General features: G+C 45.5%; 1 protein-coding gene across 1 annotated transcript; it reads right to left on the minus strand.

Moving 5' to 3' along the window:
• Nucleotides 1–10,407: 10,407 nt before the first annotated feature.
• On the minus strand, nucleotides 10,408–39,382 carry LGI2 (leucine rich repeat LGI family member 2). The gene is made up of 8 exons (XM_045550463.1): nucleotides 39,083–39,382; nucleotides 37,144–37,215; nucleotides 35,473–35,544; nucleotides 33,414–33,485; nucleotides 27,988–28,059; nucleotides 27,124–27,293; nucleotides 20,251–20,415; nucleotides 10,408–12,969 (listed from the first exon to the last, which is right to left on the minus strand). Exons 1-8 carry the CDS (start codon nucleotides 39,277–39,279, stop codon nucleotides 12,152–12,154), a joined length of 1,638 nt encoding a protein of 545 aa, XP_045406419.1. The 5' UTR covers nucleotides 39,280–39,382; the 3' UTR covers nucleotides 10,408–12,151.
• Nucleotides 39,383–72,089: the final 32,707 nt, after the last annotated feature.

Raw genomic sequence — 72,089 nt, forward strand, 5'->3', positions numbered from 1 at the left:
GTGTCCTTCAGGATCCAGGCTCCTTCTCTCTTTTCTCTTCCATGCCCAAGGGGCATTCAAGGAACAGTGAAAACAAGGTTAGAGAGAGAGAGAGAGAGAGAGTGTCAGAGAAACAGAAAGAAACAAAGACAGATAGAGTAGTTTAGGTTCTCATAGAGCATTGTAGAAATTTGGCTTTTGCTCTGTGAGTGATGGGAAGCCCTGACCTTCCCCTGAGCCACCTGCTCTGACTTACATTCTAACAAAATCCCTGCAGCCACCAAGTGGAGAGCAGACGGGGGAGGCAGGGAGGCAGCAGGGGCCCAGGGAGGCGGCCACTGCGATAAACAAGGCAAGAGAACACAGTGACTTCGATGAGGGTGGACATGGTCAGATTTTGGACATTATTTTGAAACACAAATGTGCTTTTATTTTATTTTTTTCTGCTGAGAAGTTTCAGCTTATCAAAATTGATTCCCAAAAAAAAGTATGAGTCACTGTGTAAACCAGTCACCTTTGAGATATGACCAAAGGCCTCTGGGAACCAAGTAATTTCTGAGTTTCACAGTAAATAGCTGCACATGAGCAGGGACTTGAGTCTTTTTTGTTAGACACCAAATATTCAGTGCTTGGCACAGTGTGCAACTCATAGCAGGCCCTTAACAAATATTGGGGAGGGAAGGAAGGAAGGGAGGAAGGAAGGAAGGGAGGAAGGGACAAAAGAAATTTCTCCATTAAAACACAAAAACACAAGAAAGTACATGTACAGCAATTAACACAGAATCTGCCATAAACTAAACCTTTGTGTTAGCTTCATAAAGGTGCACACAGTTCCTACTGTGTAGAGAACAAGAACGCCAAGTTGAGACAGAGGTGCTGGCACAGGCTGGCCCAGCCCCACCCAGCCCGCAGCCTCACAGGTCCCCTAGCCGTGATTCCGTAAATCACGAGGTCATGGGCTTTCACAGTCTTGATTACTTGGAACTGAGATGGTTAAAGCTGTAATTCCAAGGTGGTGCCATGTTCATCGCCTTCCACTGGAAAGGCAAAGCACAAGCAGGAAATTGCCAGATCACCACCCTTAAGCCAGACATGTCACCTCTGGACCTCGGCTTCCTACCTGGCATACAAGGGGGTTAGAAGAAAGGCTCCAAAGGATTTCAGGCCCTCATGAGCCGTGATTCCAGACTCAGCCCTGGTCCCCCATGTCCTGGACATCTCCTGGAGAGAGTAGCTGGCCAGTGGCCCAGGAGAGGGGCCCACATCAGGTGCGTAAGTGGGTGAGCAGCAGAAAAGGCAGGCCTCAGGGAGCCGTTGGTCAAGGACTACCTGTCCAGCTTCTCATATCACCCATGCAGCAAAACAGACCCCCTCCACCCCACTACCATATGCACATTCTTTCCTTGGAATGGGATTACAGAAAAAGCATGGACTTTGGAGTCTAATACATCAGGATCAGCACTTGGCACCTACGGAGCTCTGGCTTTTTGCATATTTGAATATTGAAAAGGGAGCATAACACAGTGGATAAAAGTACACCCTCTGGTGCCAGATTTGCTTGGGTTCAAATCCAAGCTCCTCTACCTGCTGGCTGTGTGCCTCCAGACGAGTTCCTTAACCTTTCTGTGCCTCTGTTGATTCATCTGTAAAATGGGGATAATGATTGGGCCTACCTCACAGAATTTGTGAGGACTAACTGAGATAACAGGTATAGAGCCTTTGGAATAGCACCTGGCACTGGACAAGGCCCATGTAGGGGTTAGAAATGATAATTATTTTCTGTGTCACCTTGGGCAAGACACATGAGCTATCTGGCTCTCAGCTTCTTCATCTGTAAAAGGAGATAATAATATTGACCCTGCCCGTTGGTTATGAGGATTGGTTGTATAAACTGTATAAATATACAAACTAAGATGACAATGGGGTCCCTCTTCCTGGCTGCCCTCTGAGCATCTTGAAGACAGTGCAGGGCAGTGGTTAAACGTGTGGGTTCTGGATGAGGGTTGCCAGATTTAGTATTTACAGGATGCTCTATTAAATTTGAATTCAGAAACACATGAGAAAACTCGTGCTAAAAAAAATCATTGTTTAGCATGCGTATGTCCCATGCAATATTTGAGACATCCTTAACTAAAACAAAATTTGTTGTTCATCTGAAATTCAAATGTAACTGGGCATCCTGCATTTTATCTGGGAACCCTATTCTGGAGGTGAACTCGTTTGTGTTCCAGGTCTTATTGGCTGTGCAAACCTGAGCTAATTAGCTAAGCAGTCTGGGCCATTCTTTCCTAGCTTTGCCACTCTTTAACAGTGTTATCCAGGGAAGCACTCAACATCTTCGGTGCCTCCGTGTTCTCATCTGTAAAATGGGGATAGGAGAGTGCCTGCACCGCAGCATAGTCATGAGAATACATGAGTTAAGTCACGTAACACTCTTTGCCTAGTGCCTGGCACCCAATAAATACTAACCATTTCTTCAATCTGCATCCTTTCAGCAAATATTAATTGAGGAACCCTTTTGGGCTAGGTGTGCTGGAGAAACAGTGGTGACCACAGAGACACAGCCTCAGAAACGAGAGCCTCCCCCTGCCGTGGTCTCCCATCCCACCCTCGACTTTAATGGTTGTAGAAAATTGAACGTCCATTTCATGTCTTTAATTTGCTAACAGCTCAGCGAGCATTTGTCTGAACTCACCTATTTTTCCTTTACAAATGCCCACTTTTCCCTTCCTGTAGCCCATCATGACTATAAATCATCGTCTATGACTCCATGCTTAGAAAGAGCCAGGGCTACAGCCTACCATTGGAGAGTTTTACTGGGTTATTTATTGCGACAGAAAATGCAAATGTGTTGGAAGTAAACATAAGGGGAAAAGCTACTTCAGCAGCATGTGCGGAACGTAAATGCAGATGGAAATGGGGGTGTGGAGTGGCATTTTTAGTAAGTAGAGCAGATACTCCACTTTGCTGAAAATATGAAATATCAGAAAATTCTCCTGACTTTCGATGTTACTGAAAGAAATGTAAAGTTGACCTGCTTCCTCTTCCAGGACCCCGGAATGATGCTATATTTTGCGATAGTTGGTGCTGTTCAATGTGAAAAGCTGATAAAATAGCAAATAAAAACCCAGGAAGGGAATGTCTGGGAGAACAGAGCTTTACCCAGCTACATCAACCCTTCTCATCACCTGCACTGCAGAAAGATCCTCTCCCAGTGCTGCCAGATTTCCTTTTACTTGCCTGTGTCATACCAAAAAGATTTCTTCCAAGTGGTTAAAAATATATTTTCCTGGTCTCTGTGAATAACTTGCAAATAGAATTAGGAAACAGGAAGCCCGAGCTCCCCAGATCCGCTCAAGGACAAAGAAACATCGCCTTGTTCTGAGTAGCTGACGTGAGAGGGAGAAGGCTTGTCTCTGCTCCTGGTGTTTCCTTCCACTTTGAGGGAGCCCTAGGAGCACAGCAGTCCTGACACCAATCTGCAAGCCTCTCTCTCCAACCCTCTGGGATGTCCTAATAGGATTAGCGAGCTAGGACGAGAAACTGGGCCCGCTGAAGCCAATCTTGCCCTTTCCCTCTGGCCGGGCACAAACGTTTCCTCTGCTCCTCTGTACTGCACATCTGTCGCCAGGTTTGTCAAAATATCTGTTTTAGGGGTCAGCATTAGGAAATAATGCTGCAGACAGTAAGTCTCAGTCTGCAAGCTTTGCCACACTTTGACTGTGTGAGCTGGGAAAGCTCTCAACCTCTTTGTGCCTCCGTCAGTAATAAAGGTGCTATTCTGGCAGTTTCCCTGTGTCTCAAGGGAAGCAATATTCAGACAGAGAACCGGGGCTTATGACAGGGCTACATCAAACCCCAGGAGGTGATGGATGACTCTGAGATATCATAGATGGGGCTTTTCCTCAGAGTCAGCCACAACCCACAAAACACAGGCTGGAAGACCTTATTGTCACAAAGAAATCTCAGCAGTGGTTAAGGAAATTAAGGTGATTCTATTCCACTTTGACAGTCAATCTCAGTCTAGACTCTGCTGAAATGCCTTCAAGAAATCTCCCCTGATTTTTTAGCTAAATTGATCACTTCCGATGTTAATGCAGCTGTTGACTCACCTGGGCACAAACTATCTGTGGAAATGGCATCTCTCCCTTAAACAATGTGGGAGCATGTATGTGGCATGGTGTGGTGTGGTATATATACGTGTTGGTTCTTAAACTTTCTCAAATTAATGGATTCATTTGGCAGCAACTTCATTCCTATAAGCCAATGAAAATGGTGATGTATTAGTTACACCTTACTACATAACAAATGACTCCAAAATTCAGCAGCTTAAACAGTAAACACTTGTTGTCTCACATAGTTTCTATGGATCAGGAGTCCAGGAGTAGCTTAGTAGCAGCGCAGGTTTCTCAGGAGGTTGTACTCACAACGTTGGCCAGATCTGGGATCATCTGAAGGCTTGACTGGGGTGGACAGAGCCACCGCCAAGACAATTCACTCTCATGGTGCTGGTTGTCGACAGGAGGCTCAGATCCTCCCATGTGGCCTCTCACAGGCTGCTCGAGTGTCTTCACAACATGGCGGCCGGCCTCCAAGTAAGCAAGCCAAGACTTATTCTGAGAAATCTCACACCAACACTTTTGCCATACTTTACTCCTTGGAAGCAAGTCACTAAGGACAGCTCACACTCCAGGGCAGGGAATCAGGCTCCACTTCCTGAAGGGAGGAGCATCAAAGAATTTGCAAGCGTATTTTAAAACCACTACAGGTAACATGGTGCAGAAAGATAGGAGTGGAGGCAGAAGAATGTTAAAATCTACTGAATTTATAATAGAAAGAATAAAATGTATTTGTGTTTGAAAATGTGGAGCTTCTTGCCCTCTGCCCAGGAAACTGATGCAGAGAAATGGGGAAGAGGGCCAGACAGTGGAGCGGTGACAAAAGGGAGAGTTTCATCCAAGAGTGTAGGACCAGGACTGGGGGTGGCTGCTGGTTGTGGGTGGTGGGAGATCAGGAGGCTTGGGGGGAACTGGATTTCAGAAGCAGCACGTGGATGGTTATGAACGGGCTTTCCTCTTCTTGCAGGACACAGTACAGACCAGAATTAGCTGTATTACTATTTGCTTTGGGGGCTGTTCCATTAAGTGCTGCACTGTGGTGAGAACGGATCACATGGATCAGATTATTTATTCAGGTTACATTCACCTGAATTTCCACCCCATGCAAAATGGCAAGAAAACACTATATTTAAAGCTTCTTAAATGCTTCTGTATCCTTCTTAAGACTTTTGTATTCCCAGTACTAGCACAGCATCTTCACATAGTGGGCACTCAAAATTAGTGGAATAGACTCAAATGAAAAAGTTAATTTGGATTTTCGTGTGATTTATAAGCCAAAATGCTGTGATCCAAAGGGACAGGAAAATGATGTAAACCTGAAATAAAAATATTTGGGGGTGGCGATGTGTCTAGAATTCTTAGAAGGGTTAAGAGAAAAAAATTCAAGAAACTAGGAGAAAATCACGGCAAGATGAGCAGGGTTAAGCCTGGCCCAGGACCAGCCTCAAGAGTGCTGCTTTCTCCTGTGGGCCCAGCCCTACTTTCCTGCAGTCTGCAGCCCACACTGCCCTGAAAGCAAAAAGGGAGATGGCAGAACTGCTGGGCTGGAGACGTGACCTGGAATCTGCCAGCGCTACAATCGGAGGTGCTGATCAGAGCTCTGTGTCACTTCTTGGGGGAGATGGATGGTATGAGGTAAGGCACAGAGAACCAGACTTGTTTCCCTTTGTCCCTAACAACTGTTTCATGGAAGAGGAAGAGAACTTAGCTCTGCTCTCTCTTGGTTTTTGCAGACTCACTGGAGTAGACACCTGGAGGTGTGTGCAGGAGCATGCTTTTTGGGGCCTCTGTACAGATTCCAGCAAGTGCTAAGAATTTTGGGGTAGCATTTCCATGACTGTCGGCCTCTCATCCTATGTTGCCTTGGTTTTCTGTCTGGCTGAATGCAGGAGCAGGAAAAGCTCACAGTCAGCAAGACACTGCCTGGAGCAGAGGCCAGGAAATAGGGTTTGTCCAAGGCCTTCAGTCTCAGCTCTGCTACCAATTTGTTGGAAAAAAATCATTTGTGCCAATTATACCCTGGTTAGTAAAGGGTTGTCCTGTCTGGGATGCAAGTGCAAAAGCGAATTGCAAGGACAGGTGATCAATGAAGGTGACACATTACTTATGCCTCCAATTCTTCTCAGTCCTCAATTTGCTTTCTGAGAAACAGAGAAAATAAATGTACTTGCCTTGCTAATGGGTATGTGGTCAAGACTGGGCAATTTACACAGAGCACGTTAGTTCCAAGATGAAATGCACTGAGATTTTAGGATTAGCCTCTGCTTTAATGAGTTTCTGACTTGCAGATCTGAAGAAATTTTGTTCTTTTCTGCACTTCTTCACAAACATGACACAATGACTTAATGGTAAAACAACAATGAAAAGAAACACAGCCTTTCTCTCTATACTGGTCAAAAGGGTACTTCCCCTGGCCTGAAATAATCTTTTCTCCCATGAAGTTATTATCTGTATTCACAGCTCATATTCCACTGAAATGCACTGGGTCCAGGTAAATGGTTGTCTATGATTAGTGTCTACTCGGATCAGCTGGGCATCCATTCTGTTTGGTTGGTGCCTGTGATGGACACACGTTAAGCTGACTCCCCCCAGCCTCCTGAATCATATTCTCATATAATCCCTTCCCCCTGAGAGCAGAACTTGTGACCTGCTACAAACCAATAGGACAGGGCAAAGGTGATGGGACACCTGGTTATCACTGCTACCTGTTTCATTCATTGCACAGTCACACAGTATTTTGTAATGCAGAATTTTACCTAGACCTTGTGTTGTTCACTATGGCTTCAGGCACCTATGACTTTCCCTCTTAACTAGATTTTAAGTCTTATGAGAGCAAGAACTCTGTTCCTGAACATTTTAAAAAGCCTCACAGCATATCAAAGTACTTGGCACGTAGTAAGTATATGTGATTTGAAGTTTTGACCCTTCATTTGTCCAACTAAACCAAATGAGTCTTAGATTAAGACACATGCAGCAAACATTGCACACCTACTATGTGCCAAGTTAGATCCCAGACATGCAGAGAACAAGTCAAAAGTCCTGCCCTCCAGGAGTTCATAGTTCAAGCAACCAATGAGGTCTTACAATCTCGCCTCCTTCTTACCATGTAGAACCAGAAGACACCCAAAGATTCCTAGTTCTTTGTCAGTCTATCAGGACTATAATTCCACAGATGAGGTAGAGGTGTAACTGTAAAGTTCTTCAGTGAGTTTTTAATGACTTTTTAGTTTCCAAGTAGAAGCACTAAAAGACCCTGGTGGTTCCTATCTTCCATTTAAGCAGGAAGTGAGCCCCAAAACACTGCTGTCCCTCAGTTGCCCGTCATGGTGTCCCTTCAAAGCTATGACTCACCTGGGCAGCTGTATATTCAAGCAGACCACAGATCAAAGCTACACGAGGCACAGAGCACTTTTTATTCATAGGCTTACAGAATGTATCGAAGTAAGAGGCATATCATTTGTTAACTCCATTTATTGAAAAGAGCTAAATATGCATACGGCCTAAAATGCATCCATTGTAGTCTGCATACGGCAAAACTTGCTTCCACATACATATAAACTATTCTTATTTTACCTAAGTTATGCATTTAAAATACATAAAAATGGTACCAAATGACATACTGGCCTATTTTGTCACAATTCTTGCACATTCCTGATAATCAAAGGGATTGATGGGGAATGCATAGTTTCCTTACTAGAGAAAAAGTAGATTTTGATACAAACAATGGAATACAGTAGGGATAAGAGGATAAGAGTGTCTTGGTTAGGTCTCAGTAGCTTTACAACATAATTCTTATTCAACTAGCATTACAATTGGTTCTTTTCATTAATAATTGGGATGCTGTTCATTTGCCTGGTCATTCTACCTTCTGCTTGCCTGGCTGAGGCAAAAGAAAGCAGTATCACTTTTCCTTGTCTTCCAGTTCATTTCTACCTTCCCCAAAGAGTTTTCTCCAGAGCCATCTGTCCTGCTTTTCTGCCCATTCCCTTTCCCTGGCCCCCCAAATCTGGACCATTTTTCTAGCTGCATCAGCAACTAGATTATTGTATTTCACTCCAGGAAGCTGTTGAATAGAATCTTTGGCCACTGCCTAATTAAAGAACTTTCTTTCGCAGCTGCAAATGAGGGGCTGATACCTCTGCAGAAGACTCAGGAAGCCGGTTAGAGATATTTTTCTTTCGGTGACATGCAAAGAGACGCCCCTCCTGCGGCTCCTTCATCTCTCTCTCATCGTACCCCAGGCTGGAGAAATTTCCATCACGAGTGCTCCTGGCAGCCAAACCTCTGGCATCCCACACTGATTTCTTTCCTAAAAATACACAGCTTCTCACTCCACGGGGAAGAAAACCGCAACACTGCCATTTCCAGTGTGCTCCCTAAAGGCTGATGACGGCCGGGAGCAATTCATCATCATGCGTGCATTCGGGTTTTTAATTTTTCCTTCATAGAACTCTTCTTGTTTATCTTCTGGACATTGTGACATGAACCAGATGCACGTCTACCTTAGCATCCCTCTCCTAGCTCTGTGGGGCTATATAGGAGGCAGAAACATTCGTACACCTAGAAATCCTCTCTAGAATAACAGAAAGCTATCTGAAATTTCTGGAAGACTTCCCAAAGTGGGGCCTTGCATATAGTGGCAGTTCCACAATGTTTGTTAATTGTCAGATGGACCGTTGATTGAATGGTGTCTATTCGGCATGATTTTCCTTCTGGCTGTGCGTATTTTGTTGCACTTTTTATTTTATCTCAAGGTGCTGTTATATTCAAAATCATGATAAAAATGAAAGTCTTCCTCTGGGAGGGTAGAGCAGAGTGTCAAAGAAAGAAAATACAATGGCCGCTGATCAGAAGGAAAGTTCTAGAATGTCCACTCCCTACTGGATAACCATGGGCAGGCAATCCACTTAGATTTTGTGTCTATGTCCTTCTTTCTGAAATTAGCATAATACCTGACTTCCAATAAACTGTAGAACTATCTATGAACAGATGAGATGGACACCAATGTTCACTGAAAAAATACAAAGCTTTGCTGAAACGCAAGGTGGGCTTACTACCCACTGCTCAAGAACACAGTGCTCTTCACATGTAAGGTTTGTTTTTCGAGTTTTGATAAGAGGCCACGTCCCAACCCTATGGAGTCTGGGGACAAGTCCTCCCTTTAAGGGAGGGCTGGATGGAGGGGGCGGCCCAGGAGCCTAGGCAAAGAGGTTATAAAGGAGAAACAAGGTGACCAGGTGCCACCCATGGGAGGTGGGAGGGAAGGAAGGAGCAAGAGCTGCCCCCTCAGGCTGATCTCCACAGGGGACGGTCCACACGTTTCTCAGCCTTGGGCGTTTGCTGTTGTTTAGTTGGTTTTGCGTTTTATGTTATTACTGGAAGAAAGCCTCTTGCAGAAATTGTTTAAAACTTCAGGGATTCTTGGGCTGAAGTGGTAAGATTAATGGAGCAAACTTCCACTAGCTCGTGCCAAGAACATCTACGCTTCCTTAGTAAGTTGGCCAGAACAAATTTCTCCTCCCACAGCACAGGCACTCTGTAGATTGCAGGCTCTGGTCTTGTACAAAATCAAAAGAAGGAAGGGATGAAGGAAGGAAGGAACGGAGGGAGGGAAACCTGACTGCAGTTGAGTAGATCACCCACCTCTCACATGCCACCCATCACCTGTTTAGATCTTATTTTCACCCGCTAAAACCCCATCTGGACTCAACAAATCCACCCCTCCCAAGCCCAGCACCCTGTGCTTCCCAGTTTTCCAGATTCCAGGCACTGGTGAGCAGAGTGGTAAGTGCAGTCGGTCAGTCCCTGACTCACCCTCAGAGGTACAGCTGGGACCTTGGTACAGCTCTGCAGCGACAGCACTGTGAAATGATGCCCCAGTTGCTTTCCCTACAGGCAGCTGGAATCGGGAACATCACTTCAACCTGGCAAGGTGCTGGGATTGTCTAAATGTCTCCTACACTATTTGCCAAGTATCTGTTTTTCTGCCCAGGCTTGTCTGAGGGTTCCATGCTAGTGAAAGGATAGCTTGCCCGTCTTTACAGCCAGAAGAACGGCAGAGTTTTCTCGTTTCAGCCTCCAGTGTGGGGATCTGGGCACTTGTAGTCCATTCAAATAAACCAAGAAGGCAAAAGGCTGCAGAAGAATGATTTATGCTTTAAAAATGAAAACAAACCACGTTTCTCCTGTTTGCTAGGTATTTAGAAGAAGTTTCAAGCAACAACACTAGTATGTGTGGGTGAGTTAGTTCATTAAAATCCCTGGTTTCCTAGGCTGGAAGCCTCAGCCTGCAGTCCCAGAATATACCCAAAACAGCAATGCACCCTTCTCTGAGTGCTATTTACTGCCTCCGTCTGCATTGTGTAAATCAGGAAATAACAAACACATTCATATTTGTGGCAAAACATCTACCTACTCATGACATGGCAAATAATCACTAAAAAATAATAATACAGTACAATGTGATTGTGCCACTTTCATGGCTAGAAGTGAAGTTGTAGGGTTGTTCTTTCAGAGCCACCCCTAAAAGCATTCACTTCTTATTCTCTGAAGAGAACCAGCTACCCGGACAGAACATCCACTAGGAACCTTCCACGCAACTGGACTCCATGAGCTCCCCTGTTGTCTGGGGCAAAGAGGCGCATTTTGAAAGAGGCCACCTGGTCCGCACCTGGTTTGTAGGGTTCAGCTTGTCTGGCTCCATAGCTGGTCCCTACTGATCAGCCTGAGGTCCCCAGCCTGTACAGGATGACCCTGCTGCCAACATGTGGCCCCCTGTGGGTGTGGGGGCCCAGGGGGGAGGAGGGTTCCTTTGCTAAAGTACTGGGAGGAGAAGGAGTGTCACTATCACGAGTATCCGGGTTGCGATCTGGTGTCTGCAGCACCTTCAGTAGGGCTACGCTAGCAGCAGAAATAGCAGCAACGCAATAAAACACCACTGTTATGTGATTAGGGAGGTAGGCAGATGGGCAGGTAGGGAAGTTGGTATTCAATGACTTGAAATATTAAGTTGTCCAGAGGGCAAAGACACGCATACATCAAAGAGCCACCTCCAGCTTTCAAAGCACATGGAGACCTACAGAAAGTCCCTTTGACTCCATAAAATCTCACTTCAAAAATTCTACCAAATGCTCATCAGATGGAAATACCTATTTCATCCGTCTACAGGATGGAACAAAAAGCACCGTTCAGTCTTTGGCCTGTCTGCTGGTTACCCACAAACTCAAAGGACGGGTTCGGAGAAGCAGATGAGTCCTGAAGAGCATCAAACAAGCCTTATTGCTCCAGCCACCATGAGGGTCAGCTTTGAACCAGAAGAAAGAGGGAAAATTCCTTTGTCTCACTGCTGAGCCCTCGTCCCGTGCTGGGCCTAGACATGTGTCACCAGGATGTTTTCTTTGTGGCAGAGGAAGCAATGTCAAACATTAAATCGTTAACATAACCATGACAAGCATCCATGCGGGCCAAGAAAATAGCCAAGGTTCTGCTATTAAGGAGGATTCGGGGGGCTGGGCATTACTTTCAGGAAACTAGGATGGCTCAAAATAGCACTGCTGAGTGGTATAAGATTTTTAAACTAATCATCAGCAAATCTTTTCAGCTGACTTTGGCTTTAAGCGTTCTTACCAAAAAGACTGCTAAAATGGAATGAGAAGGGCCCATAGTTTGTTTGGTTGGTTTTTTATTTCATTATAAGAGCCGTCCCGTCTTATCCAATTTTCTCCTTCCTCATTAAAAAGAAAAAAAAAGAGGAAAAGAAAAAGCACATTACTTTTCTAGATGGTAAGAGTAAATGCTATACTCTTTTCTCAGAAATTACAGGCTTTAAGATGTCTTTTTAAATGGTAGAAGGAGCATGTCATGCAGTTAGCCAGTAAATGCAATCCCTGATTAAAATGTGAGTTCTAAAAGTTGGAAAACTTCTAACTATTTCCCCAGTGCATTTTTAATCTCAGAGGGCTGAGCCTGGCTTTTATTGATTTGTTTATTTTTCTTCTTGGTCCTCTCTTGTGAGGGCTAATGCTACATGTCTCTTAAATTCACCCACCAAACCTTCACAAACTTAAGTCCACAATGATATGTTCAAAAATCTTTGTCTTCCCTTTGAAACTGGATGCAAAAAAGAAATCTCTCCTGTCGGTGGAGACGGCTGTGAACGAACGAGGCGCCTGCACATAGATCTCCTTAAACTTCTTGAAGAGCTGCTTCTCCTTATCCCACTGGTATATCTGAGAGAACGTGTAGTCACTCCCCAGGGCCAGGTAGTGATTATCTTTGAAAGAAAAGGGCTGCAGGGTCATGGCCCCCCGGGATGGAAGAGCCTGGATCTCCACAAACTGCTTACTGTTCCACTTCATGACTCTGGAGTCCCCGATGAAGCGGGTTAGCGAGAGGTAGAGGGCGTTCTGCATCCGGAAGCTCTTCACAGCCAATACGTCCTCCATGTTGGGGATGTCGCCGTGGGGGACAAACTTCTTAGAGCTTTTATTCCACTGGAGGATGATGGGAACCTGGGAGCGGCTGGACAGGATTAGATGCGATTTTCCATCTATGTCAACGAACTCTGCATCCGTGTCCCTGAACCACTCGTGCAGGGACTGGTAGGAGTAGAATCCCTTGCTGTTCCATTTATAAACTGTGGACAGACCTGCTTTAGAGCTGTCTGCAATGACAAAGAACGTCTCGTCGTCGATCTGGAACAGCTCGATGTCATTGGGCTTGGAAATGCGAGAGACTTCTATGTCTTGGAATTTGACAAACTTGGTCCAGTTCTCGTCGTATTTGTAAATGTGAGAGCCGCCGAAGAGCTGGGCCACCACCACAAAGACCTGGCTGTCAATGAGGATGGCCTTGCAGCCCACGATGGACTGACCTGTGCTCCAAAACAAAAATGGGGATTAGTGCAGCTACAGTTAAAAATGCACCTTGATAATGGAGTTGGACCCCTTGTGCAAAGGCTGGCGGGAATGTAAAATGGTGCAGCCACTACAGGAAACAGTATGGTGGTTCCTTGGAAAATTAAGCATGGAATTACCATATGATCCAGCAATTCCACTTCTTGGTATATACCCAAAAGAACTGAAAACAGGGACTCGAGAGATATCTATACACCCAATGCTGTAGACTGAATGTTTGTAGCCCCCCAGATTAATATGCTGAAACCTAATTTCCAGTGTGATAGTATTGGGAGGTGAGGCCCTTGGGAGGAGATTAGGTCATGGAGGCAGAACCCTCAGGAATGGGATTAGTGCCCTTATAAAGAGACCCCAGAAAGCTCCCTCTGCCCCCCACCACATGAGGACACAGCAAAAAGATGATCAGCTGTGAAGTGGGCCCTCACCACACACCAGATCTGCCGGTGTGGACTTCCCAGCCTCCAATCAAACCTTGAGAAGCAGATTTCTGTCATTTAGAAGCCACCTTGGCTTTAGTATTCGTCACAGCAGCCTGAACAGACCAAGACACCCACATGCACAGCACCGTCACTCACGACAGCCAAGAGGCGGAAGCAACCCAAGTTGCATCAGTGGATGAGTAGATAAACAAAGTGTGCCATATACATATAACGGAATATTATTCAGCTCTAGAAAGGAAGGAAACTCTGACACATGCTACAACATGGATGGACCTTAAGGACATCATGCTAAGTGAAATATGCCAGTCACAAAAAGACAAATACTATATGATTCCAGCGACATGAGGTACCTAGAGTAGTCAGAGACACAGAGGCAGAAAGTAAAAGATGGTTGTCAGGGACGGGGGGAGAGGGCAATGAGGAGCTGGTGCTTAATAAGTGCAGAGTTTCAGTTTTTCAAGATGTAAAGAGTTTTGGAGGTTGGTTGCCCAGCAGTGTGAATGTCCCTAACACTACTAACCAGAACACTTAAAAATGGATAAAATGGTAAATTTTATGTTATGTATTATATTTCCACAATTAAAAATTTTTAAAAAATCTTTGTAAAATGTGCGTCCATAGAAATTGTGAGGTCATCAGGGGCTCTGGAGTCTTCCAAGGTGGGCATACAATTCAGGAAATTCACTAACACACCGAATGAATTGTCTTCGTGCTATTCAGAAAGTATGTTAATTACTCATTTAGCCATTCCACAATGTATACATATCTCAAAACATGTTATACACGATGAGTATATACAATTTTTATTTGTCTATTAAAAAATAAATTTTAAAAAATTTATATCCTTAAAAAAAAAACCTATTTCCTGATTCCATATGTCAGAATGAGGCGATTAAATAGGTTTCTCTCCCCCAGGGGTAAGGAAAAGTAAAAAGGTAGGAGTCAGGTCTCACAGGCAAGAGAAAAAAATTCTGAGGACTCTCAAAGACCTTTGGACTCTTCTGATTCCAGAGCCACAGGAAGCCAAGTGCAGAGACAACAGAGTAAAAGCTTATGACCTAGACCAGGTGGCCTGGGGTTCACACCCAGCCCCCACCTTGTAAGCTTTCTGACCCTGGGCCGGTTAACTCGACTCTCTGTGCTCAAGCTCCTCACCCATAAAAGGAGACTGATGATGCCACCAGCACTGACCTTACAGGTCACCAAAAAGACTAAGTGAGATCATTCTAGCAAGTGTTTTTAGCACAGAGCACCTGCATGTAGGAGATGCTGATGATCAGTGGCTGCCATTATTGGACAATCAAATCCATTGTCTTGATAATCAAAAGACCTTGCCCCTTAGTACCTGTCCATAGCAGACCCTCCAGAAATATCTAGAGAAGGAGCAACCGTCTGACTGACCTGGCTCAAGTGTCACAAAACTAGAACTTTGCAGGGACAGGGGACTATTTCCCTCTCTGGGTCATCTCTTGCCGTCCTCTCCCACCGTGCACCCAGGCCCTCCCCCAACCTCCCAATTCCAGAAGACCAACCAGCAAGCAAGGGGCCACCTACAAGACCACTGACCCTCAGTCTAGACCATTCAATTACAAGTTCGTTCTTTCTTTTAATTTTCTAGATAATTTGGACCAAAGAAAATTTAGTCTGTAAATTACAAGGATAATTACCCAACTTCTGTCCTGACGTTTAACTTTGGAGCCACACAGTGGGTAGTTTTCAGAGTGGCATTTACTTTTCTCTTTTACCGTTCTGGCCTTCTTGCAAAAACATGATCCTTTTTCTTTATTTAAAACAAATTATTGCAATTTTTTTCCCTGAGAATAAAAATGTTAAATGTCCACCAAAGCAAAATTTGAAAATAATAATAGGTAAAAGTTATAAAGTGTGTGCTTACAACGAGGCGAGGCACTATTCTAAGTACATGTATTTACACCTTTAATCCTCATAACATCCAAATAAGGCAGGCACTATTCTTATCCTCATCATTCTCATTTTACAAAGGGTAAAACTGAGGCACAGAGAAGTTAAGTAATTTATGCAAAGTCACACAGCTAGTATGTGGTAGATCCTGGGATTTAAATCCAAGCAGTCTGGCTCCAGTCTACACTCCACCTCCAAAGAAAATAAAAATCACTTTATACTACAAATGTAAACTAACACTTAATGTCTTGATATATTTTTAAATCTTCAGTCTACGTATTAATACACATTCTAATGTGCTTTTTTTAAAAAATTGGGATTTATACTATACATATGCTTTTTCTAACCTCCTTTTTTTCACTTGACTCCTATGCTGTGAACATTTTCCCATGTTACTGAATCTTTAACCACTTGATCTTTTTTTTTATACTACACACTATTCCATGCACGGATGTACCATATTTTATTTAACTAGTCTCCTGCTGTTGGACATTGCAGTTATTTCTAGTTTTTCCTTATTGTTAAATAACATGCTTCCTTTAAAATATTGTTAAATAACATGTTTTGATACCATCTGGTGGTATTCTCAAATGTAAGAATTGTTGGAACAAATGTGTACATTTTTAGGGCTTTTGGGCTTTACCGGCCAAATTGCTCTTCAAAAGCTGCACGGATTTCCCCCCTGCCAGCACTGAGAGTGCACACTCCTCATCCCCTTCCTGAGCTGCCTGGCCGTGGAGGCCCCTGCCTCCTGGGTCTTCCTAGAGGTCTGCCTGCTGCAGCCAGGGGACTGCATGAAACAGAAGGAATTCCTTTCCCGGAGATGCTCCGTAACACTTCTCCCCACGTAAATACTTTTAGCCTATGGAGTTGTCGTTGCAGAGAGATCACTGTGTGTGTGTGTGTGTGTGTGTGTGTGTGTGTGTGTGTGTGTGTGTGTGTGTTAATGCAGGAGGAGGGATTACAGATTGGAACATGCCTAACATGCACAATGCAAACAAAATAAACCAAACATCGGGAGCTGAGAAGAGATGTAGAGAGAACAGGGGGAAGGAGTGAACCTTAGGATGAACATGACCAGGGGTTTCTCTCTCCCCCTTGGGGACAGCTGGACAGGTGGAGCTGCCCCTTTTGCACCATGGTTACCAGGGCTGCAAAGGAGGGTGCACGTGGATTGAGAAAATCCTGCCCCACCCTTGTCAACTCTGGGATCACCCCACACCCAAACAAGATGACAAATGAGGCATGCATGGCCCCAGGAGAGGAGAATGGTCCATGTTTACGTGGTTCTTGTCCAAGGCGAGTGGTTCCAGGGGCTGTGCCCCTGCTTATCCACATGTGCCGTAGGGCGCTCCTTCATCCCTGGCTCAATGCCAGCTATCAAGACACACCCACTCTCCTCCTTCACCGAGCGGCCCACCCTTCTTCTGTAATCCCCCTTCCCCTGCCTCCCTCAGGCCAGTCTGCTGCTCCCTGTGTTCCCTGTGTTATGCAGGTTATGGAGAGATTTTAACAGAAGTCAAGAAGTTAAGGTTGGCGGGGGAAGAAGGAGAGTTGCTCCTATTTTATCCCCAAGTGAGAAAGCTAACAGTTGGTGAGGAGTTACTGCCCGCCAGGCACGGTGCTGCTACACACACATCACCCCCCGTAAATCCCTACCATGTTCCCCTGAGTCCAATACCACGCTGATCCCATTTCACAGATGAAACAGACATTCCTAAAATCCCCATTTCATAGATGAAAGGGGCTCATGCAATGAAATAACTTGGCCAAGGTCACCAGCTAGTAAAAGCTGGAGCCAGGATGACCAAAACCCATCTGAGGCCGGGCACGGTGGCTCACGCCTGAATCCTAGCACTCTGGGAGACCCAGGCAGGCAGATTGTTTGAGCTCAGGAGTTCAAGACCAGCCTGAGCAAGAGTGAGCCCCCATCTCTACTAAAAATAGAAAGAAATTAGCTGGACAACTAAAAATATATAGAAAAAATTAGCCAGGCATGGTGGTGCATGCCTGTAGTCCCAGCTACTCAGGAGGCTGAGGCAGGAGGATTGCTTGAGCCCAGGAGTTTGAGGTTGCTGTGAGCTAAGCTGATGCCACAGCACTCTAGCCCAGGCCACAGAGTGAGACTCTGTCTCAAAAAAAAAAAAAAAAAAAAAAAAACCCGTCTGATGTCGGAGCTTGCACGTTTAACTACCACACTGCCGGAGCTCACTTCCTGGGCTTGGCTGTGAGAAGAGGAGCCAAGTGGGCTTCGTGCCCAGCCCTTGGCAGATTCAGACTTGGAGACTAACAAGGTCCAGCCGGGCTCTGGCCCTGGCCACATCCACTCTGATCTCACTGCCACTTCCTCCCCACCACCTCTGCAGTCCCCCCTGGGTCCAGGCCATCATCGCTTGCCTGCATTCTGCACTCTTGCAATGGCCTCTTTGCTGGCGGCTCTGTTTCCACCTTTCTACTCACACCCACAACCACAAAGGCACAGCCCAGCCCTCTGTGCCAGGCCCCTGCCGTCTCCTGTATAGTCCCATTGGCCTCTGCACAAAAACCTTCCATGGCTTTGCAGAGCACTCACTGTAAAAGCTCAAGTCCTTCCCAGGCCCTGCAGGGCCCCCACAATCAGCCCTCCTGGCTTCTGACTCATCAACTGCAGCTGCCCCAGTTTGTGTGGCTTGTGCCAAACTAGCCCCCTAGATGTTCCTCAGACAGGAAAGACCCCTCCCGCCTCTCCACCTGTGTACCTGCTGCCTGGTGTGTCCCTCCTCCAGCTCTCCATGGGGACCAGGCCCTCCTGTCCCACAGGTCTTGTGCAAGTAGCACCTCCCTTGTGAGGCCTTTACTGGACACTCTCCCCCAAATTTCAATCTTCTCACACCCAGTGCTCCAAACCTTCCTTCCTCGAATTATTTCCCCTCCTTAACACGCTATTGTCTGATGTGTCTTTATACATTGTGATCATTTGTCTTTCTTATTCTCTCCCTCTCCCGTTATAATATAAGCTCCCTGAGGCCAGAGGTTTTCATTTGGTTTGTTTACTGTCACGGCCCCAGCACCTAGAATGTGCCCAGCTCAGAGCAAGCGCTCAAAAAATCTTTGTGAATGAATGAATGAAAGAATGAATGAATGAATGAATGAATTTGGGGATGCCACTAGCTACAGTCTGGCAGGTGGAAGGCAGTGCTGTCCTACCAAGGTCAACCTGGGAGAGGGAACAGGTAGCTGTGAGAGAGCCCAGGCTCTGCCCCCAGTAAACAGTGGGTGACGGGACATCTGAGCCTTGACCTCGTCATTTGTAAGGTTGGGAGGAGGACGCTGGCTTCAAGAAGGGCTTGCTCTGTTCCCGGCAAAACATCCACATGAGGCACATCTACTCCCATTTTACAGATGAGGAAACCAAGCCCCCGAGGTACAGGGACTTCCTAGTCCACGGCAGGGTCGGGGGTACAATCCGTGTTCATTGGTTTTCAGAACCTGAGCTCTTTATAGCATATGAGTTACCTCTCTCGAGAAGAGCACCTTTGTCTTCTACCTCTGGGCAGGCAACCCACAGGCAGTGCCCAAGGGGCCATTGTGAGTTTCCAATGAGATAACCCAGGGCCTGGCACCTCGCAGGCCCACAGAACTCCTCACACAAGAGCGAAGTGTCACTCTGTTCCCACCTCCCAGCCTGGGCGGGGAGGAGAGGCAGGCGGCCAGCCCGTCCATCCCTCCCCTGCCTTCCAAGTCAGGAAGAGGTGGGGAGCAAAAAAACACTTGCACCTGGAGTCCCTCTCTCATCTCCCTTTTTCTCTGCTTCCCCGCAGGGTCCCCTGCTCTGCTGTGCGCTGAGTCTGCGCTTCCGAGAGGGCTGCTCTCAGGCAGGTGAGCTTGGCACCAGGAGGCCAGATGGGCCGAGGGCAGCTGGCTCACCTGAAACAGCATCTTTGGAGCATCTGGACGTGCATCTCGCACTGTGAGATTAGGCCCATTAGCAGCTCTTCTCCCGAGGGGTGGAATGACCCCTGCCCTGCCTCCCTCCGTCCCTGCACCTGCTGCATGCCACTCTGTGCCTGGGAGACTCCCAGGAGCCTCCCAACCCAGAGATCCTACCTGGATGTGCCTCTCACTGCAACAGTAAAACGCTGCTCTAAAGTCACATCGGGAACCTCTAAAGGAAACCCTCTTCTGGGGTGATAGACTTTTGTGGCACTGTTTACAAAGCTAGTATCATTATCAGATTGCACTTTGATAAAGGAGAAGTTTTTGGAAGATTATTTTGATTTTATCCAGTTATTTAAGCAGCGAGTAGACAGTCCATTTTCAGTAGCACTCAGGCACCGGGATCCCACGACACAGCATGAACTAAATCATATTCCAAATGCCTGAATTGAAGGGTCCATTTATTCCTATTTTGTATGTACTTATTAAAAGAAAGCAGTGATCACTAGGACCTGGCAAGGGGGCACTAGGAACAAGCTATAGTGTGTGTGTGTGTGTGTGTGTGTGTGTGTGTGTGTGTTAACAATCAGCTTAACGAGAGCCAAAGCACCACTTAGCTGTTACAACTCTGCTGTGGCCTGAGGACAGGGCTGAGCAGCTCAGGAGGTGACTTCTCACCACTCCTAGAAAATGCCTCCCACCACATGAAACCATCATCCTCTCCCTTTCCAGAGGCTCACCGACAGTAAACAGGATCACCCCCTGAGGTGTCTGCTCTCACTAATAAATGATCATTCCAAGAAAAACACCAGCGAAGCAATGAGGGTGGGCTCGGACATGTTCCCAGCTCTAACCAGTTAGAGAACCCGGCTCTCCCTCCACGTGGCAGAGAGTGTTCCCCCCTCACAGCCGTCCAGCAACGCTGAGGCTACATCAGTACCTCTGATCAAAGCCACAACACACCTGTGATGTTGTCGTAGCTCCGGAAATTCATTTCGATGTGGTCCCACTCCAGCACCATGCAGTTCTCCATGCCCGGCTGGGCGATGGCCACGTACACGTCGTTCTTGGAGTTGAACGTATCCACCGAAACCGACTGGTAGGGCAACGTCTGATGAACAACAAAATCTAGGAACAGGTGTTTAAAAAGAAATATGTTCATAAAATCTCTTGTGTGAATGATCAACCGCCATTGCCTTTCTATCCTTTCTATCATCACGTCAGTTCTAAAAAGGACCGGAGAGAGGGGAGGAGGACAGGAGAGACGCAACACAAACATCGCAGCATGTTTGTGAAGGATTCTGGCTTGCACAGGACCACTGGACTGAACACATAGCTTCGAACACAGCTTCCCATAGAGAAACTGCTTCACAAGTTTGGCTGAAGGAGCTCAAGTTTTGAACAAATTTGGTGAGACTGGCTTTCAAAATGACAAGATGGAAAGGACACATGCAGCAACACTCTGGAAACTGTCATGTGAGTGACTCTCGGAACAGCCCCTGTAGGAAAGAATCCTGGTGAGTTTTGTTTGATGTGGTGCTTCACAAACTTCCCTGATGCTTTTATCCCGTCATTCTAACCCCCAGCTCAGCACTACCCCTTTTGGGAGACAACACCGCTGCAGGTTCAAAACTAACATTACACTCCCCAAAGGGCATGCTGAACATTTGGAAACAAAGCCAAACCCTCTGCTATGGTCTCAGAGGTTTACAAAGCCCACAGTTCCGGGGAGGGGAGGAGGTAGTTTACCTATGTCTGCTTACTGGTCGCTGGACTTGGAGCAGTGGTAAGTGATAGCCATGCCTTGGATCGGGATGGCGTTCCGCATCCCTGCAAGCTGTTACCGGAGATCTACTGCGTTTTGAGCAACATGGAGCCCCTCCCATTTTAGCCCACTTTCTACTCTTACATTTAGTGGTAAGTCAATGCTTCTCATGCCTATTGCTCCCCTGAGCTGCTACTCAATCCCACACTAAATCTTGGCAGGGAACAGACAATTACTGAGGAACAGAGTGAGCATGTCCTTGGAAGCAAGGATAGATGGCATGTGGCGTAACTAGCGGGGAAAAAAAGAGTCTCTAAAAACCATATACACACACTAATCAAGTTTAAGGAATAAAGTTTATTTCTTTGGCCAGAAATGCTTCCATGTGCACAGCTTCTTGGTAGGCTAAATACACCCAGGGTAAAACATGGGGTCGTGGTGGACGCCTGGCTAAGGAAGTCATTCTTCTGAGGAAATCCTGGCTTTGCCCTCCTCTCCTCCACCTAATCCTTATCTGTCCCTCCTCAGGTCTCCTCTGAAAGCCTTCCCTGACCAGCCCAACCCACAAGACTCTCTCCTAACTCGGTGAGCTTCTAACTAGGCATTCTTTAAACCTTATTATCCACTGTGGCCCCAAACAATAACATCAGAGTCTGATTTGGAGATTTGGGAGGGATCTTGGAGACCTGAGCCATTTTACAGAGCCCAGACAGGGAGAGCGTCTAGCCATGGCCACAAAGCCAGCATGGTATCTCCTGGGCCAAAGGCTCCCTGAGATGGGGCCTGGTTCCTCTGCTTCTCTGAGCCTCCCACAGCTTGAGCCTGTGACAACTGCTCAGGAAGTGGAGCACAGATGGGAAGAGCAGGTCACAGTCATGGGGCTGGAAGAGCAGGGTGGAGCCGGGGAGAGGGTAGCGTGAGGCCCAGGAATGACACTGTGCCTGAAGACACACCACCTGAGGCCATTTCTTGCACTTGAGACCCTGGGCTGGTCACCTCTCCCCTCAAGGGCTCAGTTTACCTATGTGCACTATGGGGGCAACGACACCTCCCAAGCTTGACGGCAGGGACAGATCAGGTAATGCTGGTGAAAATGCCCATCTCAAGGGTTGGAATCGAGGTCTAAGAAAGGACAGTCCACCTCCTCTGTCCTACCCAGCGCTGGGCTTGTCTTTTGAGGGAGTGTCTATTTTAACAGCATCTAAGATAAGATGCCGGAGCTGAGGTGCCACCTTCTTGCTAAATGACCTTGGGAAAACTGCTTAACTCTCTCTGCCTTGGTTTCCACATAGTGTGTTGTGACTCATACTCATTTAGCCTAGTGCAAAGTGAGTGCTCAATACATCTTAACTTTTGGAGGTACCCCTCCCCGAATTCTGGGTGCACCGTAGGTGCTTAATAAATGCTTGTTGGCTTAATGAGTATGGGTAGGCTGGCCTCTGCAGCCCGACAGGTAGGAGGTGACTGAGGGAAGCGTGCAGACAGGTGGCTCCAGGGGACAGGGTAGCTCCCAAGGAGAAAGCAGAGCGCCATGGCGCGGGGCTGGGGCCGGGAGCTAAGACAGATGGGGCTTCGGAGTCCCATCACGCCACTTTTAGCTACGTGACCCTGGGCAAGAAAATTGAGCATCAGGTTCTTCATCAGTAAAACGAGGGTGACGTGTTTTTCATAAGGTTGCTGCAGAGACTAAATTCGAGAGTGCGTGTAAGTACTCAGTGCAGCGCCTGATCTACGGTGATCACTCAGTAGTTACACCTGCAGCAATGACAGTGGCAAGCCGCCTGCTGGAAGACTCAGGGGAGAGTCACAGTGGCTCCTAGACCCATCCCTTGGCCCTGCCTCCCAAAATAACAATGTTACTCGGTCGAAGATGAAAAACAGAAAAGAGTGGACCTCTGTTCATTGCTGCAGGCGCTGGCAGAGCCAGCGTAGAAGCCAGAAAGTGCGTGTTGACGGCACGAGGCTTTGCCGCTTTGCGTGTGCACATATCGATGGGCAGGGAAGGGAGAAATGGCAGCACTGCAGAACACAGCATTCTCTGCGTCCTTTTCTACCCCCAGAAAAGGCAGCACACGACGACGGCTGCCATCTTTTAGTTACAACTGAGATGGCCATCACCTCCTCTCCTACATCTCCGGTTGCATTTGACTCATCCAAGTCTGCCAAAGGTTCTAAATACTCCCGTGACGCCCGTAACTCACTCGTCTCCTCAGAAACATGAGCATTCGCTTAAAAAGGCAGGCCATTCGTTTAAAGTGCAGACCAAAAAGTTTCCATTTTTATTGAAGAATCCCAAGATGAAAAAGGGCTGCTGGAGTAGAGAGCATTTTACAAATCTAGCCTTTAGTGGTCCTATATTCATTTAGCTTCCCCAAAGAGTGGTTTTGTAATAATTTCTATATACTATCAGGGATAACACAGATTATGAAACCATTTGAATTACAAATCTAATTCTTAATAGGAGACCCCACCCCACCAGCCTCCCACCCTCCAAATAAAGGAGGAGAGGGAGGAAGAAAAGGAAGAGAAGAAAAAGAAGAAAGGAGTGAAAAGAAAATGATCAATGCACGTGTGTTTGTGGGTATCGGGGGAGAGGACTGCAGGAATTTAAATATCCTCTCCCGCCCCCAACTTAATTCACCTCTCACAAATAGCGAAAGCACATTCATCATGGAAATATCTCGAAAGTACACATATTGATATGACATCAATTTACTAGTGTTAAAATATTAATGGCACTCTGCAAAAAGAGCTGCCACTTCCATTCACACTGGATTAAGTTCATGATGTCAGTGGGATTCCTACAATTTAGGCCTTTCTCCCACTGGAATCAACAGATTTTTACAAGGCTATTTATAGCACTTGCAGAAAATAAATTATACATGATGCCAATCCTACTGGGAGAGAAACTGCACATTAATGCATTATTTCTCTTTGCATTTTCATCAGTCCTGAAGCAGGGAAGCTAACAGGACAATTAGGATGCAAAATTCACTCCCTCTAAGGAATTTAGTGAATTATCCACCTAACACAGGGAATCATTGGTAGGTAACAGGGATTTCTGAGGTGACTAAAAATAGACTCTAAAGGGAGGGTTCTGGAAGGACTGTGATTAATCTAAAGCGCTGGAACAGCCAGCCCAAGGTGGCTTTGTGGTATTAATTACACCCCTTGGCTGAGGAACGGAATGTAACAGTACCTTCCTTTCTCTCGGAAAAACAGGGTGAGACATCTACCTGAAGAAACTTACTCCTTTCCTGAATATCTGAGCTAAAAGGAAAACAATGTACTCGGAAAATGTGCTTCTTTCCAAACCCTTAGTACTAAGATATGGTAACCGCTCCATGAACTCTCCAACTTGGCTTTTCATTTTCCATCCACCCTCACTCATTTCCTTCCCAGCCTTTCATAAACCACCAGAGGCCAAAGCGTGATCCAAGCAGAAGACAGGAATCCAAACACTTACAACTTACTGACCCAGTTCTTAACACGCAGGGATTGTGTTTGGGAGCAGGTCACCAGTTTGTTGCGCTATTTTTTTTTCTGATGGAAGAAACTATGAGCAAGAGCTAATTTGAGCTAATTTGTTCATGAGTCTGAAAGGGATAAAATCATAGTAAAGAAAGAATTATCATCTCCCTCTTACCAGAAAGCTTTGTGCTGACTTTCTAAAGCTTAGTAGAAAGCTTGGCAGTGAAGACAAATACACACGAGACAGAGACAACCCTAAAATGTGTTAGGAGGCTCGTGTTGTCCCTTAGATTTGGACCTGGCTACCTTGGTTCCAAGCCACCTCCATTCTAGTACAATAACATAACAATTCTCAGAGCCCAGATCTTTTTTTTTTTTTTCCTTTTATAAGAGATGGAGGTCTCCCTCTGTCACCCAGGCTGGCATACAATGGCATAATCATAGCTCACTGCAGCCTCAAACACTTGGGCTCAAGCAACTGAATCATTTTTATAACCGTCCACATGGCCCCCTGAGTTCAGAAAACATGTTTTCCCGGGCCAGGGGCAGTGGCTCATGCCTGTAATCCTAGCACTCTGGGAGGCTGAGGCAGAAGGATTGCTTGAGCTCAGGAGTTCAAGACCAGCCTGAGCAAGAGAGACCCTGTCTCTACTAAAAATAGAAAAAATTAGCCGGGCATCCTGGCATGTATCTGAAGTACCGCAACTTGGGAGGCTGAAGCAGGAGGAACACTTGAGCCCAGGAGTCTGGGGTTACAGTGAGCTATGGTGACACCCACTGCACTCTACCCAGTGTGACAGAGCAAGACTCTGTCGAAAGAAAGGAAGGAAGGAAGGAAGGAAGGAAGGAAGGAAGGAAGGAAGGAAGGAAGGAAGGAAGGAAGGAAGGAAGGAAAGAAAGAAAGAAAGAAAGAAAAGAAAGAAAGAAAGAAAGAAAGAAAGAAAGAAAGAAAAGAAAGAAAGAAAGAAAGAAAGAAAGAAGAGGAAGGAAGGAAGGAAGGAAGGAAGGAAGGAAGGAAGGAAGGAAGGAAGGAAGGAAGGAAGGAAGGAAGGAAGGAAGGAAGGAGGGAAGAAAAAGGAAGGAAGGGAGGAAGGAGGGAGGGAGGGAAGAAAGGAAGAAAGGAAGAAAGAAAGAAAAGAAAGAAAGAATGAAAGAAAACATGTTTTCTCATATAAACTATTCCCTCTTTCTAAGACACTTCATAGCCCATGTCACTTTCCTCAAAGGTTGGCAAAGTTTTCACACACCATGGCCAGGTGTGAATAGAACAATGGAAAAGCTGCTAACGTCACCTTGGGCTTTAAGGAACTTTCCAGAAAAACTGGGAAAAGGGCAGAAAGGAGTCCTTTGGTTTAGCATTTAATACCAAATGGTCTTGAATGCCACCTTTTGGCGCACATGTCATTGACTATGACCTCTGATTTATTACACTGGCCCTAAAATACAATAAAGAACCTTTTAGCGGCCTCAGCTGACTCCAGGGCACCTGCCAATTACACAGCTGAATAAGCTCCTACCCAGTGATGAAAGACAAGGGCATTCCCATGAGAGTCCAGGTTTTCCGTCAGAACGTGTAGGGCCCCTTATTTGCAAACAAACATATCTACACATCATTTTTACTTTGTGAGTCTGGGAAAGGAAGGGTCGTAGCAGAGATTGGCCTGAATGTGATATTTGATTCTTAGAGTTTTGGTGTCTTTTGAGTTTCTGTAACTATTTTCAGAGTTCTCATTCCTGCTGCTTCTCCTGACATGACTTGAGGCTTTGTAGATATCAACTCTCAAGCGAAATATTTATTTTTAAAAATGTGGTAAGCAGGTTTCATACTGTGGATTGATCCTCTCTCCTTTAAAATCTGGCTTTAGAAACTGCGAAAACTCCACCTAAGCTTTTCATATGGAGATACTCTCCTGCTCTCTATAGGACGTGAGAGTGGAGGTGGTCAGGATTTTAATTTTATCTGATAACCTGAAAAAATGTATAAACTGAACCTTGAGGCAGAGCCTGGAAAATTAAATCAAACTTTCTTAACATTTTCCCCTCAGTGTGAGTTTTTGCTTTTGACAATTAGTTGTTGACTTAGATTTTCTACTTTGCCATTGGTTACAATTTACCTAGTTACCTCTTTTTACATAGAACTATGAAACTAATCTGTAGATTTAAAAGTATGGCATTTATTCATTAAATTTTCAATAAATGCCACCTCACTGAAGCAAGAGAACAGTGACAACAGAGTAACTTAGGCCTCTGTGCACTGGCTTTCCATGCAGCTCAGACTGATTTGAAAACATTCTCATGCCAAACTCACAGGTTTATATTTTGACCTTAAAAAAAGGAAAAAAAAAAAAAACCTTAGAGAAATTTGAATTTTGTAAGGAATCAAAATTAAAGCCAGTGCAGGTAATAAAATTGCTTCCAGACTATTGAGATATTTTCCTTATCACCTCAGTTCATTTCTTTTAGAATGCTTAAACTTCCTCTAAAATTATTTTGATAGAAAACTTCCATATTCACTTTTTCCCACTCCTTGTGGACAGTCTAAAAGAAAAACAAAGGAATCATTCTAAATATCCGTCTTTGATGCTATAGCTTCTGAATACCTGTAGTTGTGCATTCGTAGTCAAAGCTGGTCACATCATTTAGCTTCTTTTCCTGATATTCTGGTGGACCAATACATAGCACATCGGAAACAGTGGAATTTGTCATCTTCAACCACAGGTACAGCCACTTGGCTTTGCAGTCACATTCAAATTTATTACCCCTTAAATCTCTAAAAATCAAAACAAAACACATACACAGAGAAATAGACACATGAGACATGTTTTGGTAGTAATATGAAACCACAGAATTGTTAATATCCTGATATATTTAAAACCCCCAAAATGGAATTTTTAAAAAGTTTGTATTTAATGCATCTTATTTCTTATACTTATCATTGACTGTATTTAATTAGTTCCTCAGTGTCCATGATTTAACTGTGTAACATACAGAGAGCTCTCAGAGATGACCTATCACCATCTCTCCAAACCTTCTTGAAGCTGTCACCATGCCATGCTGGAAACCGGGGAGGGATGACAGAATACCCCACAACTCAGGTTCATATAAACAAAAATAGGACATTGTAGGAAGATAGTTTTCACACACACAATTTAAACTTTAAGATCTTGTTAAACTGTGCCCAGTAAGAAGTGACAAACACTGGAAGCTAAAGCAGGTGGATACACTGTCTCAGGAAAGGGAACCTCCCATTCAGCAAAAGTCATTTGCCATGTTTATATACTAAGTATATAAAATGGCAAAACCCAACACAATACAAACTACATGCTATTTCCCAGGATGCACTACTTTGTTATAGATTTTTAGCTACAGCATAAAAGAAACGCAGTGAAGGGGTCAGGGGATTAAAAGATATGATTAACTGGGGAACAATGACAAGCACATATAAACTTAATTTCATTACTTACAGTTCAATCAGAGAGTCTAAATCACTGAAGACATCCCTTGGTAGTGCTTTTATGTGGTTATTGGCCAAAGAACTAGAACCAGAAAGTCACATTTTAATGTGGTTATTATCTCATGCCTTGTCACTCTCAAGTTCCTTTAAATAAAGCTAATGACTTAAAACAGAGCTTTGGTCATCAATACTGAGATTTAAAAATGAGTTTGGTTATACAAAGATAACATTAAAGATGCTGGATTATAATTCTTGCTTTTGTTTTTAAAATAAGCATTTTTTAAGCTCTTTATGTACATTTGTTAAACCTCAGCTGGCCTTCCATGTTTCTTGGAATAAAAGCCGAAGTCCCTTTGATGGCATGCAAGACCCTCCATTGTCTAGTTACTTCCACTCCTGCTTACCTGTGGGACCACATCTCTGACTACTCAGATCCAGCCACGCTGGCCCCCTTGCTATGCCTCAGATAGGTGAGGCACGCTCTCAGCGCAAGGCTCCGGACCTGTCCATCTGCCTGGAATGTTCTTCTCCCACATATCCACTTGGCGCTCCATTGCCTCCTCAATCATCACCACCTTTTCTGACCTCTGCACATCTCTTTTCCCTGCTCTGTTGATCATCACAGCATGACCGTCATTTGGCACACTCCTATTTTAATTATCTATTTGCTTATTGGGTACGTATCCTTCCTATACGTAAGCCACATGAGGACAGAGATTATTGTCTGTGCACTGCTGTATCCCCAATTCTTAGAACAGTGCCTGGCACACAGTGGGTACTCAATATATCTTCGTTGAATGGATGAATTAACAAAATTATGAACAAGTGAGAGTAATAAAAGAAGATGCACAGTCTTGTCCCGAGGACTTCCCCAAAGGTGCATCTGAGTGAATTCTGTTATTTGTGACTCTAAGAAAGGATCAGTAAATACTCTTTTACATAAAAACACTCATCTCTAACCCTTATGGTTAATATAATAAAATCTCAATGAATCAGAATGTTTGGGACTGATTGTGATCAATTTCATTTTCTCATTAACAAAGGTTGACCAAAAACCATTTTGCATTGTTGGTCTTAGGTTGAAGATCTTTCTAAGATATCCTAGTCTACTCCCCACCTCCAGGAAAGAGACTAGAAGGAACAGCATCAACTCCTTCTCTGATGATTCAGGATTTTGCAGTGTCCTGTCATCATACTGCTGAAGATGAATGTCCATGGTGCAGGGCTATTGGTGTAGACAGTTGCTGGGTGTTGAAACACTGTACACTAAGTTTATGACTTCCCCAGACGCTGCACTCTAATGTGAGTCAGCTACGAAACTGATGCCTACTTTTGTTTTCTTTTACACATATGAATGCAAATCACAAAACATATAAATGATAAACATGTAAGCAATTCAGCACCAACTTCTTTAAAATATATACGAAATTAGTCTTTTGTAGCATCATAATGACCCATCCCAGAAAGATGAATTAGAGAAATGAGTGTTCCTTCTTAGAGTCAGTTAGCTGGGTGTTGTAGAAAGCTTTGAGCCCAAACATTCTTGCTTCAAGATACAACTGAACACGAGGAGACTCATAGTTTCTGAATTATGCTCCTTACTGTCTATATAACCACAAATGGATTAAAATTCAATTTCATGTACTATTTTATCTTTCGTTTCTAAATGATTTATCTGTACATTTTTAAAGGTATTGGAAAAGAGGCTGAATGTGTAATTGGACTGAAGATGCTCTGAAAGTAGCTTTTTAAAATTTAAAGAAAGGGGCGTTTGTTTTCATTTTTTTCTAGTTGGTGATCTTTTTCTGGAAAGTAAAGTACAAAAATGTTTTTGCTAATTAGATGTAAATTATTTAGCTAGAAAATTAAAAGTTGTTGTATTGAAGTAATAAGAATACATGGAACGACTGGCGCCAAGAAAAGCACAGAGTGTTTAGCAATCGTTCCAAGTGTTCGATTTAGATTTCAGAAAGCAGAATTATTTAGATGGGTTATCCACCCCACTCACACTAAGTGCTTAACGTTTCCCTTTCCACTTCATTTTGTCTACAACTTCATGACATTTACTTCATTTCTGAAACTATTTAACAGCTCCCTGTCCCTTGGGCTTTGCAGGACTGCTGGAAACAAATGTTCTAGATTTTAGTTACAGACTGGCAATGCTTTGAAACCTGATCTAGGTTTCTTCACATAAGAATGTGAGTCTGTAGGTGTTGGAAAAGTTCATAAAAGATAAAAATCGATACTTAAACAAGCACATTCTAGATAGAGACTTCCTGAAGCACACGAGTGAACTTTAGAGAGTTGATCTCTTCTCTTTGCTTAGAGGTTGTAAAAAATGTAAGGAGAAGGATGGGTTCATTCTTGAAACAATGTATCAAATGCTTTAATGACTAAATACATCTCTAGCCTAGAGGAGTCAACGTTATTTTTTTATTTTTATTTTTATTATTATTATTTTCTTTTTGAGACAGGTTGCCCAGGCTGGAGTACAATGGCACTATCACAGTTCACTGCATCCTCGAACTCCTGGGCTCAAGGGATCCTTCCGCCTCAGCCTCCCCCAAGTAGTTGGAACAACAGGCACGTGGCACTACACCTGGCTAATTTTTTAATTTTTTGTAGAGACAGGGTGTCACAATGTTGCCCAGGCTGGTCTTGAATTCTTGGCCTCAAGTGACCCTCCTGACTCAGCCTCCCACAGTGCTGGGATTATAGGCCTGAGCCAATGCCCCCAACTGAGTAGTCAACTTTAAAAGTCACCTGACTTGTCTAGAAGTAGAATCCATATGAAAAATCCAGCTCAGTAAGGAACCCATTGGTCAACCATGACTCAGAAAGTATGTCCTGCTGACTCAGCCCTGCACTAGACACTGGGGGAAGAGCAGAGCTAATGGAAGATCAGCAAGGGCTCTGTCCTCCTGGAGCCTTTAATACTGCTGGGGAGATAAAACTAACACCCATGAAATAGTATCAACCAGTAAGGCCAGTGTAGACGCTAAGGTGCTGGCTGTGTGGAGCCAACAGAAGGGGTGAAGAGGAAGCTCAGGAATGACTTCACTGGGGAGATAGAACTTAATCTGAGTTTTGACAGAAAAGGCAGATTCCAGGAGATCGAGGGCAGAAGAAAGAGCAGCCCAACTGGGAGAATAAGGCTGGACCCTGGGGACTTGACTGCATGTTGGTCACACTTGCTGGGAAAAGCCAGGCTCTCCTCTCATGCATCCCTCATGCTCTAGACCCAGGTGCAGGACTCTCTGGCTTCCTCTGTGTTTGTGCTCTCTCTGTGATGCACAGAAAAAGAGGTACTCTTTGCAAACATGCACACATGATAGCACATGAAATAACAAATGTACAAGCATGCACACACACAGTTATGTACACACATGTATGTAATTCCATGCCCCCATGGATACTTTGCACACCTGCACAAGGATATGCAAATAAATATGCACAATAGCTGCATGTTCACACCCTCCTACTAATGGAAGAACTGTAGCCAACTGGGCAAATGAAAGCTGCCATCTGGGCTAACTCAGCCAGTCACATGCGTTTTGCTGTAGGTTCATAATCTGCCCAGAGCTTTTGCTCAAAAACAAAGTCCCTAATTCCTGACTTCTGGAAACTAGACTTAGCCAGCCACAGCTGTTGTTCTCCAGACACCCACAGCTGTCTTCTTAGCAGACCCTGTCTGGCCTCCCAAACTAGCAAGTTTACTCAGCAGTCCATGGAGAAAACTGAGATTTCATAATGAGAGGAGGGAGGGAATGATGTTGTGATGATGATGGTGATGATGATGATGATGATGATGATGGTGACACTGCCAACCATACCTTGAGCATTTACTATGAGTAATGGGCTGGATGCTTTGCAAGGAAGGATTAACCCATTATGTACAGCAACCCTATAAAGTCAGTATAATCATCCCCATTACGGTTCTTCCATCAGTTAGGAGGGTATGAACATGCAGGTATTTTGCATGTATATTTGCATATCTTTGTGCATGTGTAGAAAGTGCCCGAGAGTGCATGAACTTATATACATATGCATACATAACTGTGTTTGTGTGTCCATACCTGTGCATTCATTATTTCACGTGTTAAGAAGGAAGAAACTGAGCTCAAAAAAATCTAAGTAATATGAATAAATTAATGGTCTTGAGATTTGAACCCAAGTCTATGCAATTCTAAGCCTATGACCTTAGCTGTTACAGGAATGTGGGGATTTGGCACCTAGGTTGAATCCGAAAAAAAATCAAGGCTTTTATAGCAAGAAAAGAAAACCTAGAGCAATATGCCAACCAGAGTCTGACACTATCCAGTACCGACTGTGCTGATCCAGATGTTTGGACTTCTCATGTCCGCTCCCTCATCCCCTCACCCTGCACACTTTAACGTAGGCAGAGCTTCTGCTTGAGAGCAATTCAGAGTCAAGTGCTCACCAGGCCTAATGACAGACATCTTTGCCAGTACCAGGGCTTGGTGTGAATGATTATCTTGTTAGATGACCATATCCATACCGTATCATTCAGGGTACACACGCTAAAGGGACTAACACCCCTGCCCTGCAACCCCAGTCAAAGCCCTCCAATTGTCCTCATTTTCTCTTTATTGCAGACAGGCTGACTATGGAGATGAGACATGCATGTCATCTAACTCAAATACAAAATATTCATCATGCAAATCAGGACCTGGTTCCTGGCTAAGAAATTACTCCCACCAAGACAATGACTATTCTTATGTTTTCGTAAACACAGTCCCAATTTTTTCCAGTTTTATAAATTTTCTAAATGTGTATACTTGCTTCATTCTGATATGCCAATTCAAATTAATTTGTTTAATTTTTTTTCTCTAGAAAGCCATTAAAGAAGCAGAGAGCTTAGCTGAAGCTGCAGATTAATCCAACATAAAAGAAAAAGTGATTTGCATTCAAATGAGAGGAACCACAAAAACGTCTCAATTCCACTTTGTCCTAATGCTGATCCTACATTCAACCAAGTCACGTAAGCCTTGGTTCCCAAATCTGTGAAATGGAAATTCCCAGATTATCCGAAAGATAAAGGGAAGGTGGCTCACTAAGCACCCGGCCTGTGCCTGGCACCAAGTAGGTATAAGACGCCTGTTAGTGTCCTTCCCATCCCCTCTATCAAGCAACACAGGCCCCTCACAACTCACAGTGCGTCTTGCTTCACGTGTAGCCACGTGGCCCCGTGACTGCGACTCAGGATGATGGAGAAGATACTAAAGCCAAGTGTCTGAGAAATCACAACGAGCCAGTGTCTGATCGACAACATAGAAACCTTTTGGGCAACCTAGAAGTTAGTTTCCTTCAGGGAATGTTACAGTATAGAAATAACAGTCAAGAAAGAGAGAGGAACCAGCAAATGACTCTTACCCCACACATTACAGGGCTTACAACACTTTTTACAGGACTTACAGGTGAGTCAGGTCACGGAGGCCACGAAAGGCATTTCGTGAAATGGTTTCTATTTTGTTCCCTTCGATGAACCTAAGAAGAAAAGTGGTATCATTAAAATGAATTTTCTCTGCTTAGTATCTCTAAAAAATTATATTAGTATGCTTTCAGAATAAAATCTAAATGCATTCATGAATTATAAAAGTCCACCTCTGAAGACTAGGTCAGCTACACCAAATTCCACATGAGAGCAGAGCATGTGTGCAAGAACACATGCACATAAGTGTTCTTCCAGAAACAGCATGGAAGTCTTCAAATTCAGAGTTGACAACATGGGTAAAACATTTGAGGGTTGGGGGTGGGGAGAAGAAAGCACTACCCAAAGGCAAGAAATTCTCATATCTCCGCAAGACTGGAATGCTTCCAGACATTTTCCCTACTCAACCCCTCTTACATTTCACAGTGCCTGGCTATTAATATTGTTGTTAATATCATTGTCCCTTGAAGGGAGCCCAGTGTTTTACATCTTCATGTGAAAGTTTTTGCTGAAGGAACATTCCATTAAGCTTGGCTTCCAGCAACCCTGGGTTTATCATGTCCTACACAGTCTAATCTCCAAGCAAACGGGCAACTGGGCAAGGATACTCTCAAGATCTCTAGGCCACTAGGAGGTAGGAAGTATGATGAAGTTGAGTAGGGACTAAACTTCTTTCTCTGTACTAAAATGATATAGGGCTTACACACAGGATCTTGCAATAGTAACATTGGCCACGCTTCAAGGCCTTTGTGGGAAAGATACGATATGAATGCACTTGGCTATTTCCTAGAGCCACAAAGAACTAGATTTTAGTTTACAGCATTGTGTTAAGTCAAATGTAAGAGGGTCTTTGAGGAGATGGTACAAGGGAAAGGCTTTGTACCACAACACCATCAGTGAAATAGTTCTTAATTCTTACACTAAGAACTTTCTGTTATCTGTTTGTAAAAAAAAAAAAAATCAAGCCTCTCTTCATTAATACACTTCAGAATAAACTGATAAGCTAACTTCCTCCCCAGTAACCTTGCCAGTAGGATGAACTGCCTGTGAGAGAAAACTCATAGCTTCACATTGCTCCTCCCACTGGTTGTTTATTTGCTTTGATAGACACTAGTTGGATTTAGCACTGCGGTTGTGCCACACTTTCCGTATTATGTGCACCATCAGAGTATTATGAGAGCATACATATCACGCATACTCTGGGGAAAAATTCCTCCAGAAACATCTTTCCTCAAGACACAAAGCCAGCAGAGAGCTTTCTTCTACCCAGGATGTGTCTAGAATTCCAATACCTACCTGTTGAACTCAGATAAGAAAGTGGAGACAAGGCTTTAAAAACCCCTCTGAATGCTAAATAAGGAAATCCCATCTGATAGCAGGATTAACATTATTACAAAGTTATCAAAGACAAGGATGAAAGAACTTAAAGGGGGAAAAAGACATGAAAGTGAGAAAAAGCAGAAATCAGAATGAGGGCGAAGCTCATTGCTAGGGAAAAAAAATACAGTATATTCCTCCAGAAAGGGAAAAATGACCTTTTCCTTTTAAGATGAAAAGAAGAGAAAATTAGACCCTCAGCAGCACCTCACAGGAGATACTGCAAAGGCGATACGGGACAGAGGAATGAAAAACATGACATTGGACCCCCCAATAGAGAGACTTTATTTAAAAATAAGTAACCCCCAGAACCCTTCAGCTCTATTTCTGGCTGATCAGCAAATTCATGCTTAGTTATGAGAGGTGAAAATATACAACACAATTTCCAATTGTGCTTACTACATGACAAATTAAATGTCAGCAGAGAATGAATGAATCTCTCTCCTTCTTTGTTTCCTTTCCCCCTCTTTGTCTCCAACCTCCTTGTGTCCCAGCTTGTTTATAAGCAAGTAAACAATAAAAGGTCAGTGCTGAAAAGAGAATGGGGTTTTCTCCATTTTTTCCACCCCAAAATCCTCGCAGAGATGCTGTTACAGCACAGAAAGCAATCCAGCAATTCTGCTGAGATACTGAATGCTCAGCAAGTAGACAAAGCACAAAACTTACAGGTATTCAAGATGAAAAAGTCCAGCAAAAGCATCATCCCGGATGACCGTGAATGAGTTAGAATTCAGCAATCTGCAAATAAGGGACAGGTTTCAATGCAGAGAAGTAAAACTTGAGTCACATGGTCAAGCCATTTCTATTTCTTTTGCTGTGTTCTGATTTGGGGGCAAACATGGGCTCTTTTCAGCCTAAGAACAATGCATTAGGTCCACAACCCGACTCTTGCAGAATTCTGATGGACACAATGGCAAGTGGGTCCCTTTTGGCCAGATTATTTGGTCATCTGGGATCCTTTACCCCCTTCTCCTCTGTGGGTCTCACTTAATATGACCTGATAGCTGTTATTTTAACATGTTCTAAAATTCAGCACAACTAAACAGCCAGTGAATGTTTTATGATGCACAAACAATCATAGGATTAGAGATCTAAAAGGATCTAACCTAATTTTATTTTTAGAGAAATTTGAGCCCAGAGAAGTTAAATCACTTGACCAAAGTCACACAGCTAAGACAAAAAAAAAAAAAAGAAAAATCTTTTCTACTATATTATACATTCCCATGAGAAATAATAAAAAAGTTTTTTCAAGAAACCTTCCTACAGAAGACTCTTTATCACCACATAGTTCTTTATTTGAGTCACCACTCAAGGCTATTTGGCAAAAAAAAAAAAAAAAAAAACACCTAAAATTATATTTCTATCATATGGAAAGTATATTTTTAATAACACTGCAATTTCTAAGAGAATTCAGATTTTGAAATGTTAAGTATAATGTTATAAGTAGGCACATAACATTTCAAGAACAAAAATATCAAGAGTAAGTTTAGGTTGAATAGTGATCTCCTACACACTCCACTTCTCCAGATTTTCCTGTAGGCCCTTGCTTGTTTAAATTTTGATCTCATCATAAATTTAAGAAACCAATATAGATAAAGAGAATGAGGATGTACTTATGACTTTGCCTGTCACTGACCTGCCTTTGAAAGCTGTCTTCTGGACATTTCCTTTCATCAGCAAACACTGACAGACCTGGGTTCCAGGGTACGACACAGGCACTCAGCACAGGGACGTGGGCATTGCTCACTGAGACAAGCCGGGGTGAGAGTGGTGTGAATGTGGTCCTTGGGCCCTGGGTTAGAATCCTGCTCTATGACTTGGGGCAAGTTACTTAACTTCCCTGAACTTCAGTTTCCTCATCTGTCAAACAGGAAAATAAGAATACCCTCCTCACAGGGATAACATGATGATGAAATAAAACTACTTACATAAATGCACAGTATGCTGCCTGTGTAAGTACTCAGGAAGCTAGAAATATTCCTATTTCCAGAGTCACATTAAGATTTTAAAATATGAGTTTTCTTTTAAAGTGAGGTGTTTGGGAAACAGCTCATTAAGGTGATGCTCCAGTCATGATTCAATGTAGTTATCTGGATCTGGGTGTTGGGATTGACAATAAAGTCCTTGAGGAAAACATGTACCAAACTAAGGAAAGAAAACTGAGCAAGGAGCCTTGGTACTTTGCTGGGGACACCACAGGGCAAATTAACACCAAGAACCATCTACGGTTCCCTCATGGAGCTGGGGTGTTTCAGGAAGGACTGATACCAGAGAAGCAGAGATCATCCATCTGCTCCTCAAGGACCCCCATTCGCAGAAAGAATGTCCCATACTCACAGCAGCTGCAGAGAAGGCAGATGGGAAAACATTCGATCTTTGATTTCCGAAAACGTTCCATTTACCAGGCTCCTATGGGCAAAGGAGGGACAAAAGGAGGCCTAGGTTTCTTTTAGGAAGTGCCAGCCAGGGTGGGCAATCAGCCTCATCTTCCACCTGTATTTCAAACTCTTCCTTTCAGGAGCGAGGCTTAACACAGCTGGCCAGGGGCTGGCCAGGGGCAGGGACGAGAAAAGCCAAGCCATTTGCCAGTGCACTGGATCAATATGAAAACTAGTCTGAATTCCAGAAACCTTCACCATCAGCTCCTTTCACAGACGTTATCTCAGTCAGTCCAAATCAATGCCCCCATTTCCTTTCTTAACTACGGGAGGCCCCCTCTGAAAATGGATAATCACTTCACCTCTGCCCATGATTCTGTTTGTGTAGACACAGTGTTAATGTTGGCCGACAGAACTCCGGGGTAGGATTAAGCATTCCCCTTGGGAGCATGTCTCTGAAAGACACTCAGAACACTTCTGATTAAATGCAGCATGAAAGCCTTGGGGAAAAAACTCAGAGACACCTGAACTCGGCTGTGCGGCGGAGGCGATGCCATCTGCCAGATAAAATGGTCAACCAGGGGCAAGGGCTTGGCTTGGTTTCTGACCCCAGGTCCCCTGTCCCTTCTGGCCAGAGTAGGATCTCAGTACATGATTTCAGAACTATTTTCAGTTAACATGCAGATCAATTAAGCAGCTGCTGTTCTGAAGGACTTAATAAGGGGAATTCTAATTTCTGGAATCCTCCACGACATCCAACTTGGCAATATTAGGAACTAAAAAGGTCCTCTGTTCCCACCAGCCAAACTCTCCCCACTTCTTATAAATGCAAATGGGAACCCCCTCCCTCCTGGGCTCAGGCCCCTACAATTTGTCTTGGGTGGGAGGCCAGTGAGTATGGGACGCCAGCAAGTGCCCTGAGCCCAAACGTCACCCCAGGGATTCCCCGCTTCTGTAATTGAGTGGGCAGCTGGGCACCTGGCCTGGAACAAGGGAGTGGTCTTAGCAGGAAACATGTTTCAGCAGTAACACACAGCCCAATAGCCCCTTCCACAGCCATTGCAGAGCTAGTGGCTGTTGGGGGCAAGGTGACAGCATCTGTTGGCAGGTGGATAAGTAATGTTAAGCCTTTTTCCTGTCAGTTCCTTGGGTGCTGAAAACGCAGCTGGTATAACAGTGTGGTGGTGAAAGTGGGCAAGAAGTCAGGCTGACTTCCAGCACTTGGCCACTGGGCTGGGCGTCCCACATGCCCCAAGGCTCTGCCGAGCCCTCTGTGCCACCCCTACCCCCTTCCAGGCCACATGGGACACCCCCTCTGCTTCTGGAAGCCGGATGCCTGGACCCAGGCTCTTTCCGACCTGCAGTGTGGGGGAGTCAGGAGGAGGCCACGGGGGACCTGCCCCAGACCTGAGGCCTCGGCCCCTCCCGCTGGGCGCGCACTCCAGTCTTGTTCAGCTGCTTGTACACATGCCCCTCCACACTCACCCCCTGGCCCGCAAACACACACACGCCCCCTCTCAAACTTTAATGCACCCCAGGATCGCCCGGGGACGCCAAATGCGACTCCAGGGCTCCACTCCAAAGACTCTGCTTCAGCGCCCGCCAGATTCTGCATTAGCACAAGCTCCCCCAGGTGAATCTGATGCAGGTGGCCGCGGGCCACACTCCGAGCAACACCGCCACGGGGGCCGGTCTGCGCTCCCGGACTCCGGGACTCGGGTTCTCACCCCCCCCCACCGAGGCCAGCACTCCACCCACGTCCCGTAGTGCGCCCCCACCCAAACGCAAAGCGGGCCGGGGAGTGGGTCAGGGTCGCGCTGCCCCAGCGCCACGGGCAACTCCCGGGCGGCGGCGGGCGCGGGGCGGGGCAGGGTGGGGGCCGGAGGGGTCCCACTCACAGGGAGCTGATGTCGCCAGGCACGATCCTGGGCACCCAGGACGAGCCCACGCAGATGATGGACTCCTTGGTACAGCTGCAAGTGGCGGGGCAGCGCGCCAGCCGCCTCACCTGCGCGCTCGGCGGGATCAGGCACGCGGCGCCCAGCAGCAGCAGCAGCAGCCGCCCCGGCGCCCCGCCGCCTCTCCGCAGCGCCATGCCCGGTCCCCGGTGCCCGGTCCCCGCCCCGGCCCCGACCCCGCCGCCCGCCGCGCCGCGCGCTCGGACCCCGCGCCGTTGCAGACGCAGGCGCCGCTCGCTGCTCCGCCGCCGCCGCTGCCGGCGAGGACTGGGGCGCCGCGGGTGTGGGAGGCCGAGCCGCAGCCGAGCAGCATGCTGGCCGCCACCCCCACTCGGCGCCCCCCCACCCGCGCCCGGGCCGCTCGGCCGCCGCCGCCGCCGCGCCCGCCGCACTCGCGCCCGCCTGACATCAGCGCCCGCGCCCGCGGCCCGGCTCTGGCCAATGGAGGCGGCGCCGCCCGGCCCCCGCCCCGCCCTCCGGGGAGCTGCGGGCCCCGGGAAAGTTGGGTGACCTTGGGGGAGGGGCGGCCCGGACCGAGCCCCCCGGGGGCCTGGCTGAGCCCGGGGGACCAGAGGCCCGCGGTCCCTCCCGGGGCTCCAAATAATCCGGGGGAGGCACTGGGCTCCTTCAGCGGGGCCAAAACAACAGGCAAAAATAAATCAATAAAGTAGCGGCAGGGGGACTGGCCTGATCACTGGGGAGGGAATCTGTCCTGGGTGCTAGGAAGAGCAGACTCGCGAGCAGACTTTATTCATTTTGAAGATGAATGAAGTTCATGCCGCCAGTCCCCGGGTGGGGGGGAGGTCAGCAGAGACGGCTTTGCTTGTCTTCTGAGTGGGGCAGTGGGATCCGGCCCCCTTTCCCACGGCACCCGGGGCGGGGGTACCGAAGCCAGCCACCCCACCCTGCAGAAGGAACAGGGGACTGCGAAGCCGCTGCAGCCTTGCACCTTGCGTGCCGGCCACTCTGGGCCCTGCCTACTTCCTGCTAAAGAGCTGGAAAGCCCCTCACTGGCCACCCCGCCAGCCCCAGCTAGAAGACAGGGACCACAAACTGTCAGTAGAGATTGAGGGCGTGACATAGTCTCTCCACCGTAGTTCTAAACTTCTCCAACCTTTGGAGGCAGGTCCTGCTGATATCCTTAATTTACTGATGAGGAAACTGAAGCCCAGAAAGCCTCGGTGACTGGTTGGCGGTGCAGCGGGAAGTGGCTGGGCAGGATGGGGACGGGAGCCCGGGAGGGCAGTTGGTAGCTGGGCCCTGCTGAGCCCCTCTTCTATCCTTAAGTCTGATGTGATGAGCTGGAATGTTACCACGGGGTGTGCAGCTGGGGAAATCAAAGAAAATGTCCAACGCAGACCCAGAATAATGACTAATGGCCCAAACCCCCCAGTGTGGGGGATCAAACGCTCTGTGGTCAGGCTACAAACCAAGGTAAACCGTTTCATACGTTAAGATATACCCAGCAAAGGCGGTGCCCAGTGCAAAAAGTTAACATTGCTGGAATCATCAATACAATCGCTTCTTCAGCAATCATTTTTAGCACTATCCAATATGAGGGGAGTACTGTGATATAGGAAAATACCAGGCTGGCTGCTACAGGAAGAGACAAAGGAACACGCCCTGTCCTCAGGGAGTGTGAAGTCTCCCTGGGCAGATAACCCTAAAGAAGTAACTCCCAAGGCTACATAGGGTCACAGACTGACCAAAAAAGGTTCAGAAATTGAAAGCGAGCTTGTTATAGGAAACTGCATGGAGAGTGTTAGACATTCATTGCAGGTCACCATTTATCTAGACCTAGCATCCATTCAAGCCAATCTGCAGTTATCATCATTTGATTCTCACATCTACCCTGAGGAATGGATCTTCCCATTTTGTGGATGGGAAAATTGAGCTCAGAGATGTTTTTCTCTTGCCCAAGGTCACGCAGGACACAGCAAGGAGGATCATACTCCAGGACTGGCTACTGGGTCTAACACTTGCTGCTGTGTGGACATGCATCCAGAAATGCTTTACTCAGCAAGGAACAGTCCTAGGGGCTGAGGACACAGACCACAGACTGGGGAGGGAATGGATGTGTGTGTGGCATGCCAGGAAGATGTCTGCCTTAAAAGAAATGGGCTACTCCCTTACAGAGCAGAGGGGCTGAGGCTTCTCAGACACAGTGCTCCCTGCTGACCCAGGAAAAGGAAATCTGTTTGTCATCTGTGAGTGAGAGGGTTGGGTAGGTCAACCCTGGACCCAGGACCAGACACATATGGGTTGCATCCCAGCCTGCCTCTTGCTACTGTGTAATCATGAGCAAGCTGTGCTCCTCTAAGCCTCCATTTCCCCACCTGTAAACGGGAGACCATTGCATAAAGCATTTAATGCCACACAGGAGGCACTGGGTGTTTGACCAGAGTTCTACATGACCTCGTGGGCATGGCCAGTCTTAGGTAAACCCTGGGGTTGTAGGGAAGTGAGGGGAAGGGTTGTGAAGGGACATGGGTTTTGCTGACCTCTGGGCCTCCATTTGAATCAAGGTCAGGGACATAGTATAGCACAGTATTTTCAGTTAGAGCTGATATGGGGGACACGTGGCCATATCTGAAAACGTTTGGGGTTGTCACAGTGGGATGGGTGCTACTTGCGTCTACTGGGTAGAAGCCAGAGGTACTGCTAAACATCCTGCAGTGCACAGCAAAGAATGATCCAGCTCAAAATGTCACTAGAGCCAAGGTTGAGAGAGCCTGGCGTGGCGTCCTGGAAAGGCTCTTGGCATGAGGAATTCCAGAGATGCAGATTCTAGGCCATGCCTCACCACTCACAAACACGCCTTCTTGGTCATGTCACTCTCATCTTCAGCTTCTATTTTTTCCATCCATAAAATGGAAGTAAAGAGCCCTTTCTCCCTCTTTCCTAGATAAATGTGACACATCATCATTTTTACTCCCCCTTCCTCACTGTCCTCAGGCTAGGGCTGGCTGCAGCCCATCCTCTCCAGCATGAAAGCTGAAGAGTTCCTGATAGGCACGGTGCAGAAGGAAGGCTTGAGTAGCGTAGCTGGCAGAGTTGGTATTTGTTTCGGCTCTGCTGGAGACACTAAGTAAGTGAGTGCTTGTAAATTATAAGGCGCAGTTTATAAATTAAGATATAAAAATGGAAATGCAGATTACTTTGGTTTGGTTCCAAGATCTTCAGCAGTTGAAAAAAAACTTAATAGACAATCAGAGAGACACAATCTGTTTCAGGAAATAGCAACAGTTTTTGAAAATGTAAAAATCCTTGTTCAGATGTACGCTTACTAGAGCTGTGTCTTCATGAGATGAACAGCACATATTCCTACAGCAGCTGAAATGATGCAGACTGGAATGGCTTTCTTTAAAGTCTCACAGCAGTTCTACCTTGGATGGTTATATGTGTCAGCAGCTGAAAAATAGTGTCCATTCATGCCCCTTCACGTTCAACTACTCGTCAGGTCATTTGCTCAATATGGACTGAGCACCGACTATGTGCTGGGCATTGAAAATAAAGCAATGGCTAAGACAGACATGGTCCCCACCTTCATTGTAGACAGACATTAAATTAAAAGGATAAGCAAATAAGTATGCAATTGCAAATTATGAGAGAGCCTATGAAGGAAGAGGGGAGACCTAATCCAGGTGGTGAAAGCCTGAGAACTTAGCTGAGATCCTAGGATGAGAAGCTGCAGGCAGAAGGCACAGCATGGGCAAAGAGGCCAGTATCAAGAGAGATGAGTGCGTGGATGGACCTAAATGGAGGGCAGTGTGGCCAGTGCTTGGGAATGAGGGAGAAGGAGAAAGGAAATGAGATCTGCGAGGTGGGCAGGAGCTAAATTGTGCAGGACCTTGTAGACCAAGGCAAGGAGCCTGTATGTCATCCTAAATGCCAGAGGAAGCCATTGTGGGGCTTTCATCAGAGAAGCGGCATGATGTCATTTCTACTTCAGAACACTCATTTCTGACTGCTGAGTAAGAATGGGAAGTGGTCCCATTGAACTAGTCCCAGTGAGAGATGGTGGCTGCCAGGACTTCTCGGGTGGCAGAGAAGATGGAGAAGAGTGCATGTGGATCCAAGGCATATTATATCTTAAAAGGAGGATCAACAACACTTGCTGTTGGGTTGAATTTATGAGGAAAGTTGAAAGAAATGGCAAGAATACCTCCAAGGTTTTAGCTAGAGCCCCGGGTGGATGGAGGTGCCATTGCTTAAGATGAGAAAGCCTGGAAGAGGAGAGGGTTTGGCTGGGAAACAGATATCAAGAGTTTGCAATTGGGGATGTGGCATTTGAAATGTCCATGAGGCATCCACATGCAGATGCTGGGTCAGCAGTTGGAAGACCCATCAGGATGGTAAGGGGGAGACAGGGGGTTGTTAACAGGAAATCTTCATACTGTAGGTGAAACCTTGATTCTCTCCCAGAAAGCCCTCAGAGATATATTGGTGGATTAAGTCAATGAATGAGCAACACTTCAGAAGTATAGACATTAGGGAGAAAACATCTCTCAGGTGCAATGAGAAAGGAACACAGAAATCTCACAGACGAATGTCACTCTAAGAATACTGCAGTTTGGGGATCTATTTTTAGACCAAAAACAACCTTCAAATCCTAAATCAAACTGTGAATCTTGTAAGAATCTCAGAGACCTCATCGTGCTGCTAATCCTCCTCCTCCTTCTCCTCCATTTCCAACCAAACTCCATCCCCAGCCCCTACCTGGTCTTCTTGCCAGACAGTAAGCTTTGGACCTTCACTAATGGCTGACAGAACCAGAACCCTCATTAATGTCTAACACTTTTGACTCTGATGCTTGTAATAACAACCTCAAAGGCACTTGGTTTGAGTGGATACAAACTGGATTCCATGGCGGCGGGGGTGGGGGGGTGGGGGGGAAGGGGAGGTCTTGTGCATTTGTTTTTTTATCAAAGAGTTTGCCAATCCCTCTCGGACCACATCGCCTCAATGTGCTATTCTTGTGATTGGCTGTGGATCAAATGTAGATGCCATTTCTGGCCTCCCATCACTTGTTTTCTTCATAAGCTCAGTGGGTGTCACAAGTCTGGAACCCGTTCCGAATCTGCCCCCGATTGGCCTCTGGAATTCCATTGTGTTCTTGAAGGGCTGAATGTGAATATCTTACTGAGTTTCCTAAATTAGCCAAAATTGACCCTTAGGACTCTTCCCTTGGTTTCTAGTGACCTCTGTCACCTCCTCCCCACCATCAAGGTAGTGGACACCTGTAGGACTTTTCCTACCCAGCATCTGCTGCCCCTTCTCGTGACAACAGGACACAATTTGGCTTTAGGAAGCAATCAGCCCTCCTCAACTTTCAATACATGTGGCTCACTTGATGAATACCTTCATATACCAGTGCATATGTCATCTAGACTAGAGCATTCCAGAATATTCCATGCTCCCAGACACAGTGACTGGTTTAGAGGTGAATATACCACCCAGCTGGAGCTATCAGGGCTAACAAAATCCCTTGACAGGGATTCTTCTTGAAATATTGGGAAATAGTCTCTTCTCCACTGGTTAGGAGTTGTGTTCATGGGAGCCTGAGAACCTGCATTTTCAAAGAAACCATCTAAAGGAAGGATCCTGATGGAATTATTTGGGTCTTGAATCAAACCACCTCATTCAACTCTTAAGTTATATGAGACAATAAATGCCCTTTTTTGCTTAACTAGTCTGAACCTGGGTTTTCATCTATCGCAACCAAACAAATCCTAACCAATCCATTCGGCCATCACGACCCCCAGAGGCCACGAGAGCAACTAGGAGATGAGACTGAGAAACAAGTAAAAGTCACAGTCAAGTGTCCCCGGATCTGCCTCTCCCTGTGCTCCTCCCTCCCTCCCCAATGTTGGGATGTCTTTTCCCTCCTCTTTATTAAGGAAATTTTGAAATTCTGTCCCCCACCTCATTTTGTTGTCATCTCTTCCTTTTTTGATCAATACTGGCAGAGTTTTGTCTATTTTATTAGTTTTCTTCAGGAGCAAAGTTATGCCTTGTTGATTGTTCTCTACTCTGTCTTGGTTTTCTGTTTCATTATGATGTGCCCTAGTCTTTATCATTGCTTTCTTGTACTTATTCTGAAGCTCTGCACTCCGTTAAAAAAGTTAATCAGTTAGAAGCACTTTATTATACAAGTCAACTTATCATGCAAGTCACTTTATTTTATGAGTCACTTTATTTTACACTTTATTTATGTTGAGATAGACTGCCTTTGGCTATGTTCCTATTTCTAGGAGAACGTGCCCAATCTTTTAGTTGGGTTGAGTGGGTTAGAAGTACATCTGTGAGGCCACAGACAGCGGGGCTGTGAGTAAAGTCAACCCCCCTAAGACAAGCTCAATTTTCCATATAACAAACTTTCAAGCTTGTAGGTCAACAATAATACTTTTATAGGAAATCTCTTCGTTCTTCTTAGCAAACAGACTTAGCAGAAATTCTACTTTAAAAGAACAAGTTACAAAATAAGTAGAGATTTAAATTTATAATAATGGGTCTGTAAATATTCTCTGAGCTCTTCTCTTATCCATAAACCATGGTTAATCCAATGCTTTGCATTCCGAAAGGTCTTATATCCTCTCAAGATTCTTGCTATTGAAGACTGGCCTCCGGTCTCAACTTAATTTTAATCAAGGCTAAATTAAATATATTTTGGGCTTATAATTTTTCTGTTCTACAGCATCTGAGTTATTCTGTGATCTTATGCCCTCTGTTCAACCTACCCCAGGCCACATCAAAATGTGTTCTGGGGAAAGTATCTGAAAAGCATCCACATTTAATCCCAAAGAGTGTTTATTGGACTAGGCTTCCCAGGGACATTTGTGTTTGAACACAGCTCTCAGACTGAAATTGAACACCACGGAGGGAAATTCAGACAGAGTTCCTGCAATCAGAAAATGGATGAAGGTTTCCGCAGCCACCTATAGGCCTGGATGTCGGTCTCTCCTCTTCACCCCACCTATGTCTTGTAGAAAGAATTGATTGGAAAAAACAGCAAGCAGAGCTTGTCTTCAGAGCCCAGCCCTGCCTGTGCCTCCCTCTCCTGAGCTCTTCAGAATCTAGCACTAGGAGAAGCTGGTGTTGTGGGGGGGACATGGCCCGTGTTGATAGAGGGCTTGATTTGAACCCCAGCATCACCAGTTATCTCCTAGGCCTGATCTCCTCTTCTGCAGATGGCATAGGACAATGCATATCACTGTGGATCTCTTGAAGGATGAACTCAGTTGAAGAATGTGAAGATTCTTTATAAGCAGGACAAGTTGTTAATTAAGTGGTTAGCTAGTTGGTCTCTATCTATTTATGGAGGGCCCAAAATCACTATAGATATTGATATGGGTATGTGTGTATAGATAGATAGATAGATAGATAGATAGATAGATAGATAGATAGATAGATAGATACAGATATCGGTAAAGGCAGAGATAGCTAATTTCCCTCAAGAAGCTTAAAATGCACCAAGGAAATAAGACTCTACTGTCAAAAGAGCTTGCTAGTACTTCAGAAGTGCCCTCATTCTTCCCCAACACTTTCTGTCCATACCCCAAGAGACTGTGCATTTCTCTGAAAGCTGGAAAGCGTAGTTTAATTGCTCAACAAATACTTCTTGGGTAGCACCTATGGGCCAGGCACTGTGCTGGACTCTGGGAATCCAACGGCGACAGGGCCGCTGCTGCTGCTGCCTTCAGCCTGCCCTGCACATGCGGCAAGTCCAGGGGGACCACTTGCACTCTCGGGCGAGCAGCCCCTAAGCGCCTGGCAGGGACTCAGGAGCCCAGTCCAAGGGTACAGTGTGGAGACCCCAGCACACTCCCCCACTGCCTCCCTCACACTGGGGCAAGATCAGACTCGCCACTGCACTGAAATAAATTTCCATTCCTTAAACAAACCTCATGACTCCTTGTTCTCGATCGTTATGATGACACGGGAGCTTAGAATTTATGTGGCTCCTGAAGACTGCTAATTCGGTAGGAGAGTGGGTGATCCATCATTTAAGGAAGGCCAAGGGGGTGTGTCCATGGGCCTGTATGCTGACACGCAGGAGCAGTCATTTCAAGGAGAGGGCAGTTGTAAATCCCAAATTTGTCCTGAGCAGGCTGCCTTAGCTCATGTCTGTGGAAGGCTTGCCCTCTGCTACGTACAAAGTTCTGGAAGAGTTTCTATCTCAAGCATCCCTGTATTGGGATATTTACCTTCCCTGCAAGGAGAATTAAAGTGGCCTTTAAGGGTACAATGACTGTATCTGACGTTCATACAGAGGTTTTATAGTTTACAAGATCTTTTCATCCTTACCATCTCAATTGCAGCTCACATAACCCTGGAACAGGAGTTTTCAGAGGAAGAAACAGAGGCTTGGAGAGGGTAGGTGGCCTGCCCAAGATCTGGCAGCCAGTGTCAAAGTGTCAAAGACTGTAGTGGATGGAGCCTTCAACAAGGCTGTCGGAGGTGCAGCAAACTTCTTTGGCATATGGGGGGTGGGGAGAAGGCTGTTGGAGGGCACTAGAACGAGGGGGAAGAGGTGTCAGTGCCTTCCACAAGGTTCTAGAAGGCAGAAGCCCTGCCATTCCCTCCTCCATCTGACCCCAAATTATTTGAAGACATCTCTTTGATGTTGAAATGTTGTCCAAAAGTAATATTAAATATGACCATTCTTTAAGCCCTCAGAGGGTGGCTCTCGATGACTAGCAGGCACACACGAATTCCAAGATGGATCTGTCCAACTATCCCAGGAGGCACCAGCTGGATGCCAAAGGCAGAGTGGAGAATGGAAGCCCTGTGCAAGTTCTCCTGTGATCCAAGTGAGACCTGGGTTGAGGCAAGAACCCCCAAGAGCCAGAGAGAGAGTTGCTAAAGATTGACAAGGGCCGAGAGAGGGAAAGACATAATCAACCTTGGAGATCAGGGATAATCCTGGAGCCTCCAGATGAGAAAGGGCCCCAGACGCCTAGCACACCTCTCCCCTTCCAATACAGTTCCCTGGGTTGTGATTCAAGATAGCACTATATATTTTTATCTTTTATCCTCCAAGAGAAATAATAGGATTCATCAATAACATCTTGGTTTTAGACTCATTTGGGAAATCAGAAAGTTTGCCATGAGAATAGCATTCTCTCTGACCAATTTTACTATAGTATCATATGTTGGACAATATAATTACAGCTAGATTCCCCAGAAAAACCAAATGATTCTTAGTGTCCTTCTGGTACTTGGGTAGGCCACTGGAAAAGGCTTCTGATGACCACAGCATGACCAAAATTGGTCCTGTTGGGTCAGCTCACTATTCTGGTTTTTTCACCTGCAGTGCATGTGTGTTGCCCCTGCAAAATGAGGGCAGTCTTCCTTCTGGCTCTCTGTAGGCTCTTGGGACCCGGGTCTGCAGTGGGGTGCTGTTTGGGTCTTTGGGAAGCAGAGACTGAGCTGGAGTTGAGAGTGCCAAAGGCTTATTAGGAAGTGACACCTATAAAAGAAAAAGGGGGAAAGCAGGCCTGTTGTGGGCGGGATGGGACAGCACCGGGTAAAGTCCGGGTAAGGTCTGTGCCAGCCCACCAGGGAGCTCCGCAGGTCACCTCGGGTCCCGGGGTTCCCTGAGAGAAGTGGCCTGGGCTTGCAAGGGGGGCAGGATGTGGAGCAACTGACAACTAGAGACTGACCCTGAATGAAGCACATTCTCAGCCGCTGGGCGGCCAGTCCTTCCACCAAGAGAGATCTGAGCTATGATTCTCCGGGTCGGCTACAAATGGCAAAAAGGACCTGGGGCTTGGGCAGTAGACACGAATGGAGGGGATCGCCGTGAAAGCTGTCACAGATCTCCAGGCCTTTCTGGACCCAAGAGAATATCAGCAGTGATTTCTTCCTAGAAGTTCACTGCTTCACAGGAGTTAATCACTGCCGCTTATTGAATTCTGTTCTTCCATAGTTCACTGGCTAATTCAATAAACATCTATAGAGCACTTCCCGTCTGTATCTATCTACTGAGCTCCTTGAACCTGGCCAACCCTGAGTGAAGAGTTGAGGATACAAAGTTTCCTGAGGCTTATCCCCTGCCCTGGGAGGGCTTGCACTTCAACAACAGATACCTACAGCGTACAAATAACTGAAGAAATAAAAGAAATCATGGCACAGTTGCTACTGAAAATAAAGACGTTTGGGCTTGATCAGTTGACAAAAGCTGAAAGGACCTCAACAGAAGTTGTTACAGAAAAACTTCAGGTCTTTCCGGACCCAAGAGACTATTAGCAACAATTTTTTTTCCTTATAAAGTCACTATTTCACAGGAGTTGATAACACAGAGGACCACAGACGCACAGAAGAAGGAGTGATTTCTTTTAAATCTGCAAGGTCAGGCTGGCTTCCCGGGCTGCTGTCGCTGGAGCTGAGCCGTGAAGGACGGGTGGGATCCAAACAAGGAGAGAGGCAATGAGGAAACAATGAGCAAAGCCACTGATTAATAACAGCAAGAATAATAGCTAACATTTTTCTAATGCCTGTCATGTGCCGCACATTTTTTGTAAGTTTATCTTACCTGAAACTTGAAACAGCTCTGCCTGGGAGGTGTTATCCTGCAGAGCTGTTTTACTATCCCCAATATACAGATGAAGAGTCTGAGGCTCAGAGGGGTTAAGTAATTTGCCTAAGGTTGCACAGCCAGGGGCAGATTCAGTTTTCAGTCAGATGATCTGACTTGAAAGCCCAACCCCAGCCCTACACTTCTGCTAACATGGGTGACTCTGAGGCCGATGACACCGCTGGCCAGGGAAGGCGCACAGCAGAATAAGGATGAAGAGGAGGAGGGATTCTGAGAGAGAGGAATGGTAGGTCACCACTGGGTGGTCTGTGGGACATCGGGGTGGACACACGCAGAAGTCAGTTGGAAGTTTGAACTTGAAATGCAGACAAGAGGTTGGAGCGAGAAGGGGTTCAGGAGAGAGGAGAGATCATTGCTATGTTGGGAGGAGGAGACCTATTAATTCACTGGAGGAGAAAAATGGGTTTATTTGGAAAAATACCGTGAGCATGAGACTCCAAGGTTGTCATGTAGGAAAAGAGCAGGGGTGAGAACGGGCTAGAGAAATAGAAGAAGGCAGGGCAGAGGCAGAAAGAGGGATGAGGAGGGCTCTGCTAGCTGTGAATCCACCCCCATAACTCCCTGATCCTTCTCTGGAAAAACTGCCAAAAGCACACATGCCCTGAACAAGTGATTTTGCGTGTGTGTGTATGCGTGTGTGTATGTGTGTGTGTGTATGCGTGTGTGTATGCGTGTGTGTGTGCGTGTGTGTATGCGTGTGTGTGTATGCATGTGTGTATGCGTGTGTGTGTGTATGCGTGTGTGCGCGTGCAAGTCAACAAAGCAGCCTTCATGCCAGGCTGACACCCAGTGAGACAGAGACTGTCTCAGGGACAGGGGCCCAGACAGAGGGACCCTGAGAATCCAAGCCTGGGGACTTGGCAGAAATCACAGGCAGGGCTCTGGCTTCCACAGGCTGGAGAATTGAGTCGGATCTTTTCTGTTCTCCTTGGAGCTAGGAAGCCACCGCTAAGAGAGAACTGGCTGAGGATGGAACTTGCTTAAGAAGCTGCGGAGGAGACCCAGTCTGGTGAAGGAGAAAGCAAGGGGTAGAAAACAGAGAGGATGGAGGTGACATTGAGCAGAGGGAAGAGCCTGTGGTCTGGCTCTGTCCTGAACCAACTCTTAGGCTTTGGATAAATCAACCGAACACCTCTCGGTCTCCTGTCCCTGTATGGTAGCGCCAGACTCCCTGACCGCAGAGCTTTGCAAGTGATGATGCCGTGGCTTTGGGGAGGATGGGCAGGAAAGTGGATGCAGAGAGGGCGCTGCAGGAGGTGGCCTGCGGTGCTGCACCGGGACGGAGAAGGCTGGGGATCGGGTGAGGGCGGACCCCTTTTGGGAGAGTGAATAGCAGGACCCGATCCGTTCCCTATGCAAGAGATGAAACGTCCACGATTCCTTTACAATCAGGTGCTGAGCGTAGGTGTGTTTAGTTGTCCACGGTACAAGTCTCTGTACCAAAGGCGAGTGAACCAGCCCTGAGGCCTGTACCTGGCAAGGCTGCCCACTCTGTGAGGGCGGCACATTCTGTCCTGGCAGCTGACCCATTTCTCAGTGCCAGGTGACAGGAATCCCACTGCTCAAACTCATGGCTCCAGGGATAATTAGGTTCTGATCAAGCAGTTCTGGGAAATGACACCCCCCTCTCCTCAACGGATGAAGGACTCCCAGGAGGCAGGAGGGAGGCAATCTCCTTTCCGTCACTCTGACTTTGACTGTTCCAGCTGGCTCTCCACAGTCCCCCGCTGCCTTCAGCCAAAGAGGACATTGAGCAACGTCAGACGCAACGTGGTTGGCCGCAGGGGACAGACTGAGGGCTGCTGGGAGACTCCAGCCCGCCCGATAAACCCTGGCCCCACAGGGGTCCTCCACTGCCAGCCCTCCCTTCACTCGTCTGCACTCAGCAACGCTCACCCTCGCTTTATTCAGACCTGTCCTCAAAGGTCCCGTTTTTAACAAAACCATCCCTGCCTGCCCCATCTAAAATGGTACCTCCATGACCCTCCACCTGTGCACCCGATATTTGTTGGGTGAATAAATGAAAGAAGGAGGGAAGGACCCAAGTTCTGTGAATGTTTGCTTCTTAAATTCTGTTTCCATCATAGGGAATAAGACTTCAGCCAGGAAGGATAGACTGTCACTCTCACTGTAACCTCTCTGGGCTCCATAAATGGTTGCATGAATGAATGAATGAATGAATGATGAATGGAAACACCACACCATAGGGATTTTCTTTTTTTTTTTTTTTTTTTTTTTTTTTTTTTGAGACAGAGTCTCACTTTGTTGCCCGGGCTAGAGTGAGTGCCATGGCATCAGCCTAGCTCACAGCAACCTCAGACTCCTGGGCTTAAGCAATCCTACTGCCTCAGCCTCCCGAGTAGCTGGGACTACAGGCATGAGCCACCATGCCCGGCTAATTTTTTTGTATATATATTTTTAGTTGGCCAGATAATTTCTTTCTATTTTAGTAGAGACGGGGTCTCACTCTTGCTCAGGCTGGTCTCGAACTCCTGACCTCGAGCGATCCACCCGCCTCGGCCTCCCAGAGCTAGGATTACAGGCGTGAGCCACCACACCCGGCCCATAGGGATTTTCAATGGCTCAAACTTTCAATGGAGCATGGAGGTAGAGGGGATTATATTGCATTCAAAATTAGATTGCCTCAAAGATGTTCTCCTAGTCTAACTGGCTACATTTCCAGTTTTCCAAGCGTAGAGGAAGTTTCTTCACAACAAACGAGATACAGTTAAAGGCAGCAGGGCTTAGCTTGGAAGTAAATCCATGAATCCACTTCTCTCCCCACCTTCCTTTCATTCTGCCATCTTCCTGAGCACCGTGGCATCCACACTCTCAGCTCAGAGCCTGTGTTGGGAAGGAGGAAAGAACCATCTTCTGGGTACGGAGGTTGGAACCTAGCAGGTCTTATAAAATTCTTGTGGGGTTGTCAGGTTGTTATATCCGTTAACCCAGTGAAAACCGGTCCTCTTTCCTATGAAAAGGACACCCTGAAAGTCACAGCCGCCGCCAGCTCGTGGGGGTTAACTGGAGCTGTTTCGTTTGAATGACGTCTAGGGAACGTTTAAGTAACTTGAAATGGTTCAATTTAGTAACAGGTTCATCTTATCTTCCAAGTGTGCCTGAATTATTTACATCTGTAAATAATTAGATTAATTATTTACTCGACGCTTCCAATTAAACACAGTGTTCCCCATAAGCTGTTGACTGTCTTTCCAGTCTCCTTTACAAGTCCATGCCATGGCTTTGTACTGTGGCGCCCCTCGGCGGCCAGGAGGTGGTATTGCAGGAGTCGAATGCCTTTGTGCGGCAGGAGTGGTTCATTTGGACAACTTTTGATGTGTTATTGGGGGTGGGTGGCAGGGCTTCAGGTGAGAGTTGTACTTTTTTCTGCCTGAGTGTTTGTAGAAACCCGCCCCTCTGCCTGGAGCTCTCTGCCCTTCCACATCCCACTCACCCTGCTTGATCACTTACGCCCTAATGACTCTCTAGATCCCTGTCTAAACATCACTTCTTCAGGGAAGCTTTTCTTGAGCTCCCTAAGTAGATCAGGTCTCCTATTGTATCTGTACCCTAGAAAAGTGCTGTCGAACAGAAATAAAATGCAAGCTATAGATGTCATTTTAAACCTTCTATTAACCACATTTTTAGAAAGTAAGAAAAAAGGGTGATATTAACTTTGACAGTATATTTTATTTAACCTACGTTTATTAGTTTGCTTAGGGCTGCCATAACAAAGTACCACAAACTGAGTGGCTTAAACAATAGAAATACATTGTCCTGAAGTTTTGGATGCTGGAAGTCCAAGATCGAGATGTCAGCAGGGTTGTTTCCTTCTGAGCTTTGTTGTGAGGGAGAATCTGTTCCCTGAGTCTCCTTTAGCATCTCGTGGTTTGCTGTCAATCTTTAGGGTTCCTTATCGTGTAAAGGTGTTCTGCCTGTGTCTTTCCATGCTCTTTCCCTGTAGTGTCTCTTTCTCTTCACTGGGCATTCTTTGATAAGGATGCCAGTGCTGCTGGATTGGGAACCCATCCTACTCCAGTATGACTTCATCTCAGTGAACTACATCTGCAATGACTCTATGTCCAAACACAGTCCCATTCTGACGTACCTGGGGGTTAGGTTCAATGTATAAATTTTAGGGGGAACAAAATTCAACCCATAACACCAAGATATTCAAAATATTATAACCTTATCATGTTAGCAATATAAAAATTATTGAGATATTTTACTTTTCTTCACACTAAGCCCTTGAAATACTATGGAAAATTTTATATTTATAGTATATTCTACAGTGATGTATTTTATAGTTATACTAGTTGATACTTATGGCACAACATTTTCATCAGAAATATTTTATCTGTATATTTATTTATTTTACCTACGGTTCATAAAATTTCCAGTTGAAAAAGTAAATCACATATCCAAAATTTTCAAAACATACTTTAAATTTTCCAATAACTGAATTGAGTATCAAAAGAACCATTTCCCCTTGATATTCGCAGAGTGCCGGCACACAATGGATCTTCAGCATGGAAGAAATAAAGAAAAGTGGGGAAGCCTCACATAACCTAGGCCAGTCACACCCCTCCTTTCTGTCCCATTTTGTGTGTGAGGGGCATCCTTTGCTGACATTATCAGTGGGGTCTCTGGCACTATAGACACCTGGATTATTTGTGCTGCATGAACCAAGAAATTCTATTTTTTGGTTTTTGCCAGTTGGAGCTGAGTTTTCTGCCACTTGCTACTTAAAATGCTAACTATTACAGCGAACAAGATCTCATTTCATTCTCACATCAACAGTCACCGTTTCTGTTCCACAGATAACGAAAGCAAGGCTCAGAGAACTTGAGCGAAGTTTCCAAGTTCACCCAGCCAGGAAGTGGCAACAGTAGGATTCACTTCCGTTTCTTTCTGACTTTACCAGGGGTGGCATTTCCAGCTCCTAAACACAGGGCACATGAGAACCAGGCAAAGGAAGAGGTGAGAAAACAATAAATCAGGTTGAAGAATGATAACACCGAAAACACTAAATGTGAGTAACGTGGAGGTTTTTATTTCCTGTGTGTTGAAACAAGATGGAATTTAATTACATTCAAGGATATGGGGTGAGAAGAACTAGGCTGAAAAGGGTAGCTGAGCTAAGGCTCTTAGGAGAAGTGCTTTAATGAGTGGGGAAGAATAATGAGAAATTACTGTGTCAGTTGTGCATCAACAGGGGCTCTTAAAATATTTTAGAGTCTTGGAAACAATGTGATGTGTTGCATGTTTTCGTCAGCCTCCCTGGATTTGTTCTCTCCCCAACTAGTAGTGGTTTTGTGGTTGCAACTGGCTCTTTGTGAGGCAGAAGACAGTTCGATTTGAAAATGTACATTGGGGCTCAGTAGGGTTCATCCTCCCACCCTGGGGAGTCATTTGGGAGATACAAAACATTGACATGAGGTGGAAGAACTCTTGGGAGAAGGAAACTATCTATCTCAGGGAATGGCACAAGAGGCATGGAGATTCTAGCATCTTCTCTAGCAGAGGCTGGGAGGCCCATTCTCAAGGAATATCTCACTAGTCCTCAGCCTCTTCTCCCCGATGAAGAAACTGAGGCTCAGAGAGGCCAAGTAGATTGTCTAGGTCATGCAGCACATAGGGGCAGAGCTGAGATTCACTGTCCTTCTTGGGCCCAGAGACCTGTATTAAGAAGCCCGATGGTTTTTATTCTCTTTGCGTTTCTTTCTTGTTTTCCTTTATATATCCCTCTTTGTGCTTTGTTATGTCAGTTTAATTCCTCCAGGCCTCATGACCTTGCATTCTTATATGAAAATGCACAAACACTAATGCACTAATGACATAGGTAGGAGGTCTCGGATGTGTTCACCAACGAGTCCCCAGTGGCGGACTCTGGAATGCTTGGGAAGTCAGAGAGCCTCCTGATGGGAAGTTGAGAGGACACTGAGCTCCCAGTTTTGCTTAGTGCCCTGATAACAAGGTATTCTAGTAGCACTGAGTGAGCCTAAGCGCCTTCTAGAGTTTTTGTGAAAAAGACTTTTTGGAACAACACGGTACTTTATAGCTAACAGTCCTTGTTCCCCAACTTACATTTAGGTGAATTTGAGTGCACCATTTACTCTATCCAAGAACCAACTTTCTCATCTATAGAGGAGTCAAAATTGTCCTAACCTCATGGGGGTTGTTAGGTAAATTATAGATATCATTTAGACATTTTTTCCTAATTGACCCCTACCCATGAAATTTGTATGTATGTCTGTGCCTTGTACATAAAACAATAAGATTTTTCACCACCCCGAAACCAGTTTTCATGTTAAAAATGTGTGATCTATATCATTTTATATCATCTTTCTACATCGGCCACTGAATCAAAGTTCCAGATGCGTCTGTTTCCAAAACCAACCGTCAGTGCTGAGAACCTGCCGCAAAGGTTCCTTTTCTCCCAGGTTACCTTCTTCGAGTGTCCAGGAAACATAGGGCAGATTTGAGGAGAGCAGACTGAGGAGTCACATCCTGTTGCCTGTGGAATGTGACACACACTGTATCTCTTTATAAAGTGATAGGACCCTTCATTTCTGGCTTGAGATTCAATTTCCTTGGCACTGGCATTCCTCCTGGCTTTATCTAGCTGCGTGGGCTTTCCACAGGCAATCCCAGGGCTCAAGAATGCTGTTTTCCTCACTCTGGTGTTGGGAGTATGGGGCATAACCAAGAGGTCTTCCTGCTGCTCCATCCAGTGCAGCTCATGGGTCTACCAGAAGGCGGAACAGTGATTGTCTTTTAGGGTTTTGTTGTTGATGATGATGATAAATGATCATAGCTCAAGCACATATAATGACAAAATTAGATATTGATAATGTTATTGAATCATAGAAGTATGGTTCCTCAAAGCTCAAATTGGAAAAACCACTGTTGTGTGGAATTCATTCATTCATTCAACGGACATTTATTGAGCACCTAATATGTGCCAGGGTCTGTTCTAGGCCCTGGGGATGCAGCGGTGAATGAGGCCAGCAGTGTTCTTGGAGCTTCCCTTCCAGCGTGGGAGACGAGAATAAACCAATGAATACATGGTGGCGAGTGGTGTCGTGGCGGAGATGCACCCTGGCAAGGGGCTGGCGAGGAGAGAGTGCTGCCTTTGAGGAGAGGAGGTGGCATTCAGTAAGGCAAGGCACAGCAGGGGAAGGTCAGGAGGGTCATTCTGCACAGAGGGGACAGAAGGCAAAAGGCCTTGGGGCAGGAAAGGGCTTGGTGTGTTCAAGGAGCAGAAAGGAGGCTGGGGTGGCCAGATCAGAGAGATCTAAGTGGAAATCGGCAGGCTGGATGTCAGAGGAGTCAGCAGGGGCCTCGCAGGGCATGGGAAGAAGTTTGGGTTTCATTTTTAGTTGCAACGGGAAGCCACTGGAAGGCAGGGAGAGACAAGATCAGCCAGGCCCTGTCCAGAGGACATGCTGTGCAGAGGACAGACTCTAGCAAACAAGAGGGGAGCAGGAAGGTGAGGCTACAGGAGGGGCTGGTAAGACATACTGAGGGCTTGGACTGGCCACGGTACTGGGAAGTTTGTGGGCTGGGATCTGTACTTTCACAACTTTAGATAGCTATGAAAAGTATTCTGTCTCTTCATCACACTGTAGTCACCAATCTTGAAGGTACTACACTATAGATAAGTAGCTATGATGCACAAACATTAAACATACAATACTGTAATGGCAGAAGGGAATGCATTCGGACCAAAGGCATGATTGAGTGACATAGAGTCGAAATATTTATTGAGCGCTAACCATGGACATATCCTGAGCTAATCACTTTATGTCATCTCAAGTAAGCTTCCCTTCCACCCCCTAGGGAATGTGCTAATGTGATCCCCGGCGAGCAAGTGCAGCCAATGAGGTCTTGCTAGTAAGTAACAGACTCAGGATTTGAACCCAGACCTATCTGACTCTTAGTTGTAGTCCAGCTGGACATCTATATCCCCCCACCCCACTCCTTTCACATAGAAATGCCTTCCAAGGTCCTTTTCAGGTCTAGGCTTTGTGAGTCAAGGGTATTCTCCAAGTTATCAGAGTGGGCCGAGGTTCCTGGCTCTATGGAGAGGCCACTAAACACCCCTGTGAGAAGAACCTGTGTTTTTTCTACCTGAGATTGACTGACCACCATGTTACCTGGCTCATGGTAAGTCCTCAGTGACATCTGTTCATTGAAGGACTGAATAAATGAATGAGATTAAGCCATTCACTCTTTCCAAACCAGAAGCCTTTTTGCCTCTTGGCAACATATTTACTCAGGCAAAGAATTAGTAGGTAACTTGTCTGGAGGTGTGCAGGGGATGGGTAGACAAATTTCATTCATTTATACCCACATGAATGGGATAAATATTTAATGATTGCATACCATGTATAAATTATCATTGAGTGGAGGTGTTCTCCAGTATCCAAATGACAGAAAACTAAGCTGGGGGGGGGGGGGCGGCGGGGGGAAAACAACAACAACTGAATAGAGTATTAAAATCTTAGATTTAAAAGTTCCAGTTAAAAAGCTTACTACTGGGATAAACTTGACCTGTCAAGACTCAACCGCAAAATACTGTTAATCATACCTCTTTCATTAGGTTGTAAGAACTAAATGAAAAGGGTATGCAAAATGACTCTCTTAACATAGATTCTTCGTAGTTAAATTACATTATTGTTATCACTACAGTTACTATTATCTGTTACCCCTTGGTATGAAAGGAAGCTGACTCCTCGTTTTTTTCCTTTCTTTGTCCCTTTCCCTTCCTCGGAATGAGGAAAGAAGAAAGTAATGTCAGTGCCATGAGGCTCTGTCATTAATTAGATTGTAAAAACCCTTGAAAAAGCAAGAGCTATTATTTTAGAAAATATTCTTTCTCACTGAATTTATCTGAATCAAGCCCGCTTCATTTAACGAAGACACTCAAGTAACAGCATAAGACATTTTATGGCTTTAATAAATATCACCAAAGTAATGCTAACCAATTACCAAAGTAAAGCAATTATGCCTAAACGTTGAAAAGGGGCGTTTGTCCAAACTCAGTATGATGACCCATTGCACACAAGGATTAGATTAAACACCATCCTATGTGTATCAATCAAACTTTTTCACAAAATAATTGTAACATCATTTACTGCAAAATAGCATGGCTTCTAATTCTTTGGATTGCATGAAATCACAGTCATTATTTTCTTGGCCACTTGACTTTTTGTGGAACTTGAAACTCTCAGGGTAAAGAGAGGCACTAAGGAAAGAGTGAGACAAGCAAGTGAGTCCGTCTGCACCGTGTGTCAGCTGGAGAGACGATAAGGTTGGCTGTTTCCACCTACTAGTTGAGGTAGGAGGTACATTAGCGTTTTCATTGCTGCTGTGAGAAATCACCACACACTTACTGGCTTAAACCAGCGCAAATGTGTTATTCTACAGTTCTGCAGGTCAGACGCCCACAGTCTGCCTCACCGGTCTGAAGCCGAAGCGCCTCCAGTGCTGTGTTCCTTTCCGGAGGATCCAGAGGAGAAGCCATTTCCTCACCTTTGCTGGCTGCTAGAGGGCCCTACCTTCCTTGGCTTCTGCCCTGTTCCCCATCTTCAAAGAACATGTCCCCAGCCTCTGCTCTGTGTCACCCCTCCCGCTCAGTCTCTGACCCGGCTGTCTCTCTCTTATAAGGCCCCTTGTGATGGCGCTGGACCCACTAGATAACCCAGGATAAGCTCCCATATCAAAATCCTTAACTTAATCACACCTGGAAAGTCCCTTTAGGCAAATAAGGTAATACATTCACAGGTTCCAGGGATAAGGACATGGCCGTCTTCAGGGAGCCATTATTCTGTTGGCCGCAGAGAGGGAAATAAAAAACAGAGAGGAATGGCACCAAGTCTTCTGGGAGATAAGTGGAATCCCATCCTACCATCCGGAGAAGCTTCTGGAATGTGTTCTCAGGAGTGGCTCCGGCTTCCCACAGGTGGCCCTGACTCCTGGGCTCCCCCCTCGCGGTGCTCACGGCTTCCTGCTGCTGCTCCTCTGTGGGTGGCCTGTCTCTTTTTGACCTCTCAGCTCCCTTCTCACCTGTATGACAAATCCGTGCATTAAACTCATTGTCTATAAATACTGGAAGTGGTTTCTATTTTTCTAGTTGGACCGTGATGGACTAAGTTGGCAAGAAATTGCTTTAAGTAGATGTTAGAGGAAAATAGACACTTATTTCAATAATGCCGACAGTACTCAAATTAGTTCTGAAATTCCTTTCTTTTTGGGAATTGTCTTAAAACCAAGTTTTCAAGCCAAAAAAAAAAAAAAAAAAAGAAAGAAAGAAAGCCAGTGCGTTAACTTTATAGAGCTGCCACAAAAATTACCACAATTGTGGTGGCTTAAAATAATAGAAATTTATTCTCTCAATTCTGTAGGCCAGAAATCCAAAATCAAGGTGGTGACAAGGCTGTGCTCCCTTCAAAGGTTCTGAAAGAGAATCTCGTGTTGCCACTTCAAGCTCCTGGTGGCTCCAGACATCCCTTGGCTCGTGGCTGGACCACTCCAATCTCTGCTTCCACCTCCACATGGCCTTTCCTCTTTGCTGGCACAAATCTCCCTCGGCCTTTTTCTTGTATAGACACTTGTCATTGAGTTTAAAGCCCACTGGGCTAATTCAGGATGATCTCAAGATCCTTAATATGATTATATCTGCACAGACCTTTTATCCAAATAAAGTTACATTCATAGATTCCACAGATTAAGACATACATATATTTTGGCAGTAGGGCAAGGGGCATCATTCAACTCACTGCAATCATTTTCGTTGCTTTACAGTCAATTAGGAAAATCTTTCTCTCTCTCTCTCTCTCTCCACTACTCCACTTCATCACCAACTTCATTCACTCAACTTAGCTCTTGATGCTTTTTGCTCTTTCCAAACATTAAATCAACTGCTAAAAGACAAGGAATATGTCCCACAGCAAATAGTGGAAAACCATATCGTAGCGGCATAGGTAGAATGGAAAGATTAGTTGCCGACACCCACAAAAGTTGGTCAACGGAAAAGCTATGCTTTGAGCTCTTTCACCACGGCTGATTCCCAATCAGCAGAAAAGGCACTTGGACCTCTCCACTTGAAAGATGTCATCAATCCATTTCATACTTTTTCTCTGCCCTAAGTCAGCATTTGCTTTTTCTGTTTTTAGTCTGAATATATGTTTTCTAGTTTATTCTTAGTACACATTAATCTGCCAAGTTAAATGTGATTAAGACATCTCTTGGGCCTGTGATATTTTTAAGGGTAAAGGGAGGTCCTTCATAAAAGCACAATTTGTCACTGAATCATCTGAAGGCTTGATTTATATCATTGCTCATGTCCCGGCTCAAGTCACTGAAAGAGCAAACAGTGACGTAAATGAAGACTTTAGATGACTTTTTTGAGATTGTACTCCAATGCTCCAGTTACCGGTTTGGAGCAAATAAATCTTTAACTGAAATATAGCTGCACTGACTAATGCTCACCAAGAATAAACTGGAAAGAACATTAGAGGTAGAAATAGAACAAGTAATTGCCCTGAGTTAAAAAATAAAATAAAATAAAAAGTGACGTGTTTCGTAGATGAGTCAAATTTCCATATCATTTTTTTTTTTTTTTTTGAGACAGAGTCTCACTCTGTTGCCCAGACTAGAGTGCCGTGGCGTCAGCCTAGCTCACAGCAACCTCAAACTCCTGGGCTCAAGCAATCCTCCTGCCTCAGCCTCCCAAGTAGCTGGGACTACAGGCATGTGCCACCATGTCTGGCTAATTTTTTCTATTTTTTTAGTTGTCCAGCTAATTTCTTTCTATTTTTAGTAGAGGCAGGCGTCTTGCATTTGCTGAGGCTGGTTTTGAATTCCTGACCTCAAGTGATCCTCCTGCCTCGGCCTCCCAGAGTGCTAGGATTACAGGCATGAGCCACCACGCCCAGCCTCCATATAATTTTTGATGGAGAGGAGAAGCAAGGTCCTATGTGGAATGTTTGTAGAGTCTTTATAAAATGGAGGAGAGAGAAAACCTGAGCCTTCAGAGTACACTCTAGTGATGGCACCTCCCTCCCTGTGGCTGTGCTGGTGAGGGCTCGCCTCACTACGTAGAGATATGAGAAAGAGGTTTTGTACAGAATTAACTAAAATGTAAAGAAGACAGAGCCCAAAAATCTTCTCTCTCATTTTTTCTCTAAAATTGTGTGTAGCCAAATATACGACTGACCATGCAAGCATATGGATTATTCTAGCAAAACACTAATCTGCCACATATTTTATGAAACTCATAATAGACTTTCTGTTGATGAATTAAAGCTCAAGTCACTGTCGTAAGGCTATTACATACATCTCCAATATTTACAACAACCCTGCCCTTTTATAGATAAGGGAATTAGGACTCAGAAAAGCAAAGAATTTACCCAAGGCCACAAATAGAATTTCCTCAGTTCCAAAATGCCATTGATTGTGGTACTCACCATTGATTTCATAACTGCTTTACAGGGACCAACAAAAAAATACACTTCATTAAGTGTACAGCTCTGTGGTAAGATGACTTTTGCCTTCGAAAACATTAAAATTTGAAGGGGAGAAAAAGAGCATCTGAAATCCACAGAACTGTGGCAGACGTCAGCGCTGAGGACAGGCTGTGCACATCCAGGTCTTTCCGGTCCCCAGATCAGGCTGCCTCTACTGCAGAGCCCGCCCGTTCCCTGCTCTGTGCATGAGGTCCTGACGATGGCAGGTCACACCGAGGACTGTAACCAGAACTATGCCTGCACAACAAAAATTTTTAGTTCTATTTCCCCCTTGTGAGCTTTTCCGTAATCTACGTCAGTAAGGACTGTTTTTTGGTTTTTGGTTTTTTTGAGAGAAAGGGTCTTGCTCTGTCATCCAGGCTGGAGTACAGTGGCACAATCATAGCTCACTGTAATCTCTAACTCTTAGGCTCAAGCGATCCTCCCGCCTCAGCCTCCTGAGTAGCTGGGACTACAGGTATGAGCTGCCACACCTGGCTAATTTTTTATATTTTTAGTAAAGATGGGGTCTCGCACTTGTTCAGGCTGATCTTGAACTCCTGGCCTCGAGCAATCCTCCCACCTTGGCTTCCCAGAGTGCTAGGAGTACAGCCATGAACGACCATGCCCAGCCCAGAACTGTTTTTAAAATCTGACATCATGTGTCATTGACTCATCAACATCCTCCTCATTTATTTCCTTATTCTGCAAATACTGTGAGCCAGACCCCATGTCAGGCCCTGGAGGGACAGCGGAGAGCAAAGTGCCCTGTCTTTGTAGAGTTTACACTTGGGTTGAGGAAGTGGGGAGAGGGGAGGCAGGAGCATTATCAAATACTTCCCGAAACCAGTGGAAGGTAGAACTGAAGCATGTGTTGTGCAGGGAAACTCAGTGCTCTGAAAGCCTCTCTCATGGGTTTGATTTACTTGGGGAGATTATGGATGGCATCCCTGAACTGAGGTCTGGAAAGTGAGAAGCTGACTTTGGCTTAGAGAGGAAGGAAGAACATGCCCAGCACAGGGCAATGTGTGTGCAAAGGCCCTGTGGTGGGTAGGAATGGAAAGGGTACAGGGACATGCCAGCAGACCAGTGTCCTGGAGAGCAGGAAGTGAGGAGGCTGGCAAGGTGGCAGGGGCATTATAGACGGCCTCAGAGGCCACCAGGCCATTGTCCAGAGTATCAGTTAAGAACATGGACTCTGGAGCTGATCCCTCTGGGTTCAAGTCCTAGCTCTGTCACTTATTATCTGTGTTACTTAATTTTGCTCATGTGAAATATGAGAATTTAATGGTAGGATTAAATTAATTAATACAGGTGTGTTTAAAATTTCTCAAACAGTGCCTGGCACACAGTGCCATATACGTATTTACTATTATTCCTAAGATCAAGGAGATAGTCCAGGTGACATCATCGGGTTTGAGTTTCAAAAAGATGACTCTAGCCTCCATGTAGAGAGCGCCTTGTGGGCAAGTGAGAAGCTGCAGCTCGGCCAGTTGGAACTGTGGCAGTAGCCCAGGTGAGGTCTGGACAAGGATGGTGGAGTGGAGGTGGAGAGAGCGGGCAACACGAAGAGACAGCTAGGAGAGAGGATCAGCAGGACTTGGAGAGGGACAGGAAGGCCTTCCTGGTCAGCATCACCTTTCAGCTGACCCTCGACAGCTAAGGCAACTGTGAAAAGAAGACTCAGGCCAAAACAAAAAGTCCATTTGCAAAGAATTGCAAGAAAGCCAGAAAATTTAAACACAACTGTTATTTAAAAGGAAAAAAAAAAACAAAAAACACCTGCAAAACTACTAAGGTTGCCAACTTTCCTTTAGTCTGTTCATGGGGGAAATAATGGCCATTTTCAGACAAGATTATCATCTCCACATCCGCAGAAATCAGCATTGCATGAGTCAGGGATAAAGGCGTTTTGCTAGGTAATCAGCAACTGTCAGGAAATGCTCAAGGATTCATTTGTTTCAGGTTCTGGAACTAGACGGGGTGATCCAATCCAGTTCTTTTGTTGTTGTTTCATCTCAGGATGCGAAGTGTTTATATCTCTTTCCATCTGTGGGGTGTGGTGGTGCACATTTATTCATAGTGGAGGGGCACAAATTTGCTCCTACGCTCCCACACCACCTCTCATCTGTCATCTCCAGTGCCCAGGGGCCCTCTGCTCTGCATATTCTTCTCCAGAATTCTTCTCTTTTCTGGGTCCCCCTGCCATTTGGGAGGTCCCCAGGGGCTCCCTGACCTCTTCCTTGGCGCTGGGTATCCTGCCTGCAAGGGGCTTTGAGCAGCAGAGATGCAGGGCTATGTGGGGAGGGTGGCTGGAAGGCCACCAGCCGTGATTCAGAATCCTGGTAACACAGGGTAGTGGGTTCAATACTGCCTCCCCAAATTCATGCCAACCTGGAATGTCACCTTATTTGGAAATAAGTCTTTGCAGGTGTGATCAGTTAAGGATCTTGAGCTGAAATTATCCTGGATGTAAGATAGGTCCCAATGACTGGTATCCTTACGAGAAGAGGAGGGCACACAGAGACACGGAGGAGAGGACGACAAGAGACGCAGCGGAGACTGCAGTGATGTGTAACAAGCCAGGGAAGACTGGGAGCCACCAGAAGCTGGAAGAGGCAGGGAGGCGGGTTCCCCCCAGGACTTTGGTGGGAGTGCAATGCTGCTGGCACCATGATTTTGGACTTCTGGCCTCCAGGACTGTAGGAGAATAAATTTCTATTGTTCTAAGCCACCACATTTGTTATAATGTCGTGGCAGCAATCGGAAACTCGTACAGGTGCAGGGGACAGAGAGGGACTCAGAATGGTGGAGGGATGGGAGGGGTCAAAAGGAGAAAGAAAGAGCCTGAAACAGGAACCACCCCCTGCCTTCCTTTCCATTTCAATAGATTGACTTTCAGGACTAGCCTTGGGCCAGAGTGTGATTTCAGAATCAGAGAGAAGGCTCTGTTGAAAATTAATGAAACTTAGATATAGTATGGCAAAAATTGCTAACTGCCTACCAATATCTTTCCTCCCCTTCCGCCTTTCAGTGATAGAACTGCTCACCATGTTTTAGCTGAGCACTTGGCCCCGCAGCTGGAGAATAGGTTTCCCAATGCCCTTCGTGCTGGGTGTGTCTGTGTGATTGGATTCTCGCCAGTGTTAAGTCAGGGAAAGGGATGTACGAAACTTTGGAGTCTTAACGCTAAGACAGTCAGACATACGCTCCCTCCCTTTTGTCACGATTTAGAATGCAACAGAGGTGTCAATGGGTCACTTTAACCACACAGACCCTCTAGGGCTGTGCTGTCTAATATGGTAGCCACTGGCCACATGTGGCTACCAAGGACATGAAATGCAGCTTATCCAAATTAAGATGTGTTGTAAGTGTTTAGTACATACTGCATTTCAAAGACTCAGTACTAAAAAATGTATATAAAATATATCATTAATACTTTTTGTATTGATTACATGTCAAAATGATAAAAATTTAGATATATTGCATTAAGAATATAATATTAAAATTAATTTCATGTTTCATTGCACTTTTTTAATGTGGCTACTAGAAAATTTAAAATTATATGTCGTTTGCATTGTATTTCCATTTTACAGCATTGCTCTAGAGCAGGGGTCAGCAGGTCAAATCCTGCCCACAACTTATTTTGTAAATAAAGTTTTATTGGCACAGGACCATGGCCATTTACTTATGTATCGTCCCCAGCTGCTTTAGTGCTACCAAGGTAGAGCTGAGTAGTCACAACAGAATCCATATGGCCCACAAAACTGAAAATATTTACCGTCATCCGTTTACAGAAAATGTTTGCTGGAGAATGGTTGACATCAAGGTAGAAGTGACCAGGTCCCCTGGGCCAGGTCTCAACAGACCAGAGTTGTCCACCCAACCTGGACCATCCTCCTACGTCTGAGTGCTCTGTGAGAAACAAATTTAATTCTGGTTTGAGGCTCTGCATTTTCCAGTATCATTACAATAGTTTAGTATTTACCCTTAAAATTTATGGGGAGTCCACAAAGGGAGGCTGCAGGGAGTGGCCGCCAAAGATGGGATATTTACAGTGGGACACTGGAGCACGAGTGAGGAAAAGACATTTCCCAGGGGCTTGGGCCCAGAATGTTAATTGTCACCACAGACCATGAGTCTATAATGTAGGGTCAAACTTCATCTGGAGTTGGCACCTAATTTTGAGAAAACCAAGTGATAATAGGAGTCATGAAGGTTAATTGCCAGCTTTTGCTAAACGGTCACACTCTTGGCATTTTAAACCCTATTGTCACCAGACTATCAATTTAAAGCCTTCAGTAATAATGACAGTTCTGTTTGAAAACAGGCTCCAAAATGCACAACGAGCTCTCTTTCCCAAGCTTAACCAGGCTGAAAAACAGGACTCCTCAGGTGACGGTGGCAATGTCCCCAAATGGGAAATGTCTAAACACATAAGCTGGGTGGTCTTTCTCTCCCCTGCCTCCTAGGCCTTGAGCTCCCCTTTGCTCCTCCTGCCTTCAACTCTGAACAGAAGCATGTCCCCTTCACACCGAATTTGCAATGGGTTATTTACCTGCATTCCCAGTGACGCCTGTGCCCTGGGTAATAAATTCTCCTCTCTCCGACGTGCCTGAGAAGGCAGCCTCTTCAGCCAATGGGAGAATTAACCTATAAAGGGAGGGCCTTATTACCAGACACAGACTACAGGCCCACCCCCAACCCTTTCCTTTTTTCTTATTACATAAATAAGAATGTCACAGTAACACATGGGACTGTTTCCATGGCCATTCACATCAGTTTTGCAAATGGTCACCCATTAAAGAAAGGCAAAAATGCATGCAGAGTGGACAGGAGAGAGTGGTGTGTGTGAAAGTGTGTGTGTTTGTGTGTGTGTATCTGCACGACTAATTTCCAGTATCTGCAGTTATCCATCCCATTTGGAGAGGGGCGATTGCGGATATCCACAGAAAATCCATACGTTGAGTTTGGCCACTAACTGCACTCTGTCATCTGTAGCAAATTCAATTTAACGAACTTTCATTTCCCCTACTTCCACTATAGGGACAACTGATAGAGAAAAGAAGATGCCAGAAAACTGATATGAACATAAGCTAGCCCACCTGCGGTCCTCAGGAGTGCACTGGGCCTCCCAGATGCCTTCCAGGGAGAAAGAAGTTTTATTTTCATCGGATAAGGCTGACACAAGGTATGGAAGTATTCTTCTGGAACTCCTGCTGTTTGGGGCAATAACTCCCCCAATACCTACTGTTACCACCTCCCTTCTTGGCACCCTTTTGCACCCTTGATTGCACATGTCCATTGTATTCTGATTATTTGTTCCCATAGGTCTCAAAAAATCTCAAATCCGGGAATTATGTCTTGTTTATTCTAGTCCTGGCAGCCCTTCCCCTTCATGCCTCTCTAATCCTTCCCCACCTTTGCCTTGGGCCGAACTTCAGCAAGTCCTGGCTGGTCTCTCTCACCAGAGCCTCCTAAGTGCCCCCCTGCCTCCAGGATGCCTCGTGACCTCCTGAAGCAAAATGAATCCTCTCAAAATTCTGCTTACAAGTCAACTACTTACTATGTAATTCTCAGGATGGCACCAAAATCCTTCCGACCCCAAGTGACTTCTCCCCTTTTACCTTCCCTCCCTTTCCCAGTTTAAGCTCTTGCCACATCAAACTCCACACTGTGCCTTAAACGTACTCTTTTAGGCCTCTCCACATTTACACGTGTTCTTTCTGCCTGGCCCCTCCTCTACCCTACCTGGTAAACTCCTATTCATCCCTCAGGACCCAATTTAAATATCACTTTCTCTGTTAAGACTTCCCTGACACCTTCAGGAAGAATGACCCCTTTCTCATCTGATTTCCCACTTTCCCTTGCATTTATTACATTATATCAATCACTTTGTATTGTTGTAGGACATGAGATGCCGAGATTGTCTGTTATACAGCAGAGCTACCTAGGTCAGGTTGTGTTCAGTATTTCACTATAAGGAATACTAAGATGGTTTCATCTGTGCTTATTTGCTTTGGATAGGTCTCTAAAAGTGGTATTATACAGGTGAAAGAAAGTCACAAACATTTTTAAGGTCATTGATACATGTCACAAAATTGTTTTCCAGAAATGTAATAATTCACACTTTTACCAGGAATGATGAGAGTTCCCTTCTCACTCCAAGCTCACCAGGATTGAGTTTTATTTAGAAAACAAAACACGCTCTGCCAATTTAACTGGCAAAAAAAGTCTTAGTTTGAAAATTTCATATAGCTAATTACTATTTGATTAAAATTTTTCCAAGTATATTCTATGTGAATTGCACATTTTTATTATTAGCTCGTATTTTTCATTAGACTACTTGTCTTATATTTGTAAAAACTTTTTCTATATTCAGAATACAAGTTCTCTGTCATATTGTTTTTTGCAAACTTTTAATCCTAGTTTGCTTCAGTTCAATTTTAATATTGCTTATGGAGTTTAACTTATAGAACTTTTTTTTCTTTCCATAATATATTCCATGCTTTAGAAAGGCCTTCTCTTTTTTTTTTTTTTTTTTTTTTTGGAGACAGAGTCTCACTCTTTTGCCCTGGCTAGAGTGCCGTGGCATCAGCCTAGCTCACAGCAACCTCCAACTCCTGGGCTTAAGCAATCCTTCTGCCTCAGCCTCCCGAGTAGCTGGGACTACATGCATGTGCCACCATGCCCGGCTAATTTTTTCTATATACTTTTAGTTGTCCAGCTAATTTCTTTGTATTTTTTTAGTAGAGACGGGGTCTCGCTCTTGCTCAGGCTGGTCTCGAACTCCTGACCTTGAGCGATCCACCCGCCTCGGCCTCCCGGAGTGCTAGGATTACAGGCGTGAGCCACTGTGCCCAGCCTAGAAAGACCTTTTCTATGCCAAATCCAATAAACTTTAATCTATAGTATCTGCTAGAGTTTATGATTTCTTTGAGGGGGTGGGGTGAACTCTTTAATCAATAATTTTGATAAAAAGTAGAAGGCAATATCTATATTTCCCCCATAATTAAATAGTTGTACCAATACCATTTATTTAATAATCTTTTATTTTACCTTTTATCATTTTTTGTCAAGTAACCTTATCCTAAGGTCTCTTTCTGCTGCATTCATCCATCTGCTTGGATGGATTTTAGAGGCTGTGTTGTGTTTTTTGGAAAGTAGATTTCTCAAACCTCACAATTGTCCATCTGCTGCCCTACACCGTGGGGCCGTCCTCTTGCCTGGCTGTCTTTATTCCCCATGTTCCTACGTGAGTGTTGCTTTCTTGGAAACTCCCCTCGCCCCAAGTCTAATGAGGTGCCTTTCCCCAGGGATGGCCTAGTAATGCCCTTTATTGCGATGCACCGTGCAGAATACCTTAACTCTTAGCTCTCTTGACTATTATTTATGCCACTGGACTGTCAACTCCTTGAAGAGATTTTTTTTTTACTTCTTTATTTTTCATCCCTATTATCTAGCAGAGTGCTCTTCTTGAAGTGAATCCTCAATGAGCATTTATTAATTTGAATTGAGTTAAATTGAGTTGTCGAGTCGAGTTGCATTGAACCCAATCCTATTGGCTAGGATTGCTAATAGTTTTATAGACTGGGCTGCCTCCCAGATGTCTTTGCTTAGCAAATTAGCTTCCCTTTCTGTATCAGACTCTGGCCAGGTAAACAGAAACCATTCTAAGTATTTAAAACAGAAGGAATGTAGTGCAGGGCATTGTTTGCCCGGCTGATGAAAGTGCTGAGAAGCCAAACCAAGGATAGTGTGTCAACCCCTGGAGGGACAGAGAAGGAGGTGTTAGCAAAGCCCAGGGCCAGAGTCCCCCTCCAGGACCAACGTGGACCCTCGAAGGAAGGTGCCAGGAGGAAGATGCAGCCACACTGGGCTCACTAGAGGCAAAACAGGGTCAGAAATATCCCGGCTTCTGCCTCCTTTCCACCCTGCAGGCCCTCACCATGGCCTCCCCGGCCAGGCCCAGGCAAGCCACCTGGGCGGGAGCCTGGGAGGCACAGCCTGCAGGGTCAGCACCCTCTGAGCCATAGCAGGGCTAGAGAAGGAGCGAATTCAAGAAAAATGGGACCAACACACTTCTGTTTCCTTTTCTTTTTTAACTTGACAATGTTATTTGTTTCTAAATGGAGCAACTAGGGAAATGAGATAAGGAAATTTAACAAGTGAAAAATCAGCCCACAATGGAAGGCAAATTAACAAGACTTCAGCAACTCTCCTGATGGGCTCCCATCTCCAGCAGCCTGGGGTTGGCTGGGGACTCTGAGTGCCTGCGAAGTTGGGGTCCAAGGGGTCCCGACAAGTCAATCATCCCTGCAACTTCATTGAAGACCTGGGGGTAACATCTGGCCATTGATTTTGTTTCTCCCAGAACTTTTCTCTGATTTGGTGGTTTGCGAAGGTAGACTGCTGGAGCACGGGGCAGAGAGAAGGCAAAACAGAAGCCCAGGGCCCCTGGTACACACACTGGCTACTGGTTTTTAGCAGTGTCCTCAGACTGAACCACAGTTTCTCATTAAAGAGAAAACAGCGAATATGTAGAAAGACAATTAAGGAATGCTGAGTTCTCACTTCAACACTCCAAATTAGAATTCAGAGGATGAAAGAGGCTTTAAGAGTTTAGCTTTGGGAAGTGGAAAAGCCAGGTACAATGCTGAGCTCTGTTGCTAACTGCTGTGTGAATCTGGGCAAATTACCCAATCTGTCTGTGACTCAGTTTCCTCATTTGGAGAATAGGAAAATTATTAACAGCTGTTGTGAGGGTTAAATGAGATAATACATGTAAGGTGCCTTACCTTGCTGCAGGCATTCAGGAAACACTAGCTGCTGCTATTTTTGGTGTCATTTTATTATTATGGAGTGGGTCTTATGCAGGTGATCCATGCCTTTGCAAGTGCTATGTGTTCTACCCAAAATGCCTTCCTCCTTTGTTCCTTCCCTGTCTTTAACAGCCACTCCTCCTTCAAGACTGGAGTCAAAAATCACCTCCTCCAGGAAGCCTTCCCTGACCTCCACAGGTCTGGGCTGGCTGTCCCCCCTGTGTGGCCTCAGGGTGCCCAATTCTTACACCTACCATACCACTTACCACACTGGATTGAACACTTTGCTTGGTGGACCATGAGCAAATGCAGGACTGGAACTGGGTCTTATTCATCTACCTGTCCAGTCCTCAGTACAATGACAAGCATGTAGTGGGTGCTCAAAACTTGCCTATTGAATGAAGGAATTAAATAGCATAATTTCAAGAGTCCCTGGAAATCTCCTCTTGCTTCTGGAAGTCTCTCCCAGTTGCTAAAATTCTACCATCACAGCTTTCCCTTCCAGCCTAAGATCCTGACCCCATTTAACTTTCACGTATGTCTCTCCCACCACCTGCTGCCCCAGTACATGTGGTAGGTGCTCGGCGATATTTGAAGAATCAGATTGATTTAGAAGCAGGATCCTCTAGGAAAAGACTTTGAGACATCAGCAAATCAGAGAGGACAAGGTGCTGGAAAGAACGTAGAAGGGGCCTTCTTAGAGGGGACTGCTCACTAAAATGGAAAACTAGGTCCTCCCACACAGGCAAAGCAAGAGGAAAGAGCTTTCTTCTGTGTCCCCTGCTTTTCCCTAGGGTGCCATTTTCTCCTCTGGCCCTTCCAGGCCATCTACTTGGCCAGGCTCCAGGTGCCTTGGGCCATTCCAGACATTCAGAAGGACAGTCTGTGCAGAGGGGGAATACTGCATGCCAGGCTCTTTGTATGCACTCACTAATGCCTCTGGTGATTCCGAAAGGTAAGATGTTATTAGCTCCATTTTACAGATGACAAAAGTGAGGCTCAGCGAGATTAAC

The sequence above is a fragment of the Lemur catta genome, chromosome 4 (genome assembly GCF_020740605.2).
Source record: "Lemur catta isolate mLemCat1 chromosome 4, mLemCat1.pri, whole genome shotgun sequence".
Lineage (NCBI taxonomy): Eukaryota > Metazoa > Chordata > Mammalia > Primates > Lemuridae > Lemur > Lemur catta.

Excerpts from the sequence above, each read along its gene's own strand:
- LGI2 (XM_045550463.1), bottom strand. The coding sequence starts at position 39,279 with ATGGCGCTGCGGAGAGGCGGCGGGGCGCCGGGGCGGCTGCTGCTGCTG. Across the intron at positions 33,486-35,472 it reads CTTTTTCATCTTGAATACCT|GTTCATCGAAGGGAACAAAA; the intron begins GTAAGTTTTGTG and ends TTTTCTTCTTAG. Across the intron at positions 20,416-27,123 it reads CTACGAATGCACAACTACAG|ATTTTGTTGTTCATCAGACG; the intron begins GTATTCAGAAGC and ends ACCTGTTCCTAG.